Source organism: Mesoplodon densirostris, chromosome 6 (assembly GCF_025265405.1).
Source record: "Mesoplodon densirostris isolate mMesDen1 chromosome 6, mMesDen1 primary haplotype, whole genome shotgun sequence".
Taxonomy (NCBI): Eukaryota; Metazoa; Chordata; class Mammalia; order Artiodactyla; family Ziphiidae; genus Mesoplodon; species Mesoplodon densirostris.
Window position 1 is genome coordinate 119,317,764 of NC_082666.1, and position 62,962 is coordinate 119,380,725.

Genomic DNA, 62,962 nt, shown 5'->3' on the forward strand with positions numbered 1-62,962 from the left:
AAAAAATCCAGTTGTGTAGAAAAGGGGGAGGGAAGGGCAAGGTGCCGAGGGCTGTTCCTTGGAGAGCAGTCACACTACAATCCCCTTGGAAGGTTGGCTGGGAGGAGGTCAGAAGTGAGACCCAGCCTCAGGATGCGGGAGGCTGGCCTTGAAAGGGTCGGGGACTTGGCTTTGGGAGCAGGCCACATCAGAAGTTGAGGTTCGGGACTTCCCTGGGGGTCCAGTGGTTACGAATCCAAGCTCCAACCTGAACAATTTCAGAAGTACGGACAGGCGTGTCATTCTGACGTAAGAGTAACATTGAAATTAATGGTCACTTTCAAACATAAAAAGGCAATCTAGAAATCATTAGGAGTGAAAATTTTATACACTTTAGGGACTTCCCTGACGGTCCAGTATTTAAGACTCTGCGCTTCCAATGCAGAGGGCACGGGTTTGATCCCTGGTGGGGGAACTAAGATCCTGCATGCTACGTGGCTAGGCCAAAAAAAAAAAAAAGAGAGAGAAGTTAACGTCGTCTGCTGAGCACACAGAGGGTGAGGCTTGGTGAGAGTGGTGAAGGTTCGGAACAGCTTCTGCTGGGAAAGGGAACTGTTGAGAGGCTTTAGGGTCTGTAGTGATGCTAAGGTACACGTTGTGGGCTTCATCTCCATCGCCTGCGGGCAAAAGGGGAGCCCTGGGCTGATGCAGGGTTAGAGTTTGGGTGCTGCTGAGTGTGGGTGAAAGTGGTTATGTACCCACCCATGGGTCAAAGGTCAGGGGGACGTGGGGGATCAAGACACTGGAGGTTCCCCATGATATTGACCGGCAGATGTGCCAGGAATGCGGCTGAGGGAAAGCTGCAAACAAAAAAGGGCACTGTGGCCGCAAAGTGTGATACCCAGGCTTCAGTGTCAAAGTGAAGCGGTTGTGGACGACAAGATCCAGGGGCTGGCCACCGGAAGGGGTTGCATGCTGTGGAGTGGAGGTGAAAGCCACTGAGCTGGGGGACTCAAGGAACCGTTAAGGCTCCTATATGGCTGGGACATCCATAGGGCCATCAAAATGATATTTCACCAGGATGATATTTCAGTGTGGGTGGGAAGAGCTTCTAATAGGCCTTTTTAGAGAATGTGGAATGAACAGTTAAGGCCTGAAGAAGGAGGCAGAGAGAGAGATGCCCCGAAGGTTGGATTCAGTCTTCATGCTCCACCAGGATTTGCTAGTTAGGCAAAATGAGCTCTTTTTTTTTTTTTTTTTTTTTTTTTTTTTTTGCAGTACGCGGGCCTCTCACTGTTGTGGCCTCTCCCGTTGCGGAGCACAGGCTCCGGATGCTCAGGCTCAGCGGCCATGGCTCACGGGCCCAGCCGCTCCGTGGCATGTGGGATCCTCCCGGACCGGGGCATGAACCCGTGTCCCCTGCATCGGCAGGTGGACTCTCAACCACTGCGCCACCAGGGAAGCCCAAAATTAGCTCTTTAATGTGCATTTGGCCTTGCAAAGTTGAGTAGCGAAATGTCTGCCTCAGGGTCACTGCTGGCATCCTTGAACTTGTATGGGATCAAAGGTCATATGATTGCATAGGTTACTCTCTATAGCTGATCAACCTGAGGTTCTGGACTTCCCTGGTGGTCCAGTGGTTAAGAATCCAAGCTCCAACCTGAACGATTTCAGAATTACGGACAGGCGTGTCATTCTGACTTAAGGGTAACATTGGAATTAATGGTCACTTTCAAACGTAAATAAGCAGTCTAGAAGTAATTAGGAGTGAAAATCTTATACACTTTAGGGACTTCCCTCGCGGTCCAATAGTTAAGACTCCGTGCTTCTAATGCAGGGGGCACGGGTTCAGTTCCTGGTTGGGGATGCCATGCAGCATGGCCAAAAAATTTTCAAAACAAAAATCTTATCAGTCAGTTGAGGGAGAAGTGTGTACTTATCACAGAAGAGAAGTGCTTCAATAATGAGGGTTGTGAAAGCAGACAATTTTCTACACAAAAATAAGAAGCATTAAGGAAAAAAAACACGAGGGTCCCCAAAACACATTTTGTTCTCACCAAACTTCCAAATAACATATTTTATTAAAATGTTTGAAGAAAACAATTCTTCCTTATACTTTTGAGTCCGTCCAGGCTAAACCTTCACACAAAAAATGCTGGTCAAAACAATTGCTATACCATGCCAGCAATTTCTAGTCATTGGAGATGAAGGAATTTTGAGATTAGTGCAAACTAAGAATCCTTCTAGGAAAACCTGTTACGGAAAACCAGTTTTCTTGAATTATAGTCTGCGGTGCTTGAAAGCTTAGTGATATTATTGGATGTCAAGTTGAAAGTGACATCTGGTCATGCAAATGTCAAGTCCAGTGACTGCGGTGCCATCTAGCAGCTGAAAGTGCTGGGAAAACTGCAGCTTCTGTTTTATAACATCAAGCATTTGAAATTTGATTACCAACATTGCTAAACATAAAATTGTAATAATTCGGTTGTTTTGAGTAAATTTTAGATTTATTTTCATATTCCAGAGGTTCATTTTCTGATGGTGAGCCTCATCATCTGACTATCATTGGCTGACTATCAATTTGAACACTCAGACATTTAGCCCAAATGTCTATTTTGTGCATGTCTGTTAGAGAGAGGGGAGGCATTAGGGATAGTTCAGAGCTGCCAGCACGATGTCACCTGCTGAAGGTTACGGGCAGGATCTGGAAGCCAACAGAGGCCCACCGGATTCCCCCAAGTCCCCCTTCCACTGCCCTGCCCCTGGCAGGGGAGGCCAGTGAATGACCCTCTGGAATGACTGTCAGGCCAAAGGGTCTGAGACAGGGCCTCCTGCTCTCTTCCAGCCTTGCACGTGGGAACATCGAAGTCTTCTTCCCTCCCCGCCTACGGCAGGACCACCCTGAGCCGGGTAAGGTCCCAGGACGGAGGTCACAGGCCTCGTGGGAAGAGTGTGCGTGTGGGGCCCGTGAGGGACTGAGCTACGTGGGCACCCGGGAAGGGGGGGCGGCCAGACCCTTACAGTAAAGGGGGACGATGTGGAACGCTCCAGCTTCCTCTGATTCCTTCGTGCCCTTTCCAGCTCCAGTCCACAGACTTCAGCCCATCCGGGAGTGAGACCGAAAGCCCAGGTGAGAGGCAGGGCCGACCTGATGCTGGGAAAGGGGCTCAGGAGGCCCCTGGGGCAGCCCGTGTCGCCATGTGGGCAGGGCTCTGTGGCTGGAGGTCCGGGAGGCTGAGCTGGCAGGTTTGGGAGCCTGCTGACCTCAGAGCTGCCTCTGAACAATGGCTCTTGTCTCCCACAGGCCTGCAGGTGAGTGCCTTCTGGAGGGAAACACGTGGAGCACGGAAGCCATGGATGGACGGGGGACTGGCAGTGTTGGGGGAGGGGTGCGGGGTTACAGAGTCACCTGGTGAGGACATAAGAAGCCTAGGGTAAGGCTGGGGAGGCCTCCCTGCCCCACTCTGGCTCACTGCGGCTTTGGTCTCCCCAGAACGGAGAGGGCCAGAGGGGGAGGATGGACCGGGGGATCTCCCTTCCCTGTGTGCTGGAGCAGAAGGTGAGGGGCAGGGGCAGGGGCATAGGCAGGGGGTGGTGGGCAGGGGACAGAGCCGTCTCCATCGGGGGCGGGCCAGCTTGGGGAGAAGCCAGGGACGTGAATGCACTGAGGGGTCCTGCTGGCTGAGGATGGGAGGTGCAGCACGGAAGTTGGGGGAGTTGGATGGCAAGGTGGCATGAGCCCCCGTGGCCCCTGCAGGCTGATAAGGGGGCCTGGGGAATGGAGGGGGTTACGCTGACGGGGACCTCGAAGAGCCTGATACTTACTGCCCGCCTCCCGTCCCCGCCAGGTCTATCCTTATGAAATGCTGGTGGTGACCAACAGGGGGCGAACCAAGTTGCCTCCAGGTGTGGATAGGATGAGGCTTGAGGTACGCAGGGAGAATGTGCTGGGTGGGTGAGGGGCTACTGGCGGGGCAGCCTCCCCTGCCCGGTGTGGGGGAAAGTGGCCCAGCCCCACCCTGTGCCTCCTGTCCCTACACTGCCTCTGTGTGTCCCCCTTGCAGAGGCACCTGTCAGCAGAGGACTTCTCAAGGGTCTTTTCCATGTCTCCCGAAGAGTTTGGCAAGCTGGCTCTGTGGAAGCGAAACGAACTCAAGAAAAAGGCCTCTCTCTTCTGATGGCCCCCACCTGCTCTGTGACTGACCCTCACCCTTGCTGCTTCAGGGCTCTGGAGCTGGGGGCACTAGACCCCAAAGCATCATCTCTGGGGGCCAGGGGGGTGGGGCAGAGGTGGGGTTGGCTCCGTTGCCCAGGTCGAGGGAGAGCAAGGCCTCTGCAGTGCTGGGGTTTTGGGACGTGGACCTCCTTCCCCATGATGAGCTGGGGCGGGGGGGCCCTTCTCTCATCCCTGGTCCTCGCTGCACAGGGCAAACCCAGCGTGCACTCCAGCACACGCAGAGTTAGTGTCTGCACCCTCTCCCTGCCCCCACCCCCATGTGAAGGTCCCCAGAAGAGAGTGATGAGACATGAACATGACACTTAGTGGTCAGGCCTGTCTGCTGTCCTGACCAATGGGTGGGAAGAACCCTTGGGCCTGGTAGAAGGCACGTGAGGGTGGGAAGCAGCCACGCAGGCAGAGAGCTCCCAGGACCCTGTGTGTACCCAAGCACTCCTCCGCAGCTCACCTGGGACGGGTTCCCCTGCACCTGGGCCTCCCGCCTCTCAGCCTCCAGCAGGGAGGCCACCCAGCCCTCCAGCTCACCCTGTCCTCTCCTTGTGACCCCTAAGCTTCGAAGCCTCTTGCTCCAGCCCTGAGGCTTCCCTAGAAGCCTTGGCTTAGAGTGGAGGTGTCGCGTATACAGACCCCCAGCCCAACATCAGCCTTCAGGCTGAGTCGGCTAGAATGCTACCTTCTAGCATCCAGGTCCCGGGCAGAGCCCAGGCCTTTGGGCTCCCCTGGATGGGCTGAGGAGCCAGGCTTCGAGTCCTGGCTACCGGGTTCCACCCACACCCCTGCATCCCCCGCCATGCTCTCTAAAGAATGTAATTTATTGGGGCACCCCCCAGCTGCTTTCCTCACCTAACTCTCTGCCCTACCTTAATCACGCTCCCAGCTTTTCTTCTCTCCAAATACACGTGTATATAATTATATATATATATATTTTTTGCCGGGGTCTGGGTTTTGTTCCTGCCCAGACCCCGACATCCCTTTCCACCGTGTGTGTGTGATAATGCTGGGGGAGGGGGACTCTGCTTGGAATTAAAAGGTTGCATCGGGACCCCAAATCTATTTGTTCTTTTTTTTTCTTTTTCTTTTTTGTTTTGTTTTTGTTTTTTTGTGGTACGCGGGCCTCTCTCCGCTGCGGCCTCTCCCGTTGTGGAGCACAGGCTCCGGACGTGCAGGCCCAGTGGCCATGGCCCACGGGCCCAGCCGCTCCGCAGCACATGGGATCCTCCCAGACCGGGGCACGAACCCGCGTCCCCCGCATCGGCAGGCGGACTCCCAACCACTGCGCCACCAGGGAAGCCCTTATTTGTTCTTTATGAGCCACCAGATCTGAGTGAGAGGGACAGGTGATGCCAGGCTGAGAAAAGCCACGGAGCGAGGGTTCAAATGGCGGGGCACACATCCTACCCTCCTCCATCCCTGGGCCAGAAAAGCGGGGGCAGTGTAGCAGGTCCTGTCTGCCTCCTCTCCTTCAGGGGCTGTGCAATGGTGACATGGATGAGGGGACAGAAACTCACACTCTGGAGCATGAATGCAGAGCCAGCTGGGAGAAAAGGCTCTGCCCTTCACTGAGCCCCTAAATGCACCCCCTTGGCGGTCAAGCTCATCAACAGCTGACATGGTTGTACCCCTCCAGGTCTATGATACTCACAGTTCAATGGGGAGGCCGAACACCCAGTAAAGGTCAACTGTGTAGGAGTGGACAGTGAGCTGATTGTCGAGGGTCAGGTGGGGGAAACTAAGGGGTGGAGAAATGATGGGGGAAATCTAGCAGGAGCAAGGGTCAAGTGGAGGCCGAGGGAGCGGGAGTGACTTGGTCCTGGATGACTTGGAAGGACCGCCCAGGGGCCGTAGACATGGAACGGGCCTGCTGAAGTGGGTGGAGGGGGTGAAGACTGGATTAGAAGATCAGATGGAGGACTTTGGGTGTGAGGGCTGGCGGGGATGGGGCCGGCTCACCTGGGGGGAACAGAACCTGGGTTTGGGCACCTGAAGAGGTATGCAGTCCAGAGGACCCGGTGAGTTGGAGGGAGCCCTGCGTGTGAACCCAAGACTGGACCTGGCACCTGAATCAACTCTCCTGCCCTTGGACGAGTTTCTAGCCCCTTTGGCTGAAACAAAAGCAAAGTGGATAAGAACTGCTCAAGTGTGAATGATTAAACTGTAGGAGTTCTGCTACATGCACAACATTGATCGTCTTAACAAACTTGCGAGGTCAACAGCACAGGTTGTTTTCATCCTTCTCGAGAATGAGAAAATCGTGGAATAGAGACATTTCACAAGCCTGAAGCTACAAGCAACTAATGATTGCAGACTGGAAACACACATCCCAGTTTCTTCACTGCTAACCTGGGTCATTCCCAGTATAGACACAGTTGCCTCTCCAGGAGCAGCAAAGAGAGGAACGGTACCCACACACACGTACCCAGGATTAGGTGTTCAGCAAAAGTTTCGAAGGCTTATCCCATTCCGGCATGAGGGAAACAGGGGTGACGAGGTCAGCACCCCCCTGTCCACGGAGCTCCCAGGCTCTTGAGCATCAAGGGGTGTGAGGAGTGTTTGATCACAGTGCACTGGGAAATGTTTGTGGTGCGAGCAGACTGGACTCGAAGTCCTAAAGGATCTGAAGTTCCTGAGAATTAAGAGTGGCTCAAAGTAGAGGTCTGTCCTAAAATAAAACCTTGGTGATTATTTAGTCCATTGGTTTCCAAACCTTTTTAGTAGTCAATCTTTTTAAAAAATTAGATCTTACTATTAGCAATTAGAATACATTTATAAATTGATTTTATTTATTTTTTGGCCACGCCACGTGGCATGCGGGATCTTAGTTCCCTGACCAGGGATAGAACCTGTGGCCCTTGCAGTGGAGGCACGGAATCCTAACCACTGGACCGCTGGGGAATTCCCTGTAAGTTGAATTTTATAGTTAATTATGAATGAAATCAATCAATGAGAACAAGGAAGCTATTTGATGGATATAAAAATTTTAAGTCAAGGGTTGTATATGACAGCCGCCCTTTCACCAAACACAGGATCTAATTTATTCTTGTATTTGGTTGCACGGTAGGAGAGAATTCTGATTCACACAGATAAGTAGTTACAAAGTTGCGGTGGTTTAAAAATGCATGCAAATGTGAACAGTCACATTCCTCACGTTGTTGAGCAGCAGCAGCTAAGTCCCATCTCTTTGAATCTGGGCTTAGTGCCTTGCTCTTTCAAACTGTTTATTCTGCAACAGCCTTCTACCTTCATTTACGCTGACAGGAGGGAAGGGTTTATTCAAACATCTTCTTCCCAATGAGCTAACCTGGTAGCAGAATTTAAATACATCGGTGGGCTCTATCATATATACAAGTATGTCCACTGACTTTTATTAGAGCTTTTGAAATAAAAATTTAAAAGTTAAATCAAATAAAAGGTTATGAATTTCGTATACACTTCCCCTATATTCTACAGTTCCTTGAAATATCTTGAAAGAAAACAAGTAGATTTAATCCATCCAGCCTGCTTCCTTTACCTATGAGGAAGAAGACCCAGGGAAGAACAGTGTTGGACTGACTCCAGATTGCTTTTTTTTTATTAAAAAATTTTTTCTGGCCATGCCGTGCAGCATGCGGGATCTTAGCTCCCCGACCAGGGATCGAACCACTGGACTGCAAGGGAAGCCCCCTAGATTGCTTCTTGATACACAAAATAGGCTTGTTTCTTCCCTTTGTTCTTATACTTTTTGGACTAAAAGCCTCCTCTCATTTCCCATAGGCTCCTCACCTGGGACCAATTGTAGATGAGCTGTCTGAAACATCTATTTTCCCTAAGCAGCTGCCAGAGAACTGAGATCCAAATACTACCTCAGCCGAACCCTGGCCTCCCCGTGACTCGGTCTGGACTGCAGGCTCCACTCCACAGCACGTGGCCAACTCTGGGCAGGCGTTGCCTCCTGGGCCTTAGTCCCACTGGTGAAAGGGGCCCCAAAGGCAGGGCCAGCGCAGTGAAGCCCCAGTACCCCACAGCTCCAGGTCCTCAGATCTGTGAGAGGGGCTACCCACCTTCCCTCGTGGGACCCCTGGTGCCTCACCCTCTCATCAGATGGTGTCAGGGGTCAGCAGGAACACATTTTGAACAGATGTCAGCCCTATCCTCAGGAAGAATCTCTTTCCATTCCTGGGGGGTAGAGGTGGGAGATGGGAGCAGAGAGATGGGGAATGGGCTTTGAACTGGCAGAGCTGGCTGCTAGAAAGCCCCCTCCCTAAGGTCCCAGGTTTTGACATTCCGGGAAACCCTGCTCTGGTTGAGGGTTCTGCCTGTTTAACTCTTGGGTGTAACTTTCCCAGTGTGTCCCCGACACCAGAGAACCACCTTCTGTTTCTCTCCTTGGTGCGTCTAGAAGGGCAAAACGAGGCCAGTGTGACTTCCTCTGCAGGACCTCTGGACCAGCACTGTAGCCACTTAAAGTAATGAGCAACAGGTGAAATTAATTTTTATAATATATTTGGTTAAGTCAATTTATCTAATAGATTACGTTTCAACTTGTAATCAACATAAAACATCATTAGTGACTATTTTACATTTTTTCCTTTGTCTGACATGTCTTCAGCACATGTCAATTAGGACTAGCCCGTTTCAGCTCCATAGCCACAAGTGGCCAGTGGCTACTGTGCTGGACAGGGGTGGGGGAAAGAAGTCACGCTGGACCCATTTTGCCCTTCTAGACGCATCAAGGAAAGAAACAGGTGTGTCTCGTGTGTGTGTGTGTGTGTGTGTGTGTGTGTTTGTTGGGGGGGACACACTGGGAAAATTATGGCCAAGAATTACCCAGGCAGAACCCTCAACCAGAGCAGGGTTTCCCGGAATGTCAAAACCTGGGACCTTAGGGAGGGGGCTTTCTAGCAGCCAGCTCTGCCAGTTCAAAGCCCATTCCCCATCTCCCCGCTCCACGCCCCCATTCCCCCAGGAATGGAAAGAAATTCTTCCTGAGCACATGGCAGTCAGCTGTTCAAAATGTATTTCTGCTGATCCTTGACGTCATATGATGGGAGGCTAAGGCATTATGGGGTCCCACGAGGAAAGTCTAGAGACTTCCAGAACCCACAAACCTCATCCCTCATAGGAAAATCCTGTCTGGTTCCACTCGCCCTTCTCTAAGGGTAGTTCGCTCGCTGCCTCCTGGTTCACCAAGAGGCCCCGGCGGACTTGACCCTGCCCCTCCGCTGACCCGGCTGCCGGCGCCCCCGACCCCGGGGCCCTTCCTCGCTGCCCGGCCCGGCCACGTCGGTTGCAGGCCTCCTCTCCGACTCCAAGCTAGGCCAGGCGGGGGCTGCGGGGCGGGGGCTGCGGGGCGGGGGCTGCGGGGCGGGGGCTGCGGGGCGGGGGCTGCGGGGCGGGGGCTGCGGGGCGGGGCGGCCGGGGCCCCGCCTCCCTCGCCGCGTGTCCGGGTCGCCGCCTGCGCCCGGGAGCGCTGCCGCCGCCGCCGCCGCCGCTCGGGAACCGGGAGCCGGGCCGCCGTCATGCTGAGCCGGCTCGGGGCGCTGCTGCAGGAGGCCGTGGGGGCGGTGAGGCCGGGGACGCTGGGGCGCGCGGGGCCTGGGCCGGAAGGGCGGGCGCGGGGCCGGGGGAGGAGCCGGCCGGCGCGCGGGCGGGCGGAGGGCGCGGGCCGCCTCCAGGAAGGGACCCGCGACCCGGGCCGTGGTTCCCTTTCCCGGGCCTCCTCGCTCCCCAGCCGCGCCCCTCCCGCGCAGCGCTCCCCGCTTCCAGTGGCTTCTTTCCGTATCGCGCGTGTTCCCAGCTCTCTCCAGGTCGCTCCGGCCCCTAACCCTTCTCCCCGGATTGCTTCCTGTTTATTTCTCCTGCTCCCCGAGTCTCTCCCAATTCCCAAACTCCTCTGTGCCGAGTGTTCCCTAGTCACCCAATAGTTTCTTCCCAAAATTCCCCCCAAGGCCCCTCCCCCAGCTTGGGTGCCTTCCTCCTCCCCCACGCTCCTCCCTTCCTGGTCACCCGGCCTTAAAAAATAGCTGCCCCTTACCCTGGTTCCAAGCCCTCGGCCGCCTCCAAGACCACACTCAGGCGCAGTCTGCCCTCTCACCTTGGACTTGGGAAGTGCAGGCCCCGGACTGGCCAGGTCCCCAGGGAGGGTACAGATACAGTCCGGGGGCGGGGAGTGGGGGGTCGCCTGGCCCAGGAAACAGCCGTCTGCAGGGTACAAGCGCAGTTTCCAGAATGCTGTCTCAACACCAGGCCAGCCCGAGCCCCACTGACCTTGAGTCAGGAGAGGCCAGCTGCGGTGCGGCCTAGGGCGGCCAGCGGGGACGAGGAGTGTGTGTTTCTGCCATTTTCTGTTGGGGTTGAAGGCTGGTGAGAGGCGCCCACGGCGGCTGTTCTCTTGGTTGAGCGAGATAAAAGTGCCGTTTAGATAGGGTAGGCGGGATGCCCTCCAGTTAAAGCAACCCTGCCAAGATTCTGCCTGTAAAGTTAACAATTCTTTTGTCTCACAGTATAAACCCTCCCCCTAATTGATCAGTTGAGTGTATCACATGTTCTCAGGAGAAACACACTTGGGTTCCATCCCCTTCCTCCCAACACACACACCAAATCGGAGCTTGTTACTGAGTGAAAACAGTCTCAGCCTTAAGCAACTTGTGAAGAAAATGAAAAGCTTCTGCTCTTTCTCCTCTCCCACCTGCCCAGCCCTGCCCTCGCTGGTGTTCAGGAGCCTCCAGCCATCCCGCCTCAGGAGGGGGTTCCAGAATGATCTCTCCTCCCTTCCTCCCTGTCCCCAATCAAAATAGCTGTCATTTTAGAAAGTAATCTGACACTCCTTCATACCTCTCTGGGAAAGCTCCATACACAAGGTGGGTGGACTGGATAGACAGGACCCTAGCCCTGAGAAGTGAATTTCTAATGCTTCCTATGTGGAAATTTCAGTGTCAGTGGCTGCAGGAGTATTGCTGGTCAAGGGGGATATTTTTAGGCAGGTGATCTTAGGCCCCTCAGTATACAACATATAGATGACGCCCTGGAAATTTGGCTGGCCTCGTGCGACCACCAGGAGAGATGGGGACCCCTCTCCCTCCCACCCGCAAGCTTGAGCATAGGTCTTCCCAGGGCTGGGTCACCAGGTTAAAACCCCCAGCAAGTTGCTTGACTTCTAGTTAAGGAGGAAGAGTGCTCCTTCCTGCCCTCTTCTGACAAAATAGAATAGCAATCTTTAGCGTTATTTGTAAATATAATATTATCTTTAAAAATTAATCATTTGGTGCAGTTTCCTTGGGCTGGAGTTACAGTAGCTAATAACAGATTCAGGTAAAGATTACCCCCCTGCTTTCTCAGCTCTAACGGTCTGTTTTGACTAACGTTTGTTCTGTTTCTCCTTTTCTTGCTGGATTTTTTTTTTTTTGGCTGTGTTGGGTCTTTGTTGCTGCGTGCGGTTTTTCTCTAGTTGTGGCGAGCAGGGGCTACTCTTCGTTGGCGGTGCACATGCTTCCCATTGCGGTGGCTTCTCTTGTTGCGGAGCACCAGCTCTAGGCGCGCGGGCTTCAGTCGTTGTGGCACACGGGTTTCAGTAGTTGTGGCTCGCAGGCTCTAGAGCACAGGCTCAGTAGTTGTGGCACACGGGCGTAGTTGCTCCGCGGCACGTGGGATCTTCCACGACCTGGGCTCAAACCCGTGTCCCCTGCATTGGCAGGCAGATTCTTAACCACTGTGCCACCAGGGACATCCCTGGATTGTTTTTTTTTTTTTTTTTTTTTTTTTTTTTTCTTTTTGTGGTATGCGGGCCTCTTACTGTTGTGGCCTCTCCCGTTGCGGAGCACAGGCTCCGGACGCGCAGGCCCAGCGGCCATGGCTCACGGGCCCAGCCGCTCCGCGGCATATGGGATCCTCCCAGACCGGGGCACGAACCCGTATCCCCTGCATCGGCAGGCGGACTCCCAACCACTGCGCCACCAGGGAGGCCCCCGGATTGTTATTTTTTTATTGAAGTCCAGCTTAAGGCTTTAGGAGACTATAAATGAATTTTAAGGCTAGATGAGACCCCATCACAGGCTTGTGCGATGACTGTAGCGTGGTCAAGGGTCAGAGGGCTTTCCCAGAGACAAGGAACTACGGAAGGGGCTGAAGGAGCTTGCTGAGATATTTAGTAAATATCAGTGAGTGATCACTCTGTGCAGAGCCCTTTAGTGGCAGGCAGAAACAGAACCCTGGCCCCCAGGGAGCTCACAGTCTCCTGGAGAGATGACTGCTCACCCAACAATAACAGCATCACGCAGAACGTGATAAGATGCGGTCACTCCATATGGATGGTGTGTTTGGAACGACTGTGCGAGGTGCCACTCCTGTAAGAATCCTGGTCCCCACAGCGGACTTTGAGAGAAGACAAGACTGCCTGGGCCGCCAAGGCCGGGGGAATACTTCAAGGCCTCTGATTCAGTGTGATCGCTTCCTCCTCTTGTCATAATGGTCTGCTAAGCATTCATCCTGTGTCTGTCTCCTACACACCCGCCAGATGACTCTTCCTCACACAGTTCCGACGTCACTGACCTGCACCCGGCGGCCTGCGAAACAATAAAAAATTTAAAAAATTAAAAATAAAATCGGACTTCTCGGTTTGGCCAAGAAATTCAAGGCCCCACACACTCATCAATCCATCCTTGGCCCCGACGTGCTTTGCAAAGTTTCTTCTGCAGGAAATGTCTCTCCTGTTTCTCTAATTGTTGAAATCAGACCCAGCTCTTCAGGTTTTAGTTCCCGCATGACCTCGGTAAAGCCTCTTTGTTCCACTTGTTGGAAGTGACCCCTCTTCGCCCGAAGGTCATTCTCCACCTCTCCTATGTTCTCACACTACTTCAGTAGTTGAGTTATTCAGCGTGTTTTATATTCTCTTCTCCTCCATGGCGTGTTTCTGGAGGACTGGCTCTTAGACAGCCTTGTATGGCTTGTAACATCAGGCGTGGTGTCTTGTACGTGGTAGGCACTCAACAGATACCTACTGAGTGAGTTATGGAAGGAGGAGACACCCCGTCCTGTGGTGCAGTAAAGCGTGAATTTAGAGATGCATCTGGGCACCGCAGAGATGGCTTTGTGGAGGTGGTGGCCCTGAGCTGGACCTCACTGGGGACTGCTAGGACCTAGACAGGTATAGGGGGATACGGGGCCTCCTGGACAGAGGAGTGGCCGGAGCAAAGACTAAGAGGTAGGGACTATGCGTTTTTCTTCAGCGAAAATTTACCTTGCAAGAATAGAGAAGAAATGTGCTTTTTTGGAGAAGTTTTTAGGGGAACTGGTTGTTACCAGTTCAAGGTTAGTTCCAGCTTGGGCATGGAAATGGAGAGAGCACTTTGGGAAAGGGGGGAGGTTCGGGGGTTGCTCACAGCAGATCAGAATCCCCCCCGGGGCGATCGAAGGAGTCAGGAGATGTGGACAGGAGCAGAGTGGAGAGGAGCTAGGGGTGCACGGCCTGCAGCCGTGGACAGAAGATGCAGCACATGATAAGTAAGGCACTTCCTTAATATTCCGCTAACGGTGCCCATCTGGCTGAGCTGAGCTGTCGTGGCCTTCAACCCGGATTTTCAGACTCTCAGACCAAGAGGGACCTGAAAGCTTTGTCTTCGCCACATTTTCCATCTGTATCATTTTGATTTTGTTTTGGGGGTGCTCTCCTGTTTCCCTCTACGTACCTCTGTTGTAGCATAACCACGATATATAGAAATGATCTGTTTCTGTGTCTCTTTCCCCTACCATCAGTCTTAGCTGCTCTGGGACAGGGGATATAGAATCATGACATGTGCTCATGTCACAACATTTCCAGGAGGGAGAGGGGGTCTGAGGAGAGGAACCAGGAGATTGTTGGCAGATATGGAGACAATGTGCAAATGTCCTGGAGAAAATGTGTAACTATTCAATTTGAGAACCCAGGATCACGGTGCCTCCTCCAGGGCCTAGCACACGTCCGACACTTAGCAGATGGTGGAATGTGCTTTCTGCTGAGTGCCGGTGGCGACCACTTAGGTTGTGTCTGCTCTCTCCACAGCGGGAGCCCAGCATTGACCTGCTGGAGGCCTTCGTGGAACACTGGAAGGGCATCACGAACTACTACATTGAAAGCACAGGTGAGGCCTGGTCTCCTTCCGCACAGGGATCCCTGGAGGGAGCAGGGAGGAAGGTGTGGGTGGAGTCACCCTGCAGCTCAGAGATGCAGGTGTCCTGAGGAAGGTGACATCCGCTGCTCAGGAGTTCAGAGTGGGGGCTGCCCCACCCTGACCTTCTGGGAGGGGACCTGTGTGAGGTAGGAGCGGGGACAGGGAGGCTGAGGTCTCACTGGCCTGACTCTGCAGCCCAGAGGTTGAATACCACTTGCCCCCAGCTTCCAGTTGGGCAGAATGTCCAGGCCTTCAGTCCCCAAGTGCCTGGGCCCTGTGCCTAGGGCTTACTGATTAAAGAAAAGAGATGGAATAAATTCCTCTTTTCCGTGAGCCAACTTACAGGGCATTTCTCTTGTAGAGACCTGGCGAGGCATGTAGCACACCTGGTCCTTCTCCCCAGGCTGACACTCTAAAAAGCCAAAGCCTTGGGTCATCTGGGCCCATCAGGATCACTCACTGAGGGGGCAGCGTCTCACTGGCTGCTTTGTAGTCAGTATGCTGGGATTGGTGGAGATGCACTGGTTGCCAGGTAACCTTTCCAGCATCCCTAGCCTTCCACCTCCTGGAGTTCAGACTGGGGTCTGATTCTAGCCCACACCTTTCCTAAAGGCTTTATTTCCAGCCTGAGCCAACCCAAGAAATTAAAAGCGGCCTTTGGACACTGAGGGACCCTCTGAGCGTTCTGTTAGACCAGGTTCCCCAGTCTTGGCACCGGTGACACCTGGACTGGATCATTCTTTGTTGTAGGGGGCTGGGGGGGGACACTGTGTGTTTAGCAGCAACTCTGACCTCTACCCACTAAATGCCAGTAGCACCCCTCCCTTCCCCATTGTGATAACCATAAATGGCTCTCCAAACATTGCCAGATATCCTGGTGAGCAGGGGCAAAATCACCCCCAGTTAAGAACGAATGCTTTAGACTGAAGATCCCCCCTTTTTTGTTAACTGAGATATAATGGACACATTAGGTTGGCCAAAAAGTTCATTTGGGTTTTTGTAGCATCTTACAGAAAACCTGAACAAACTTTTTGGCCAACCCCATATAATTGGTGTAATCAATTGAATATACTGATTCAGTATATGGAAATATGGAGAAATGATCACACAATAAGTCTAGTTAACATCTGTCACCACACAGAGCTACATTTTTTTTTCTTGTGATGAGAACTTTTAAGATCTTCTCTGTTAGCAACTTTTAAATATACAGTAAAGTATTATTAACTATAGTCACCATACTGTACATTATATCCCCAGGACTTATTTTACATCTGGATGTTTGCAGCTTTTAAACTGAAGATCTCTTGACAGGGAGTCCCAAGCTACCAGAGACTAGGAGAAGATCTAGAACTGCCTTGGGTCCACCTGGGGCTTCACCTGGGCCCAATCCGTTAATTTCCAGACTGGTCCCTGGACCGGAGGTGCAGGGGTGGGCGAGGTGAGCTGCCCTGCTTAAAAGCCAATGCTTTCAAGAAAAGCTAGGGGGTGCTCCAAGACCAGTCCCAAAGTACCAAAACTTTCTTTATAAAAATACTCTACCCTCTGAGACTGACTAAGAAAACCCCACTAATCAGCTTCTCCATCAGGACCTGGGCACTGTGCAGTGAGTTTGAGTCTGAACCCATGGTCATGCATGGATTTGTTTTTTTTTTTTTTTTTTTTTTTGCTTTGTAAAAAAAATAAGAGTATTGCCTTCCTTGAGTATAAAAGAGACAGAAACAGGCCTCAGGAGGTTATCTGTTTGGAAGCTGATCGAAGATGACTTCTAAATAATATAACAGAGACCCCTGAGTCCATAGCTTCTCACTCAGGCCCAGAGCAGGCCTGAAGCCCTAGCAGGTGTCCTTCTGTAGACCCCAAGGTTCAGAGAAAAAATGCTGCTGCTTTCCTCTCATAAAGTGTTGGGGCCTGCACACATGCTCCGTCAGAGGGCTGTATCCTGGGCTTCATTTAGGAGGTCTTTTGTCTTTTTAACTAGAGAGGCATCAACTGTAAACTTCCCTTTCCTCTGGTCTTTGACGAAAAGTGTTAACCTGGCCTGCTCCAGGCTGGCCTCCACCTCCCTCCACCCCCTAGGCCCTGTGGGCTTGACCCCAGCCAGCCAGAGTGCCCCTCTTCACCCCACCTTGTTTCCTGAATCTTGATTAGATGAAAACACCCCGGCCAAGAAAACAGATATTCCCTGGCGGCTGAAGCAGATGCTGGACATCTTGGTGTATGAGGAGAAGCAGCAGGCGGCGGCCGGTGAGGCGGGGCCGTGTCTGGAGTACCTACTGCAGCACAAGATCCTGGAGACCCTGTGCACGCTGGGCAAGGCCGAGGTGGGCAGGACCCCGCGCGCCTCTGGAACTTTCCACCGGAGCCGGTGTCCGGCAGGTCTACCTGTGCTCCCCCCGGTGCCCACACTGGGGGCGGGGCACTGAGGCTGTCTCAGAACACCCCGAGGCTTCGGGCCCTTGCTTATTTGCTTTGGTGGCGCGTTCTCGCTGTCGTCGGGGTTGAGGACATGTTTCCTTTCGTTCAGTCCGTGTTCGTTCATCAAAGATCCACCGAGGACCGGCCGTGTGCCAGTCTGTGTCCTAGGCACTGGGGACCCGGCAGTGATTGAAACAGGCGAAAACTCTAGTGGGGAGAGGCAGGATAATCAAAGGAGTATAGTATGTTCAATAAAGACAAGGTTATGGACGAAAATAAAGCAGGAAGGGGGCGGGACTTCCCTGGAGGTCCAGTGGTTAAGACTCTGCGCTCCTGATGCAGGGGGCACAGTTGGATCCCTCGTCGCAACTAAGATCCCGCATGTGCGGCCAAAAAGAAAAAAGGGAAAAGCAGGAAGCGGGCTTGGCAGCATAGAGGAGGCCAGTTTCCAAGCGTGAGGGAGGGAGGCTGGGGGAGAAGGCCCCTCCGCGCAGTGAGGGGAGGAGCGGTCCGGGTGGGGGCGTGGCCTCGCCGCCTGACTGACAGGCACTCTGTCCCCCGACCCGCAGTACCCGCCAGGCATGCGGCAGCAGGTGCTCCAGTTCTTCAGCAAGGTTCTGGCCCAGGTGCAGCATCCCCTCCTGCATTACCTCAACGTCCACAGGCCTGTGCAGGTGAGGGGCCCAGAAGCTAAGGGGTGTCTGGGGGTGAGGCCTATGCTTTCAAGAAAAGCTAGGGGGTGCTGCTCCTAGGCCAGTCCCAAAGCACTGGACCTTTCTCTCCAAAAACACTCCACCCTCTGAGACTCTCAGAAAGCCCCCAAATCCAGCTTCTCCATCAGGACCCGTGCCGCAGGTTTGAGTCTGAACCCACGGTCGTGCGCGGGGGTTTTTTTTTTTCTGCCGCCCCGTTCTTCCTTTTCTTCCCTGCCACCCCATTCCCCTCTGTCTCTGTCCTGCTCCGCTTCCAGAAACTTCTCCGACTTGGTGGGACAGTTCCTGGATCCCTCACAGAAAAGGAGGAGGTGCAGTTCACCACTGTCCTCTGCTCCAAGATCCAGCAGGATCCAGCCCTGCTCACCTATATTCTAGAAGTGAGCACCTCTGGGGAACAGGAGCGGGAGGGCCCAGACCCCGGGGCAGTCCCCCGTGGCCCTTCTGAAGAAGCAGAAGGCTGGAGCAGGCACCGGGGAGGCGCTCAGGCAGCTTCCCCTCCAGCTCCACGCTGAAGCCACCCACCCTGTATTCCCAAGGGGCCATCACGGGGCGTGGTCTGCACCACAGCCTGGCCTCACGCAGCCTCCCTTGCAGGGTAGAAAGACCGTCGGTAGGAAGGAGGCATCCAGAGAAGCCACCGCCCTGCCGAGAGAGGCAGCCGGCCTCAAGAACGAGGAGCAGCGCCACAGCAAAGCTCCTGACGGGGGTGCCTGGGGGGCCCGGGCCTTGAGCACCCAGCTGCCTGCTGAGACCGAGGAGCCAGATGGAGGCACTGGGGAGAGCAGCCTCATCACCTCGCTGATTGGCCTGTGCAAGAGCCAGGTGCTGGCTGCCGGGACGCAGGGAGCAGGGATGGGGAGGGCGAGTTGCTGGGAGGGCACCTGGGGGCTCAGCCGCACGTCACTGAAGTCGTACCCTTATCCCCTAGAAAGGTCGGGTGGCCCTGAAGGCCCAGGAGAACCTGCTGGTCCTGGTAAGCGTGGCTTCCCAGGCCGCTGCCACCTACCTGGTGCAGAGCAGCCCTTGTTGCCCTGCCATCGTCGAGCACCTCTGCCAGCTGTACCAGTCCCTGCCCAGCTTCCTGGACCCCGCAGACATTGCCACTTTAGAGGGCATCAGCTGGAGGTAGGCGCTTGGCCAGGGAAGGCTGGGCTGCATCTTCAGGGGCTGGAAGCCCTGCCCGTCCGTCATCTTCCCCGGTGGTGGCTCTTCTTGTTTTCCAGGGGGGATGGGGACCCCTGCTGGCCACCGTCTTCCTGAGGTTACAGCCCATGCCCAAGGGCCTTCTCGCCTTCCAGGAAAGCATCACTTTGGCTTCTGCCCTCAGAGCCCCCAGTAGAACTGAGCCCCAGCAACAGAGGTTCTAGGGCCGAGGGCAGAAAGGCCCAGCTTCCTGGATGTAGCTGAAGCAGGCCTCCCAAACCTCCCTCGCTCTCCCTCAGGTTACCCAGTGCCCCGTCTGATGAGGCTTCCTTCCCCGGCAAGGAGACCTTGGCTGCCTTTTTGGGCTGGTTTGATTACTGTGACCACCTCGTCACAGAGGCACACACAGTGAGTGGCGTGGGCGATGGCAGGGCTCTCTTGGGTGTCCCCCGCTTCATGGTGCTCTGTCTGTGTCTCTACCTCAAGGCCCCAGGGGGGTCTCTTGGGAGCTGGGTGGGGCCCGGGGTCAGCAGAGACCCTCTGCCTGTTGTTAGGTTCTGTGCAAGGACACAGCTGTTTCTCAGTGGAAAATTGTCGACTGGAGGTAAAATGTGTTTGAGACATGCTCTTTGGCGCTCAGGTGGTTTCGGATGCCTTGGCAAAGTCCGTGGCTGGGAAATTATTTGTGGAGATTCTGCAGCCCCAGCTCCTGCATGTGTAAGTTCTGTGCAGTTCCCTTGGGCGTAGCCATAGTCTGGGCGAACCGCCCACCCCACCAAGCCCCTTCCTGCGCCTGAGACCAGGGACCTCCTTGTCCAGAGTCATGGGAGTCTGTGGGCTCCATCAGTTGATGTTTGCCTGTTCCCCTGACACACTCGTGGCTCAGAGCTACGTGGGCTAACAAAGGCCTCCCACCCTTGGACTCTAGGACCTCGAGAGGGGTGGGGTGTGAGCAGAGAAATACCAGCTGAAGATGCAAGGGAACCAGGAAAGGGTGCTGCCCCCTACACCCCTTCCCTCCCTGCTCCTACTCTGGTCTGGCCTGCCCCGCCTGGCTCAGCGCGCCCTCCCCGTAGGTCTGAACAAAGCATCCTGACCTCCACCGCCCTGCTCACCGCCATGCTGCGCCAGCTCCGCTCCCCTGCGCTGCTGCGGGAGGCCGTGGCCTTCCTCCTGGGGAAGGACCAGCAGCCTGCAGCCCCTGAGGACAGCCCTCACACCCTGGGCGGCCACCTCATCAGGCACTGCGACCACCTCTCTGATGAGGTGAGGCGGGCAGGCCCTCCTCTCTAACCGCTCCCTGGCCCCCAACCCCTGCCCAAGGGACTTCCTGAAGCTTCTTCCCATTTGCATTAGCTTTGCAGGTGGTTGAGGCCATTGAAATCCAACTCCCCACCCCCACCCAAAAAAAAAAAAAAGCAGAAAAAGGCAGTGACCCAGTGATTGGTAGCCAAACTGCTTTTGTCATGCAGTTAATTTTCTGTGATCACATACTTGTAATGGCACTTTTTATCTTACAAAATGTTTTTATATTCATTTGGCTTGTTTGAAGCTGACAGCTCCGGGCCATTTTTTAGACATGGAAACTAAGGCTCCGAGGAGCCAGTGGGCTTGCCTGATACCACACCTCAAATTAGTAATGGGACAGGGACCAGCCAGACTTCTGGTTCCTGGGCCAACACCCATCTGCTCCCCTTAAAACCTGCCACCGTAGCCCCCGGCTGGAGGAGGTGAGCCCCTCCTAGGGGGACTCCTCTTATCTGGGTGAGCACTTCCCAGGCATCCCTAGAGGCTGGGGTGGAGAAGGGGTGTCCTGCTGACCGCTTCTTGTCCCAGATCAGCATCGCCACGCTGCGGCTGTTTGAGGAGCTGCTCCAGAAGCCCCACGAGCAGATCATCCACAGCCTGATCCTGTGCCACCTCGAGGGCCGCCCTTACGTGGCCCGGGGCTCGCCCGAGCCCGAGAGCTACGAGGACACCCTGTAAGTGAACCTCAGTGCCTCGGGGAGGCCTCGACCCGTTCGGGACCCCCCCACCGGCCCCCAGCACCTCACACCAGTTCCTGCGTTCACTGGCGCCTCGCTTGTCTGCCCTGGCACAGAGATCTGGAGGAAGACCCCTACTTCACGGATGGCTTCCTTGACCCCGGCTTTCAACCCTCCATGAAGCCTCCCCCTGCCCCTGTCACCAACCCCGATGGCAAAACAGCGGTGACCGAGATTGTCAACAGGTAGGAGCAGGTCAGGAAGTCTGAGCCACCTGAGTTTTGCTCCGTCTTTGGCCACAGCCCTGATGGGGTGCAGCCGGGAGAGTGCTCCCTCGGGGCTGGAGGTGGAGCGGGGAGAGCAGGGCGGCCCAGGCGGGGACACCTCCACACCGAGGGTCCTGTCTCTCAGTTTCCTCTGCCTCGTTCCTGAGGAAGCCAAGACCTCGGCTTTCCTGGAGGAGACCGGATATGACACGTACGTCCACGATGCTTACGGACTGGTGAGTGTCAAGGCCTCCGCCGGCGCCCAGTTCTCGCCGCTCAGAGCGCGGGGTTAATACACTCTGCCTCTGCGATCTCCCGCCCGAGGTGCTCCCAGCTCTGGCCAAGTGCCCGAGCCCCGCCTGCCTGCGCGGCTCCCTCTGTCCGCTGGTGCCTCCTGACCACTGGGTCCACCCCTTTTAACTCTCTCCTCCTGTTTCAGTTCCAGGAGTGCAGCTCCCGAGTGGCACCCTGGGGTTGGCCCCCAGCTCCCGCACCCCTGGACCCCCATGAGCCTGAACGGCCTTTCTTCGAGGGTCACTTCCTCCGAATGCTGTTCGACCGCATGTCCCGGATTCTAGAACAGGTGCCCGACAGGGCTGGACCCCTGCCACAGGGCGAGGGCCTCTGGAGTCCTTCAGGAGAGCAGGGCCCAGCCGTGGGGGTCCAGTCATCTTTTCTGGCCCCACGACCCCCCTCAAGCCCCACCTTTCCCCAGGCGGGAAGCCCCGTCTCGTCTCTGCTCCACACGCCCTGACGTGCCCTGGTCCTCGGCCCCAGGGAACCCGTGACACATCACATGCATCTCCAACCCCTGTGCGTGTTCACACTGGCCAGGCGCCTTGCTGGGGGGTGGGGGGCGCAGGAGTGCTCACCGCCTGTGCCAACCCTCGCTTGTCCACCGTGCTCCCCACAGCCGTACAGCCTGAACCTGCAAGTGACCTCAGTCTTGTCCCGGCTCGCCCTCTTCCCACACCCCCTTATCCACGAGTACCTCCTGGATCCCTACATCAACCTGGCCCCTGGCTGCCGGAGCCTGTTCTCTGTGCTCGTCAGGGTAAGGATGCCCAGGCCAGAGGGAGCATGCCAGTGCTGAGGATAGGAAGGGAGGGGGACAGGATGGGGGTGCTGGGGGCTGCAGGAGTGGGCACCCTTGCCAGCGCCAGGGGAAAGCACTGGTACCACCCCCTCCCATGGTGCAACAGAGCCAGGGACCCTGTGGCAGTGTCGCTGGTCTCCTCCTCAGTCCCCTCTTGTTCCCACTCTAGGTGATCGGGGACTTGATGCAGAGAATTCAGAGGGTGCCCCAGTTCCCAGGCAAACTGCTTCTGGTGCGCAGGCAGCTGATGGGCCAGGTCCCCGGGGAGCAGTAAGTAACAGAGGGAAGCGGGTGCCTAAGGAAGAGCCCCGGGGTGGGAAAGCTAGGGCTTCCGGGTGGGGGAGGCGCCAGGCCGGGGACAGAGGAGGGCCCGTTGCTGAGGCCTGTGGTCCCTCACAGTCAGTCAGAGGTGGCTGCCGCCAGGTGACCCCTCACAGACACGGGGGTACCACGCTGGCACGCTGCCCACACCTCCCAGCCGTGACCCCCGCCACGCTGTCTCCTTCAGGCTGGACCACCAGACCCTCCTCCAGGGCGTGGTAGTCCTTGAGGAATTCTGCAAAGAGCTGGCTGCCATCGCTTTCGTCAAGTTCCCCCCACGTGGTCCTCACCTGCGCTCCTCTGAACCCCCGGGAGGGCACGTCTGAGCCGGGAACGTGACACCTCTACCCAAGAGCTGCCTCCCACCTGGCACTGCTGCCGCCGCTGGCCTCCCGGGTGGGGGCTTGGCTCCATCTCCTTCACATCCCGGGACCTCTGCCTGGGTGGAGGGCTGGGCTTCCACTCTCGGGTTAACTCAAGACGACCTTGGCCTTTGGGCTCCACCAGACTGGGTTTCAAGGAGTGGGTCTCCGAGGTATCAGAAGCCAAGGAGCAAAAGAGGTGGCTTTCTGGGCAGCATGGTGTCCTCGGGGCCTTCTCTGGGGAGCTGGGTGACGGCCAGGTGAGCCCCCAGACCCAGAGCTTCATGTGTCCTGTGCCTGTCACCTGTCTCTGTGGGCCATCTGTGGCGAAGGCCAAGACCTGAGACTCATTCCAGGGGCACGAAGGGGGGTGAGCGGATAGCTCTGAGGCGGGCCAGGACCACAGGCCAGAGGGATGCGGGCACGACCCTGTCTTTGCCACACCAAGTACCATAGATGCTGCCGGGACTTGACGTTTTCTCTCCTGCCTTCTTGGCTTAACCCTTGGGGAAGCGGCAGTGGACAGCAGGGGAAGCCCCTCTTCCCGCTCAGCCCTCCTGGAGACTGTTGCACAATTCCCAACAGCCTCATGGCAAATGCCCAGAGCATGCTCCGCGCCCAGGTGGGGGCAGCCGCTTATGAGAAGCTTGATGCAACTACAGCCAGGGTGGGAGAGGGCCTGGGGAGCCCGGGGGGCTGGATGCCAGGCTCCAGCTCCAGCTCGTTTCTCTCTGGCGCCTTCTGAGCCTGTCTCGGCAGGTCCACGACACCTGGGCAGAGGGCCTCAGAGACCGGGGGAGGCCAGGCCTTGCCCTTAGCATCCTGCCAGGGTTCTCCATGGAATTCAATCCCAGCGGTGCCGGAAGCTCTGGGTCCGGGTGAGGCCAAGATGCTCACCGGACCGTGGGCCCCCCCACCGAGGCCTGGCCGGGGAGGGGGGCTGGGTCACAGGCAGCCAGCCGGTCATGGTGTGGTTCTCCCTGCATGACCTCCACGGCTGGGGCCGCCACCCCACCTGGCCCGAATCTGTCTCAACCTGCAGGAGCACCCAGGCGGCGCCAGGCATTACCTCACAGCAAACTGCAGTTGCTGGCTTCACTCCTGGGCAAGGAGGAGCAGGCCAGAGCTCCACTAGCTTCATTTTTCTGCCCATGCTGCTTCTAGAAGCCGTCCACAGGTTGCCAAGAGGTGACGTGAAAGAGGAGGAAACTCAATGACCTCTACCTCTCTTGCATCCCTCCAAGCTGGGGAAGATTTAACTGCTGCTCCTGAGGACACTGTCCACGTGCCTGCACGCGTGTGTGCGCACGTGGGCGTTGGGTGTGGGACAGGGGAGCAAAGCTCAGCAGGCGAATTGGGTCTGGACTCTTCGATTCAGAAAACGTCTGAGCATCCGGGAGTCAGACACTCCGCTCCCCAGTGCACTCGGGCACTCGCACGGTGTCCCCCGCTAGACAGCACGGCAATAAATGGTGTGGTTGTGTGGACACAGCTGCCCTGTTCTCCTGCACCCTTTGTGTCCTCCTGCCCAGGGCTCCACGGCTGATTCAGGCCCATCGTCCTAAGGAAGGCGCATTAAATTCCTTTTCCAGCACAGGGGTGTATGAGGGCAGTGTGTGTGTGGTGGGGGCCGGAGTGGTAAACTGAGACAGGCTCTGGCAGTGCAGAACTGATGTTCCCTGGTACCTACCAGGAACCAGCCTCTCTTGGCCAAGCAGCACTGTTTTTGCGCGGCTTGTCTACAGCTGAGAGCCGGCAGCCCTGGAGACACCACGAGGGCATGGGCCACCTGAGGCATCTGTATGCAAGTCTCCTTTTTGGTGTTGATGTTGTGAGCGGCAGGACTGCTTTAACGGTGAACAGTGGGCCTGAGACTTTAAAAAATCTTGGCCCTAAGTGTATACATGTGGCGACCCTCTGAGGGGGGTTCCCAAGAGCACTCCAAGGCAGGGAAGATGAAGATGCAGGGTGAGGCCTGATCCGTGGCTTTCACCTCGTTGCTTTTTTTTTTTTTTTTGCGGTACGCAGGCCTCTCACTGTTGTGGCCTCTCCCGTTGCGGAGCACAGCCTCCGGATGCGCAGGCTCAGCGGCCATGGCTTACGGGCCCAGCCGCTCCGCGGCATGTGGGATCTTCCCGGACCTTCCCGGACCGGGGCACGAACCCGTGTCCCCTGCATCGGCAGGCGGACTCTCAACCACTGCGCCGCCAGGGAAGCCCCGCCTCGTTGCTTTTTAAAAGCATCCCCCTGTGGGTTACCTTTAAAAATACCAATGCTCCAATCCCGCCCTCCACCAGTTAATCACATCTCTGAGGGTGGGCCCACAATTGTTTTTAAAGCTCTCCAGGTGATTCTAATGGGCACCCAGGGTTGAAAACTCCTATAGGCTAAATAATGGAAGATCACTGTCTTTCAATGTGGATATGGACCGGTGGGTCTGTCAGACGCTGAGAGAAGGGTAACCAGAATGAAAGGGTTTCTTTCCCTCATTTGGAAGATGTCTGTCTTTAGAGGGAACAAGAGTATTCCTACCACAGCCCCAGAGGCCAGAAAAACAAGATGGCAGCCCGGAGAGGCAGGGAAGGGGGTCTTTGAGGTTATCCTGGTCCTTCGGTGTCAGAGTGGAGTCGCTTCAGAAGGGAAACCCAGTCAAGTATTTCCCTGCTCGGAACAAAACCTGTGTGTTAATGATGAGTGTATAGCAGTAAGCTGTGATATATTTTCCTCACTTCCTTTGGTTTTCCCTTAAACTTCAGTAAAATTCTTTTTAAAAATAATTCCTACCATCATGATTCAGCTGAGCTGAGGGGAAATGAAGAGAGGGTTTTGGTCTGGCTTTGGGCTGGAGTTGTACCAAGGCAGAGGCAGGAGCCCGGGGGGCAGGGCAAGGTCGGGAGGGATCTGTCAGAGAAGCTCAGGGAGCAAGAGACTTGTGGTGGTGGGGGGGAGGCAGGGGCGGCTCTCACAGCTCCTCGCCCACCTGAAGCTTCTGGCCTTCTCACTGCTCAAACCTTGGAGGGGATGTAGTCCCATCCCACCTGGCAGGCAGATGAAGGAGCCCCAGCGGGCCCAAGACAGGCTGTGGTGGACAAAGGAAGCCTGCCAGCCGGTCACCTGCTGTCTGGGAAGGCCCGGGTGGTATCAGTGGGATGAGGGAAGGAGCTTCTCTTGATGGCAGCCCCCCTTTCCTGCTCACTTCCAACCCACAGAGACATTTAAGTGGGAAGGCAAAGTAAGCAACACCTATTTACTCAGCCAGGGACCCACTCCCTTGGAACGACCTCCCCCAGCACTCCTTCCACGTTCTAAGTGCTTGAGAATCTGGGTGAGGCCCTTACTGAGGCGGGCACAGAAAACGATGAGGAGGTGCCACCTCAGCTCCAGAAAGTCCTCACATCCCCTTAGGGAGTCGTGCCCTCATTGTGCCCTCAGGGCAACTGGGTCCTTGAGCTCTGGACTCCTTGCTCGGTTGAAGGCACTGTCCCTTCTGATGCAGTGCAGGGACCTGCTCCATGGCAATAAGAGATGGAAGTCCCCCTGGGAACCAGGAGAACTGCCCTGCTCCCCATGCAACAAGATCTCTACCAACCCCCTGTGCCTCTCAGAGGCAAAGCCTCCTCTGAAGCACAGACGCCATCATACAGGGGGTCAGACAGCCTGAGTGTAAGCGCAGGTTGTGCAATTACTGCCCATGGGAACCCAGCTCCTGGCCCACTGACGGCAGCCTCCTATCGGTTGATTGGGACAACAGATGATTCCTGAAGCCTCTGTAAGAGCTGGCTTTGTAGGTCTTCCTCCACCACCTTCCACCAAAAGAAGTTCTCACCCCGAACCTTCGGGGGCTCATTTTGGATACCTGGATTCCGAAAAGCCACCGTCACCAGCACGTTCAGGCAGATGCCATCGGTTTGGTCTTTGCCCAGGTGCTGCAGTCCAAGCAACCCCTTGGTCTCCACTGCCAAGTGGTGCAGGGTCAGACACTCCTGTAGCAGACGCAGGACAGCCATCTTGATGCCACCCCTCTGCTCTATGGGAGCAAAGCCACAGGCGGTGATGGGCAAGTGAGGCATCCCCACTGTGCCCACCAACACCCACACTGTCTGGACACTGGTAAAGGTGGCTACGAGCCGCTGGCAGACCAGACTGCAGGGAAGCTCTTGGGGCAGAAGGAGAGGGTGCCTGGCTTGCTGGCGATACCGGGCGGCTAGCTCTATCAGATGCAGAATGTCGTGGGCTCGCAGCGGGGTGGGCAGCGAGGTTCGTGGGTACCAGCCAGCCTGCAGGGACTCCGCATCTGCCTCCTTGGGAGTCTTGAGAATTCCACCTGGGGGTGATGTAGGTGACAGGGTAGGGGGAAAGGTATTATGCTGAGGGAAGTGCTGGGCCTGGCAGTGTAAAGGGCCACCCAGGCATCTAGCCCTGACCCAGGGGAGGCCCCGAGTCAAGTCCTCAGGATGGAATCTGGAGATGCCAGGTTTGTACCAGCCAGAACAGAGGCTCATCTCACCTGAGGACAAGCTGGGGAAACGGTGTCAACTGCCCTCTGCCCACACTGCCATCCACTGGGCCATACCTGTGGGGCGAGCGAGGAACACAAAGCGGATCCAGGAGGGGCCCCGCTCCTCCACAGATAGCAACGTCAAAGGCTCACATTGCAGCCCAGCCTCCTCCTTCACCTCCCGCTGCAGCGCCTCCACAATGGTCTCCCTGGGCTCCATCCTCCCCGCGGGAAGGTACCACGACCCACGGCACTCCTTCTTGGCCTCCTGGATCAGTAGCACCTCATCCTGAAGGGAGAGGAAGGATCCTCACCCACCACAGCCGGGATGGGAGCTCCTGGGGAGCAACACAGCCAGCAGCCTTTGCTTGCCCTGGGTCCATAACGAATCTCAGATACAGCTGCTCAATACCCACATTCTGGGGGCCACCCTGAAACTGCTGCGCTCTCCAGGCCACTGGCCCTTGTGTGTCTGGGGACTGCAGCTGCCTCTGCAATTCATCCCTCTTTGCACTCAAGTTTCCATTTCAGAAAGGGGCTAAGATTCCTGGGAGCTGCTTCAGGGGCTGGAGATTAGGTGTCCCAGCGAGGGCTGCCATGTGTCCTGCACTGATTCATGTCTGCATAAGTCACTGCATATCTCTCACCTCCCCTTGTGATTTATAAACTGCTTGTGGCCAGTCCTCACAGTGGAGTCTAGACTTTGAAACACACTCCAAACCCTCACCCCGTACAACTCCTACCTATGGCTCCGGCCCCTTCTAGCTGTTGTCACAGCAACTTGTACAGGGATCAGCACCAATAAGAGCATCACACAGGGTGTCAGAAGGCCTGAGTGTAAGTGCAGGTTGTGCAGTTACTGCCCATGGGACCCAGGGGAGGTCTCTGAAGCACTGGACAGGTCTTTAAGAGAGCCCACTCCGCGGCGGGCACTGTGCTAGATTCTGGGGAAAGGAAGAGGCGTTAAGATAGCCTCAAGGAACTGAGGCCTAGAGGGATGGGACAGGCAGGCTCCTGGGCCTTAGTTTCTTTCTTTGTACATCGGGACAATCGCAGGGCTGGGCTGCACAAGGCTCAGATGTAACTGTGAGAGTGCTTTGCAAAACTGGGAAGAGCCACACACCAGGAAGCGGTGCCTGTTGCCGGTATGTCCTCTGTCCCCACCGGGGTTGCCTGCGAGCCCGGGAGGCCTGGTCGGTGGGCCTGACGGGCGGACGCTCACCTGCTCGTTGAGGAACACGGCCAGCACCACGTAGCAGACGTTCTTCCGCAGCCGCACCTGCGCCGGCGTCTCCCCGGCCGGCCCCGAGTCATAGCTCTGCACGCGCAGCCCCCGGCCCCCCAGAACGGCCGCCAGCGTCCCTGCCAAGTCTTCCGAGGCCATCGGGTCCCCAGGGAGAAGGCGGGCCCCCCGCAGACCGGCCAAGCCGGGTGGGATGAACTTGGGTGACCGTGGAACGCGTCGCACTCACACCCTCCCCCTGCGAACTCGGGCCGGACGCGCTCGCAAAGCGGAAGCGCCCGGCGAGCCCTGGCCGCTGATAGGCTGCGCGTCACCGCGACCGGCCCGGATTGGCTAGCTCGCGTCTGTCACGGTGGGGCGGGGCCAGTCCGTAAAGGGGCTGGGCACCCCGCCCTGGCAGTGCGGACCCCGCCCCACTTCTGCCTCTCTATCGGTTTCTCCTCTCTCTTTCTCGGCGCAGCCAGCCGCCAGCCAAGCTAATTCCTCCCGCGCGCACTTGTCTGCACCGGTCCCGACGATGATGTCATCCTGCCCGCAGGCTGCGGAGCGCCTCAGCGGCCAGCGACGGTGACGTTACAAGCCCGAAGACGTCCCCCGGGCCCGAAGCTTGGACCCACTGTCCAGCTTTTGTCGTAAACAAACCACGGCCTTGCCCGAAATGACACTTCTCAGATAACCTTTCTTCACTAAAAATGGACTTGGCTGTCACGTGGCAGGGAGGACACGAGCTCCTGCCTTGGAGGAGATTTTGATCTAGTTGGAGACGTGGACGTAGACATATAATGGAAAGTCAACTGATTTATAAGCCAAGGACTAAAAGATTGGTTTGGGCATGAGATGTTACAGGCGCTCAGAGGAATGAGGGAGCAGAGCTGGGATGCTCAAGGTGTGCCTGGCGATGAAAGGCGGGATTTGGAGCAGAGATCAGCCTGCCCAGCCTTCAGTATTCTCCCGGCCCCCTGCCTGCCGCATTTCCCTCGCAGGGTCAGGGCCCTCTCCCCTGCGGGGGCCGGGTCCTGCTCTTTGTTGTCCACCCCCACCCCCGCCCCCGCAGTTAACGGAGCCCTGGGATATTGAGAGATGGTGTGTGGGTTGATTTGGGGAGCTCCTGCTTCCCCCGCCGCCTGATCTTTCCTCCTCAGAGCTTCCTTTAACCTCCTCCCAGGACAGGAAGGCAGGGCCAGCTGGAATGAAGCTGAAATCAGCCAAGTCTGAGCTCTTCAGCCCCAGTGAGGGCTCCCCTTTCCCTCCTGCTGGCTTTGGGCATGTCCCTTTTGGGGGAACAGTAGCTTGGTGGAGCAGACAAAGCGCTGGACTTGGAGCTGGATGCCCAGCCACTGCTCCCTGGCTGGCTCTGTACCCTGAATAAGTTGTGGGCCTGTTCGCTCATCCTGTATGCTCCTAACAGCTCTTCCTTCCCAGGACTGTCGGGAAGGTGAGACATCATGAGAGGAGCTCTGTGGGCTGTCTGGCGAGGGTCACCACCACCAGGCAGCCCACCAACCCTCCAGGCTGGGCCCTCCTGGCCACAGCACTTGTTGCTACCACACAAAGGTGCATTTTCATGAAAGGTGCCTACAGGGCCACCATGAACTAGACCTACTCTCGGGAATTCCAGCCACACCAGATCAGCCTCCTCAGGCCCTTCTCACATACTGAACTTACTGCAAGGTCCCTGGAGGCAGGGTGCTGGATTAGGCTGTGGAGTATCCCCGGGGGACCCGCAACCTTTTGAGGCACTTGGTGAACGCTGCTGCCCCTACCCCTATCCAAGACCTGTCACGTCCCAAACAACTGAACTCACAGGGCTGAAGTCAGGCCCCCAGGACTGCAGAGCAACTTGTCGATGTATTTGCCGCACATATATGCGTGCGTGCGTGTGCGTGTGTGTGTTTAGACCTTGCTTTTCCCATCTGTGAAGTAGGGACAGTGTTAGTCCCAGACTCCTTTCTGCCTCCCAGGGATGATTTGAGAGAGAGTGAGGTCATGTCTGGGCAGGGCTCTGAGAGTCTCAGAGGCAGCCTAAGATAAATACCAGATGTCCTAACTGACCAGAAGAGCAAAGGCTGCAGCAGACCGTGTCTCCACTCCCCCCATTATCACTGGGAAAAGCGCTCCTCTCCTGTTAAGTGGACCTAATCACCCCTGTGGTGAAGAGCACATGAGAAACTTGAAAACCAGTTGTAAACTGTGAAGGGCCCCACGGGCAGAGGGCCCTTGAGGGGGTGTACCCAGGCCTTGGCAGATTCTGAGGGGGACAACAGAAAGTAGACTTTCTCAAGGTGCTGGGAGACAGAACACACACCAGACTGAGTCAGGAGAGACCCCAAGACAGAACTGGAAAAGCCAAGGGAGGGAGGGGGTCTGAGATAGAAACTTCCAGAACCGGAAACAAAGGTAGGTCTCCATCAGGTTTGCTCTGCATCCTCCTTTCCCACAGTGGCTGAGCAGCACAGTGGACAGAAGTGGCTGAACCGGTTGGCCCCGCGGTGCAGTGCTCCCAGCACCCACAGGAGCCAGGCCTGAGCCAGCCCTTTTGGGGCCTGTGGACACACGTGCATGGGAACAGGAAGGCAGTATAGGCAACCTCAGAAACAGGCCAGGCAGGCAGGGTGGGGCAAGGGTGTCTGTGAGGCTAAAGTCATTGAGGGAGCAGCAGCCCTGGCCCTGGACAAAGCAGGAAGGGTGAGGAGGCTAGTAGCCCAGAGTACGGGGAGGAGGAGGTCTGGCTTCAGCCTGTGCCCTGCCACTAGCTTGCTGGGTGACCTTGCGGGAGCCACATCTACCCTCTAGGCCATCTGTTAGGTGGATGGGTGGATCCTAAAACAGAAAACTGGTGAAATCCCAATAAAATCTGTTGTTTAGCTAACGGTAGTGTTAATATCAATTTCTTACGTTTCGATCACTGTGCCACAGTTCTATAAGATGTTACGGATGAAGGGTAACTGGGAACTCTCTGTAGTATCTTTGTGACTCAACTGGAAACCTCAAATCATTTCAAAATTAAAAGTCTAAAAAAAAAAATAGGACTTCCCTAGCGATCCTAGTGATTAAGACTCGGCGCTCTCAACTGCCTAGGGCCCGGAGTCCCCACCTGGACAGGTTTCATTCCCAGGTCGAGTTCTGAAACATTTGGCCCACCTGCTGCTCGCTAGGAGCCAGACCCAATATGCCCTCAAGGGTGCTGTGACCTGCCATGAAAGGGGAGGCCTCAAAGAGGTTTGGAGGGGAGAGGGGGCCTGTTCCGGGGCCATCGGCATCTTCCCACAGGAAGGACCCCGTGTTTGGGGTTCTGGAGTGACATCAGGACACGGCTATACAAGGTGAAATGTAGGTTAGGATGGGTCACTCCGTGCCACTTGGAACGTGATCAGCTCTGAAGTGCATGTACCAGAAGGAGGAGGACAGAGGGGACAGCAAGCCCATCTGCAAAATCCATTAACACGAAGACTGTAATGTAAATGAGGCGGCTTAAGTCAGGAAACTTGGTTCAAGTCCCAATTCTGCCACTAAAATTGCTGGGTGACCTTGGGTGACACACTTAACCCCGGCCTGCCTGTTTCCTCTTCTGTAAAATGGAAATAAGTAATATCGACCCCAAAGTTGTGATAAGGGATTCAGTGAGATCCCTGGCACATAAAGTGCAGTAGTTCCTTAATTTTTTCTTTTTGCTTTATTTCCTATCCTGTGGAAAAAAATGAAAATAACCTAGCTTTGCAAACAATGAAGAAACTTAACTTTTTAAAAAATGAGAGATGATTATGGAAATCACTGCCAAGCCACTTAAGGGAATATATACAGCCATTTAAAATAAAGGTTAGGGGCTTCCCTGGTGGCGCAGTGGTTGAGAGTCCGCCTGCCAATGCAGGGGACACGGGTTCGTGCCCCGGTCTGGGAAGATCCCACATGCCGTGGAGCGGCCAGGCCCGTGAGCCATGGCTGCTGAGCCTGCGCGTCCGGAGCCTGTGCTCCGCAACGGGAGAGGCCACAACAGTGAGAGGCCCGCGTACCGCAAAAAAAAAAATAAATAAAATAAAATAAAATAAAATAAAGGTTAGATAGCAACCCAGGAAATGATCACAATACAGTTTTACAGAAGGAAACCCAGCATGGCTTCCCTGGTGGCGCAGTGGTTAAGAATCAGCCTGCCAGTGCAGAAGACATGCGTTCGAGCCCTGTTCTGGGAAGATCCCCCATGCCGCGGAGCAACTAAGCCCGTGCTCCACAACTACTGAAGCCTGCGCTCTAGAGGCCGTGTTCTGCAACAAGAGAAGCCACCGCGATGAGAAGCCCGCACACCGCAACGAAGAGTAGCCCCCACTCTCCGCAACTAGAGAAAGCCCACGCGCAGCAACCAAGACCCAACACAGCCAAAAATAAATTAATAAAATAATAAATAAATTTAAAAAACAAAACAAAACAGGAAACCCAGTACAAAGCACCCCAATTCAACCATGTGTAAAACAGGTCCCTGGAGAACAGACTAAAGGAAATACACCAAAAGACTAATAGTGGTTGGATTGGAGGTGAGTGGAGGTGGGTCTACAGGTTTCTTTTTCTTATTTTCTAAATGTTCTGAAAGTATATTAAATTTATAATTACAAAAATTTATTTCATAAAACATTCCCTGAACCACTGCAGGAACAACTGTAACACGAGTTGGAGGATGTTGTGGTGAGATGTACAAAGGCAGGGGAGTGGGTGGAGTCACACCAGAGGGTCCCAGGGGTAGGGAGGGGCTGTCAGCTGTCTCAGGCAACCGGCCAGTGGGCATGGGGCTGGCCATGGTTACCGAGGGCAGAAGGCTGGGCAGGGGCTCTCCCGGGCCAGACTCCCGGAGCTCCAGGTCAGGTCAGACAGGAGAGATGGGGTAGCCTGGAGTTCGTGGGGAGAGTGAGGGTTCCAGAATCTCTGGTGCCACACAGGGAGATGGCCTTGCTGCTGTGGCCCAGACCTCTGCCTTGCCCGCTGTCGCTGTCAGGAGTATCCTCAAGGGCAGCCCCCTTGGAAGGCTCCACCTGCTTCTCTGCGGGAGGGAGGGACCCTGCCCCCCACCCTAAGAAGAACAGGCAGGGGTGTTTGAGGTCCCCGTCACCACAGCCTCAGCCCCCTCCCACCCTGCTCCATTTCCACGTGTCCCCTCCCTCCCCAGTCCATGTGGCCTGCAGGAGCACGGCCAACCACACTGCAGCATTCACAAAACAACAGCCTTTAATGGAAATCAAGAAGGAAGGCGGCGAGAGGAGGGTGCAGGGATGGGGCCTCGCCCATAGCAACCCCTCCAGCCAAGCCTGGGTAGTGGCCTGATACTGCCCCCTCCCCACATTTCACAGCTCTCCGGCAAGAGGGCAGGATGTCGGTAGCCCTTGTCCAGCACGCCTGCGGTGCAAAGGGCCGCCCGGGAGCTCAGGAGGATGTGGGTGGTATAAGCAGAGCTCGGGCACAGGTAAGACAGCAGGAGATGAAGCAGCAGCAGCAGGTGTTGCTTAAGCCAGAATGATTTCCGAGGTCCCCCAAGGAAGGGCTCTTCGTCTCCTGGGTTGGCGGGCAGGGGTTGGAGGGAGCCGGTCACCCCCAGTGTGAGTCTGGTACCATGGAGAGGAGCTCGGGCCGGAGCAAGTGCCAGCCTGCAAAGGGCAGGTGCGAGCTTCAGTGGCACTGTGGTTGTCAGCCTTAGGGCCCAGGTCAGGGGCAGGGAACGGGGTGCCCTGCTTGTGTCCAGAGTGGTGCTTGCGGGATTGAGCAGAAGTCCCCAAGTTCCCGGTGCCATTCTCTGCTGAAGCTGTGGCTGGGCTGAGCACTGGTCTGCCTGCTCCCAACCCCTACCCCAGACACCTGGGATCCCCCTATTTAGCCTCTTGCAATGTTCCCACAGCCAACTTCACTGCTTGGAACACAGCCCAGTCCATCTAGGAGAAAAGGAGATGACAAGGAGTTTACAGTCACGCCCCGGGCTCTCCCTGCCGAGAACACCCTCCCTGGGTGCAGCTGTGCCGTGGGGGGAATTGGGCAGCACTCCCAGGCTCCTGGCCAGTGTCACACTCACCTGGGCATAAAGCAGGCGGCAGTCAGGGGGCAGGCTGGGCCCCTGGTGGCAGAGCTTAGCAGAGAGGGCAGAGGTCTCGGGGGACAGGAAGTGCTGAGTGACACTCACTGTGCTGACCAGCCCCTGCACCTGTGCCAGGGAGGGGGCGGGCAGGAGGGTCAATGGGGACTCAGGATGACGCACCCTGCCCCACTGGTTCCTGAAGGCTGCTTCCCCAGATGACCCCCACCCAGCTCTCAGAGAGCAGAGGCCCTGGATCCAGCCCTAGCCACCCCCAAAGGGCGTGGCCAAAACCAGGCCAAGGGGATGCCAGAGACGGCACAAGCAGAGTGGGCACCCAAGGACACAACGCCCAGTTGGCTCGATGACTTCAAGACCACTAGGCTTCTCCTCTTCCCCGCAGTGGAGGCGTGACTTCCTGCTCTGCCTAGCTCCAGAGGGGAACTGAGAGGGACTGAGAACACGCTGGGGAATGCCTCCGATACTCTGAGCTCTCCGCAGGGCCCCCGCCTGCACGCGCCGGGGAAGCACCTGGTGGGGAGCCCCCGCGGGCACCAGCACGGCCTCTCCAGGGGCCTGCAGCAGAGTCCAGCAGCTCACACCCCACTCTTCCCGCAGGCGCCGCCGCAGCCCTGCGTCCAGGTAGCAGCTGCCCGGGGTGCCAGGCTCCAAGTTTCCCGCCCCGGCAGGGCACACCTCAAAGAAAAGGAGGAATGAGCAAGGCGGGAGGCTAGGGTGGGGCTGCAGGAAGATGGGGCATGGGCTGCCCAAAGGCCAGGGGCACAGGAAAGAGATGCAGGGGTCAAGTCTTGAAGGGCAGGGGGCGGACATAGGGGTGGGAGAGAAAGGAGCGGGATGGTGAAGGGCTGGGGTCGCTCAGGTTGGCAGAATAGAGATGTGGCTGCAAGGAGCTGAGAGGAAAGGATTAAGGGCTCTGAGGCTGGGGGTCTAAATCCCCGCTTTTCCCAGGGCTAGATGCCTTGAGTAGCCTCTGTGGCCCTGGCCCTGGGCCGTCTGCTCCCTCCTTCAAAGGGACCCCTGTCTCCAAAACCCAGGAAGACGTCCTGCATAACCTCAACTCATAAACTGTCTACACCAGGAGCTCTTAATTGTGGAGTCCTGTGAAGATCCTGAACTGTGTGCTACACTGTAGGTGAGCAGGTAGCTGTATGTCCCTGGGGAGACAATCCAAAGCATTCATCAGATTCTTCTAAGATCCCAGATCCAGAAAAGGCACAACCACAGGGAAGTTCTGACTCCCCAGTGGATGGACCGACCGGCTTGCCTGTCCAAGCTGAGGCCTCTGAAGCAGGCATAGCTTTGGGGGTCTTCACCGGCCCAACCAGAGCGGGGAGCTCCTTGGGTAGATGGGAACTCGTGGAGGCCAGGGCCCAAGGAACACCTGCAGAGGTGAACCCAGCATCGTGCTTCAGCTGCCCACCAGCTCCATCCAGCCCTTCAGCTAGAACTTCAGCAATTACTCCTGGGCTTAGGGCTCAGGCCTCCAAGACCAGGCCGTGGGAAGAGGGGGGCTGGTGAGTCAGGTTGGACCCTTAGGGTAACCCCAGGCGGGTGCCAAGGAAGTCCAACCTGGAACTAGAGCAGTGTTTCCCAGGCCACCCAGTGAGAACATGCCCCTCAGACCTTCCCGGTGAATTATCGGGTTTGGCTACGCGGGACTGCCCACAGCCAGCCACACCCAGATCAGACAAGGCCACCTATGTATGAAGGCGTGCTGCCGTCTGCGCCCCTCTGCGTGTTCCAGCACCTGCGTGCGTCCATCCAAGTGTGTGCATCTCCTGTGGGCAGGAGGGTGGCAGTGGACAGCCACATTGACACCTGCATGTCCGTGTGTGTGCATGTGCCTGAGCAGGGGTGACACTTGGTGGGCGTCCTTTCCCCAGGACAGTCAGGGCTCAGCTGGACTTTGGAACCCCGGGGCCTTGCCCACCTCCCGCTCACTCCCTCTTCTTCTCCTTCCCTGCCCCCTCTCCTGGCCCCGTGTCTCTCTCCACCTACCACGCTGCCCCCCCTTAGCCCTTCCTTTCTAGCACCTCAAAGGGCACCTCCTCATAAGGTGCAGATTTCCGAGAGGGGAGCAGTGGGACGGATTCCCAGGTGAGCTTCCTGTTGCCCTTCGGCCAGCCCCACCTGGAGCCTGCAGCAGGGAGGCTGCCTGCCCCCAGGGGTAGCACAGTGTAGCGACCCGGGCTGGGAACAGCCACAAGCTCAGGTCCCAGCTTTACCACTCAGCTTCAGTGTTCTCACCTGCAAAATGGGAAAGCAGCAGTACCTACTGCACGGGATGGTCGTGACAATTAACAGAGGTAATGTTCCCAAGGCCCTGAGCACAGTGCTCAGCCTGTGGCAGCTCTTGCTTCATTTCATCACTAGGTCCCCCACTTTCTGTGCGCCCCACCGCACACCTCTCAGGAGGGCCCAGTCTGCCTTCTCTGTACTAGTGGAATCCAGCTCACCTGAGGCAAGGGAGCGAGCACACGGGGCACACACACAGAGGGAGAGCTTCTGGGGCTGGAAGGGGAAGGGGAGAGCTCCCGGCTCCCTCCTCACCATCTGGAGAAAGCGGCGGATGCGCTGGGCGTCCTGTGCCCGGAACACGTGCCACACGGTGCTGACCTGGCTGCCCGGAGACCAAAGCCCCTCCCCATCCAGGGCTGAGAGGAAATCTGGGGGAGAAAGACGGCTCAGGAGGGCCCAGGGACAGCAGAGACGGCACCTCGCATCTACAGCTTGCGCCAACCCTTGCTTCCGGCCCAGGACGCACCTTTCTGTGTCCGGTGCCAGGCAGGCAGTGGGGCTTCAGCACGTACCAGGACACTGACCAGGTCGGTCACCTCCACACAGAGGTTCTTGGTCCCCAGATGCCCACACTGTGGGCTCACACCTGTATGGAGGTAGAGAAAAGACACTTGGGAATGGGCCCCAGGACCTCGGCACTGACGCACGTGTTCTCGGAGATGACAGGAAGGGGGTAGGGACTGGGCAGGAATGGAGTGGACACTCACCATAGGCCGCCCACAGCTGGGGCTCCAGTGGACGCAGGACAGAGCCCCAAGGGAGGTAGGAGGCCAGGTTGAGTTTCCCATGGCGGGCACAGTACTCTGGGAGTGGCAGGCTGGCAGCCAGGCTCTCTACCCTGTGTGTATGGGTGGGGGGGGGGGGTCACGCCCAGCAGGCTCAATCCAGGCACCGGAGACCCCGTCAAAGCCCCCAAAGCTAGAGTAACTTCCCAAGGCAAGCACAGAGCACTAAGCATCACAGGGCCAAGGAGGAGAGGCAGGGAGGCCCGGCCAGCCAGCCCTACGGCACCACACACCTGCTGGTGTCCTCGTCCCCCAGAGCTCTGTGCAGCAGGAAGACCGAGCCCGCATCTGACTTTGGGCGAACTAGGGGAAGAGACAGGAAGGCCATTGGCCCGGGGAGGAGCCTCCTTGGCCCAGAGGCCCTGCTCCCGTGGCAGCAACAGAGTCCAGTTTCTGCTCTGGGCTCTGCTTCCAGCTGCCCCCAGGGTCACTCTGGGACTTCGATGTCCCCCCCCCCAGCATCATAGGGGCCCCCAGCTCCTCTTCCCCACATCAGGGATACTCACTCTCAGGCCGGGAGAAGCCCTCCCAGAACGTTGTGCTGCCCAGCCTTGCGGGCTGGGGAGGTCTGAGGGGGGTCAGTTCCTGCACCTGGCCTCCAAGCGCCCCTAGAGCTTCTGTCCCCCACAGGTGGCCTTGCAATGTCCCCTGAATCCCTGACACCAACACAGGCTGTAGTGGGAAAAGAAAGGGGAACACGGGGAGAATGGATGGGGTACCCAACATGGCCAGGCCGGGGCATGGTGTAGGGGCACCAGAACGGCGTGGGGACAGGCCCTGTTGTTCCCTCTGAGGGATGGACCGGGTCTGCCTGGGCCTCGGGATCAAGGCCCTGAGGGTAGGTGAGGCTGTGAGAGCTGGGAGCCTCACCTGGCCCTGCCTCCAGTGCTCCTGGAAGAGGTGGAAGCCTCGCGGAGGCCTGGGCTCCTGCAGCCACAGCAAAGCCCCAGGGGGAGGCAGCCGGGGCCGCACCGGTGAGAGGGGCAGGCCCAGGCCTTCGCGCAGGCCCGGCCTGGCCCGCAGCCCCGGCCCCAGGGCTCTCTCCTGAATCTTCCGTTCCACTACCTGCGCTATGATGCTGTCCAGGATGTTGGTGATGCGGTCGTCCTGCGGGGAGGGAGGGGCGGAGAGGCAGGCGTGCTCAGGACCTGCCTGACCCTGCAGGGAAGGCCAGCCCAGTTTTGGCCCCACGCCCCCAGCCCTCCCTTCGTGGCCTCGCTCACGCTGGGCAGGGCCGGAGTGACAGGAGCGAAGGCCATGTGTATCCGTTCGTGCCCCAAGCAGAGTTTGACAGCAGTGGAGGCCAGTAGTTCACAGAGAGAGGGACAAGGCAGGGGCCCTTGGCCAGCACGGTCCTCTGCCGGGGTCTCTCTGGAGTCTGGGGTCTCTGTTAGGAAGGAGAGTGGTGAGGGGCTTCACCTTTCTCTCGAGGCTCCATTGCCCACGTGCTCTTCCCTCCTCTCCCGGCGGAGTCTGCTCTGTCCTCACTGGCACTGACCATCTCAACTCTGGTCTGGATGCACTTGCCTCCCACCAGCTCTCCTGCCAGCGTGTCTAGGACCTCTCCAAAGGAGGGGCTCAGAACAGGGGTCTGGCTGGAGAGGGGTTAGGAGGCTTGTCCTAAATTTTATTTAGGTTTATTTTCTTTGGAATGACTTGACAAGAGAGATGGTGATGGGGGGTGCTGGGCGAATGGCTAAAGCCATTCCAATCTCTCTTGGGGATTCCAGCCTGGCTCAGCCTCCCCCGCACAGTCTGAGCAAGGCGCAGGGGGCTGCTCACCCTCTTTAATGTCCTTGGTCCTGTTGGTATCCCTGTTGCAGGAAGGTTGTGGAGTTGGGGGAGTTTTCTCCGTCGGCTCCTTCTGTTAAATCCAGCCGCCACCCCACCCCCCATCCAACCAGAGATTTAAAAATGGCAAATGCATCTCAATCCAATTCAACCCACAGGCATTAACAGTAGACTCAATGTTAAGTCCTAAAATCGTGTTTACAAGGAGTGAAATGTCATATGATACAATGTTAGGTGGAAAAAAGTTGCCCGTGGACTTATGCATACAGCACGATCTAAAGTATACTCAAAAGAGGCTGGAATAAATATATAGGCAAATGACTGGAAAGAAATATGTCAAAATGGTAACGGTGGTATTGTAAGCCACTGCTGTTTTCTTCCTTATTCTTGTCTGTATTTTCCAAATTTTCCACAGTGGGAATGTGTACGGTGCCTGGCACACAAAAGGCATTTGATAAATCCTCTCTTGAATAAATGACTTTTATAATAAAAACATGAACTTCATAAAAACTTTGTGAAATGCACACTGAGCACCTGCTCTGTGTCAGGTGCGGGGAATACTGAGAAGGTGGGCCGACACTCCACCTGTAGGAGCCTGCGCCTGGGAAGTGGAAAGACAGGACTCCAGCAGCTCTAGCAAGATGCTGGAATGAGCACAAAGAGGGTGGGACCTCCAGGCAGACAGAGAGTGAGGACTGCTGCTGGGCGGGGTGGGGGGAGGTGGGGCAGAGGCTGGAGCTCACTCCATGGATCCTCATCCCCAGGGGAAGAAGAGAAGAAGCCTGATTTCACCCAGCTTCCATGTCCCTCATCATTCCCCTCAAAAGAGAAGGACCAAACCCTGCCAAAGTTAGGAATGTGCAGACACACCGCCTAATCCTGGGGCGCACCAGCCAGTGCCCTGTCCCGTGCCCTGCTTCTTACCTGCTGGCCCCCATCCCCAGGGGTCCACACCCGGGCATCAGCTTGGCAGGGGCAGTGCCCCCGGATGTCAAACTTGACCCAGACCTGGTGCATTGCAGTGCTCAATTCTGCCAAAGCTGTGAGGGGGAGAGGGGAGATGGAATTTGCCAGTGACTGCAGACAGGGGGCCACTTCCATGTCGCTTGGCCTCATCAACCAGGAGAGCATGGGATCAGGCCTGAGGGGCATCCAAACAGGAAGCTGGTCTCCCCCAGGACCTGCCCTCTGTACGCCCCACCCCTCCAAGAAGGCTCACCCTGGCTGGAGACAAACTGGGTGAGCATCAGGGAACAGGCACTGTGCCCAGCCTCCTGGGTACACTTCTCCATGGACTGTTCCTGAGAGCCTGTTGGGGGTAGGAAAGGAGAAGCTGCAGGTCAGGAGATCAAGATAAACCCAGGTTAAGGTCAGGGAAGAGGAGCAAGGGCACGATATCCAAATCGGGGACCTTGAGAATCTACAAAACATGGGCTTTCTGGGAAACCTGAGTTCCCTAGTGACATAGGATCCTTTGCTTGCAGAACGCAGAGGCGTTAATATGCTGAGTGCGTTGCAAGATGCGAGACAATCATGTAGAATATGGTGTTCCGAAAAGTTTCTGACTCTGGAACTCTTTTTGGCCATGTCTATTGGAACACTGGGAAATTTCAAGTGTTGAGGTGGCGGAATTGAGCCAAGGGAGAGAAAGCTGAGAACCTTGAAGAGAGCAGGACTTGGAATCAGAAGACCTGCCTTTAAATCCTGGGCCCAACACTTACGAGCTGTGTGACCTTGCACAAGTCACTTAACCTCTCTGAGTTTTTCTCATCTGGAAAACGGAGGCCATAATACCTACTTCACAGCGTTGTCAGGTTTAAAAAGGTGCAAGCTGAACAAGGTGAGAGATAGAGAGTAGGCACTCGGCTTCTTTTAAGGATATGGGCATGGCCCTCTGATCTGGGGAGAGGAAAAGGTCTGCTCTAAAGGGCATTGAGCAGTGGTAGCTGAGGCTGCGGAGGGAGACTTTCTCAGGGAGCCACAGCCAAGAAATGACCATGAACTTTTTTTTTTTTTTTTTTTTTGCCATGCCACGTGGCATGCGGGATCTTAGTTCCCCAACCAGGTAGCGAACCCATGCCCCCTGCAGTGGAAGTGTAGTCTTAACCACTGGACTGCCGGGGAAGTCCCTGGCCACGAACTCTAGAGCAACCCTCCCGAAGCCCCCAGCTCCTTTCCTACCTTCTTTCTCCCTGGTCCTCCAAGCGCCCGCCATGCGACCACAGGCCACACACAGCCGGTGGCTGCAGCAGGGGCATCGCCAGTGGGTGTTGAAGAGTCCATGGTGGCAGCGGCTACAGCAACGTGGAATGCCTGGGTTGTCCTCTGTCCCGGCTGGCCCTTGGCCTGCTGATCACAGGAGAGAACAGGGTCAAAGGGGCCTCAAGTCAGTGGCCCCTTTGAGGACCTCATGTGGAAGGCCTCCAGGAAGGGATGGACACACAGGAGCAGTTTCCACTGAGGGGCTGCCCCAGAAGGGAGACAGGCTCCCTTGCAGGCACCCTTGAGTACTCGACAGCCCCTGTAAAGAACCTACTCGCTGCACCGTCCGTCTGCAGCCAACCCTCCCAGGCCAGTGCGGGCTGCACCTCCCCGGCGCCTGCCGCAGGGCTCCCTGAGCCACAGGACTCCCCAAACAGTCCTTCATCTCCCCAGCCCACAACACAGTGGTGTCTCCTCAGGGGATTCCTCTGTATCTCAGAAGAGGAAACCTTGGGAGGCTGCTCCTTCCCTCACCCAGAGTTTCAGACCAAGCCCTTGTTGGTAGGTGGGAGGTTGCCAGTGAGCACACGTTCATATATTCATCGACACACACTCGTCCCATCCAGGGCTGGGTGCTGGGGATTCAGAGCTGGTCAGGACCTGACACTTGCACTCCCAGCGCTCACATCACAAGGGGGGAGATGGGCCCATAAACATGGTAATGCTCCTGGCATCATGGGGTGGGTGCTAGAGTATGAGTGGGCTGGAAGGAGGAGGGTGGGGACAGCTGCACAAACGGCCCTGAGCGATGAGTAACTTTTCATTCACCAGGTAGGAATGGAAGGGAAGCGCGGTCCAGACAGAGAGAGCAAAGGGTGCCGAGGCCCGAGGGGGCGGACGAGCTCAGGTGAACCAAGAGGGCCGGGCAGACCGTGATGCTGTGTGCCGGGAACCGTGATGCGGTGTGCCGGGAATCGGAATCGGGGCGGAGGGGGAGGCAGGGTGGACAGGGGCTGGCTGTGAAAGGGGGAGGGGCTGGACTTCCTGGGACAAGAGGGAGCCACCACGGGGTTCCATCCAGGGAGTGACAAGACGGCAGGAGTGTCTTGGCATTCCCTGTGGAAGGGATGCAGGAGGGAGAGCCTGGAGCCAGAGGGATTAGCTGATTGCCTCCTCCCATCTCTAACCTCGGCCCCAGTGCTAGCAGCTTCCCAGGGCCCAACCGCCCTACCATCCCGGAAGCCTTCCTTCCCTTGCAAAGCTGCAGGGAGCTCCGCCCGACCCCCACCTCCCTCCCGGTGCCCTTGCAGACACTTGGCATTCAGTCTCATTTCCCCAGCAAGCCCAAAGCTCTTAGAGGGTTGGGCCAGACCAGGTTTTACACCTTGCCAACATCTCCCGTCCAGGCCAGAAACTGGAATACAAGTTGACTCAGCTGGGAATAAGGGCACAGTGGGGCAGGAGCTCTCCAGCGCTGGCAGCTGGTTGGTAGGCAGTGCTGGGGGAGGGAGGTCCCATGCTCCTGGTGAAAGCACTGACCACAGGACCGGGCTGTCCCGGGGTCCTGAACGCCTGGTGGGGCCTGCTCACCTTCCCGCTGGGCCCAGGCCAAGACCTCCCGCTCCCTCCGCAGCACGCGGCACAGTCGGTCTCCCAGAGCACTTAGCAGGTGCTTGGCGAGGCCCATGCTGAGCCCGGCCTCCTCCGGGCCAGACCCTCCTCCCTCGGAGCTGGCTGCTGAGTCTTCCTCCTGTGGCTGCTCCCCTCCCAGAGGCAATCTGGAGGTAGGGCAGAGGAAGGTGAGCAGGGAGCCCCACTGGGAGGATGCTGGGGGCAGCCAGGGGCAACAGACTCACCTGGGAACGGGCTGGGAGTGGCAGGCCGGCCCTCCCGCCTCACCAGCTGCCTGGGCACAGCTTTGGCACCGAGTCATGGCTGCCGGGGGAGCCACGCCACGTGTATCCTGGAGCCCTGGGTCCTGGAGGCTGGCCCTGATGTCTCGGGGTCCTGAGGGGACAATGTTGCTGGTCAGGAGGCTGGGCTTCCTGGGCTTCTGTGAACCCCAGGCCCTGCCTTAACACCCAGCCCGTCCCCACACACAGCCAGCCCTGCCCCTAGGCCCGGGCCTACGAGGCCTGATTCGGAACGAGGGAACCAGGCAGCTGGAAACGTCAAAAAGGCTGAGCCCGAACGTGGACTGACGGGCCAAGCTTGGGGCAGCTGGGACGCAGGATCCAGTCGGTGGAGACTTGGGTTAGCGCCGCCTCAGCCTCAGCGATCCCGTTGGCTGTGTGACAGTGTGAAGGGACGATCCCGACGTGGACGGAGGGCGATGGAAGGTGAGAAGGCCGGAGAGTTTCAACACAGGCCACAGGTGCAGTAACCCAAGAAGTCGGAGGGGCCTACAGCTTCCCAGCCCAGGCAGAGGCCTGGAGGAGCACAGACAGACCCATGCCAGGTACAGGGGTGCAAGACCAGCGAAAGAGTCCTGATCCAGGCCCAGCAGTCTGGGAGGCCAAGAAACCGAGGTGACCCCCAAGAACCGAGGCGATCCTGAAGAACCGAGGCTGGGGTCAGCAGCGCCAGAATCCTCCGTGAAGGGCAGAGCTTGACAGAGGGGTCCAAGAGGTGCCCAAGTCCTAACACTGGCAGAGTCCAAACTGAGTTCCCACGATACAGCTGGCCCAGAGAGTAGCTGCTTGTTCCTGAGGCAGGACAAGGGGTCCTTCAGGAGATGTAATCCCCCCGATGGGGGATTTGTGGGACAAGTAATCACAAAAGTGACTGTTCGTTGAGTACTTGCTAGGTGCCGTTTACGCGAATGATATTGTTTGATCTTTGCAGCACTGTTTATGGGGTAGGTGCTGTCTTTATCCCCATTTTATAGATGGAGCAACGGATTCCCAGAGAGGTGAAGTAACCAGCCCAAGATCACACAGCACCAATCAGCAAAGTCAGGAGCCAGGTATTCTGACTCCGGAGTCCACACTCTGAATCCTGTCATTATACTGTCACCAAAACGCCATGGCTCGGGAGAAGGCACACGAAAATAGGAGCCACATGCTGGACGGGTCTGGCCTGTACATGCTAAGGACTCCCAGAGAGCTATCCCATCCAGGTGGGCAATTGGACAGCTGGGTGTGAACCACTCATAAAAGACTTCTGATCCCACCTCCCTGCAAAGCCCCAGTCCCGGTGGCACCCTCCCAAGTAGGGACCCCTGCAGGCCCTCCCCTGTCCCCTTACCTCCGTGGTCATCACGCTGTTCAGCCTCTGCCTTGTTCCCAAATGATGAGTCCAGCGGCTCCTGCCAACCTCTGGCCCCCTGCCCCACACTGCCCGGGAAAGGGCCGGAGGGGCGCTTGGCAGCTGGGCTGCCCCCTGCTCCCTGGACCTCAGGGCTGCTCGCCCTCTTGAGGGCCCGCAGCTGGGCTGCTGGGCTTTCCTCCTCCCCAGAGCAGCTGCCTGGGCACCCAAACTGCTCAGAGTGTCGTGTGAGCCATGTCTTCTTCAGCTTGGTGTGATGGCTGGGCGGGCAGGCCCTGGGACCAGGGGCCTCGTTTGCTTCCTCGCTGGACTCACTCGGCCCACTGGTGCCCCCCTCCAGGTCCTTCCGGCACTTCCCACAGGGGCCAAGACCGCCATCTCTAGCTGGTGGGTGAGGTGAGCTACCGTCCACCTGGGTGGTAGGAGGCCCAGGAGAGGGGCACCTTGATATGGCTGATGGCCTCAGCTGGCACCCAAGGCTCCCGCCTCCCGGTACAGCCCAGACATTGCCATGAACCAGGCCTGGGGAACGAGTGGGCCACGGGGTCGGGGGAACAGGGTCTGGATGCCCCAGGACAAGGGGGCAAAGGTTCTGATGCCTGCCGACTCCTGACTCTCCAGTTCTCTGGAGATGCCCACCAGGGGCTGAGCCCAGCAGCCCAGGTCCCACAGTTACCAGTGGCTCCTTTGCCAGCCTGAGAATGCTTGGATCCTTGCGGTAAAAACCCTGAAGAGAGGAGAAGGGATTAAGCTCGTGCTGACTTTGCTTCCCAGTGCTTAAAAGCATGGGCAGAACTGACAGCCAGCGGGTGTGAGCCTGTGTGGCTTTAAGGGTTGTGAAAACACTGAAGAACATACTGGTTAATAGGCACTGGTCCCCTAACTGCCTCCGCCACAGCCCTGGCTACCCCAGACCCTTCCCCAGGATTTCTCAGGCCTCCCCATAATCCAGCAACTAAAGGCTTAATGCCTGGCACAGTCAAAGGTCCTCCAGGATCTATTCAGATTGTGTGATGCCGTGTACCACACTGGATTTAAAATATTTTACATCTCATCCCTGAGGTGACCCTGGGGGTCACTTGTGGGGGAGGTGCCAGAGGTACAGGCCATGGGGCCACCTGCCCATCCCACTCCCAGATACAAGGCCTTGTCTGCCCCTCCCACCAGGACGAGACCACACATTCTGAGGCCCCAGTTCCCAGGGCCTTGTTCTGGGTGGACAATGTGTGAGTCAATTCCTGAAATGGCCCAAAGGCAGGTGAGGCCTAATGAAATGGGTTTGCTCAGAAGAGGAATTGCTTGGGGTTGACTATGTCTGAGCTGACAGGTTCCTCCTCTGCCCGGGTACCACCTTATCTTTTCATCAAAATGGAAGGGCAGAGTGGTTTGGCCCCGGCAGGGTTGCTCAGGGGCCACTGAGCCCCGCTGCATGAGCCCCAGGTACCCTCTCGGCTCCAACACTCACCTTGCTGCCTAAGCTGAAGGCAGAGGGCACTTTGGGCTGGACTCCGGAGTACCCCCAGGGGTGTGGGGTCAGGGGCCAGTCACATGGACGCTCTGGGGGCAGGCTGGACACTAGGTAGGGTGGCAGGCAGCTGGGCACCCAGAAGGGAGCTTGCTCAAGGATCTTGGTCTCCAGAAGAAAGGGGCAGTGCAAGGGTCGGAAGGTCACAGGGTCACTCTTGGGAGGGCCACCGTTATGCTCCGGAATCAGTGGGCCGTAGCAAGGTGGGCACGCTGACCCACAGAATGCCAGCGGATGGGTAAGCATCGCCTCCTTCCAGCACAGCGCCTCCTTGCTGCCTGACCAGCTAGCCTTCCTCTCCCCATTCCGGGGACCTTTGCCCTCCACCAATGGGAGCGTGTCCTTTGGGCTCTGGGGGAAGCCAGGGGGGAGCCAGGAGCCTGGGGTGCTCAGGACACCCCTCCAGAAAGGAGCAGGCTCTCCCAGGCACAGTGCTGCAGGGCTCAGGCCATCTTGTGGTGGGGTATCCGGCTCTGGTCCCACGATGCCATTCTCAGGGGCTGTCTCCTCCCAGGCTGGGCTGTCCTTCAGGAAGCTGGGCGTACTCTCCATCACTCTCCTGCCCTCATGGGGCTCTCCCAGAGGGGGTCCCTGGAGCATAACCACCAAGGCATGAGCTGCTTAGGCACATACCTCAAGCACCCTACCGCCTGGTACAGAGTGGGCACTGCCCTGGCAGCCCCAAGGCACCCCAAACCAGTAAGACAAGTGACAACCTACAACTGGGCTCCACATTGCCTGCCACATGAGACTCGAGGGACCCGCCTGAGTGGGATGTTCCAGTGTGGGAGGTCATCCCTTCCCCTGAATGCCTGGAACTTGACAGCCCACCTGGGCCACAGCCCCTCAGTAGAGACTGCCGATTGTAGGATGACATGTCCTGGCCTTGTTGAGCCTGGAACTGGTCATGAGCCATGGGGAAGGACAGAGGGCAAGAGCCCAAAAGATGAGCTCCGTGGAAGGCACTGCACTGGGAGACAAGAAGGTTGGATCCTGGCCCTGATCCAGTCACCTGCTGTGTGACCTTGGGCAAGTCACGTCACTCCTCTGGTGCCCTTGTGTAAAATAGGGCTGGGAAATGGGCAGTCTCAGAAGCCTCTTCCCTGGGCTGCAGTTTCTGGTTCTGGGGGTGCTGCTTCCCCACCCCCAGCCCTCAGCCCCACCTAGGCTTGTTTGGGTGGGAAGTGCAGACAGGGCAGGCTGGAGTCACGGAGGAAAGCAGGGCTGCTGCCTGGAATCTCTCCCTACACCTGGGCAGCCCCGAGTCTGCCTCTTCCAGGTGCTGTAGTTTCTTGGCTTCTAAGGCAGAGCCCAGGACAACTGCTGGGGGCTGGGATCTCCACCACTGCCCCCAAGGGAGGGAGGGAGCCGGCACAGGGGAGGGGAATTAGAGGCCTCAGCTGGGATGGGTCAAGATGCCCCAGTCCAGCCGGCAGTGCTAGGGCGGCCGGTGGACGCTGGTAACTGCAGCCTGGCCGAGGGGAGGGAAGGAGGCGGGGAAAGCGGGCTGGGGCCCAGAGAGAGGCAAAGGAGGGAAAATTGAACGTGCGTGCAAAGGACCAGGATGACAGGTGGCACCAGAGCCCCGGCGCTCTCCCAGCACGGCCACGTTGGCCCACTGGAGGAAGCCCCAGGAAGGAGGGGAGGGAGCCCAGGGAGCCGTGACACAGGGCGCTCGGGTTTTCTGGGGCCACCGCTCCGACGCGATCCAGCCCCGTCGGGCATCCTAACTTTCAGAGGTGTGGCCAAGCCCAGAGGAGCAAGGGGAGCTCGTTCCCTGCGTGCGGCGCGGGCTCGGCTCAGAAATGCCCTGCTATGGGCGTCCCCAGAAGGCGCGCGCCCGGCGCCCCTCTCGGCCCTTACCTGGGCTTCACGCGCCGGGCGCTACGTGGGCGGCGGCGGTCTTTGTGGCCGACGCCGGGCGCCCTCTCCCCATGGGCTGGCTCCGGGGCCTCCCGGCCAGCGGGCGAGGACTCGTTCCTTCTCCCGCTCTCTGCTCAGCGCGCTGGCTCTCTCTTTTCCCCGGGGCGGCGGGGGCGCTCTAGGGCCGCAGGTTGGAGGGGTCGGGCTCCGGGATCTGCAGGATGCGGCACACGGCGCGGATCGGCCGCACCAGCTTCTGGGCCGAGGCCGTGGGTTGCGCCATGGGACGCCGAGACTCCGTGCTGCGCTGCGCGGAGGGCCGGGCCGGGGCTAGGGAGCGGGTGCCCCCGGAGGGAGAGAGGGAGCCGGGCCGGGGGGAACGCGCGCCCCGGGTCGGAGATGGCGGAGAGGGGGGGAAAGGCCGAGGGGCCGGGGGAGGGGGTCGTGCCTGGAAGGGAGGCCGATCCCGTGACCCGCGAGAGAGGCACCAGCTACGGCGCAGCACGGCGCGGCGCGGCTAATGGAAGGAGTGCCCAGCGGAGAGGGCAGCAGGACCTGTGATCGCCATCGCCAGACGCGCAACTGAGAGTGGGGAAGCTGCTCCGCCGGTTTCCTCCTCCAGCACCCTGCGGGGAAACAGGAGCCCGAGATTCGGCGGCCCCGCCTGGGCCTGCCCCCTCCCGGGCCCCGGGGGCTTCCGCCAACGCCCCGGCGATGCCACCGGCTGCGCACGGGGAGAATGAGCCCTTTGTTCCCCCCTCCCCCCCGCGGCACCCGGGCGCCTGCCGAGAGAGGCTCCCCCGGGGCAGCGTGCCAGCTTCCCAGCCGCCCCACCCTCCCGTGGGCCCGGCCCCGGAGCCTGGCAGGCGGGCAGCACCCCCACTATAGGTGCCAAGCCCGGGAACTGGAGCAAAGGGCGGGAGGGGCCGGACCAGGCCACGATGGGGCGGGGTGCCCCCAGGGGTGCCAGGGCAGGGCTGCTGGGAGGGGTCAGTGCCGGAGCTGGCAAGGGCAGTCGAGTTCTCACGGGTCAGTGATGGGCGCTCTGACCCACGCCAGCCACCCCGTGCTTGCTGGACCACAGGCTTCTGATCCTCTCCAGCTCTGGCACATGGGCACACACGCTGACCCAGGTCTGCCCTGCCCGGTCCTCATCTGGCCAAGCTGCTCTTCACCGTTCCAGACGCAAGCCCCGGTCCCAGGGCACAGTGTCCTGCCTTAGCAGTTCTAGAAAGGTCTAGGCTCTAGTCTGTTCCTGGTCTAAGGGCCCCAGTTTCACCAACTGTCCAGAGAGGAAGTGGGACCAGATGCGCTCCACCACCTGCTCCAGCCCTGTGTTCTGGGGGTCTGCGCCATCCTGTGCTCCTAGTGTTTCCAGGCCCAGCACTGGAGAGGAGCCCATGGGAGTGGCTCCTGGGAGGGAGCAGAGAGGAGAGGAAATGGGAAAGCAGGGCACCCTCCACCCGAGGAAGCATCCTGGCCCTTCTGCGAGGGTGGTTCCAGAGCACAGACACAAACAGACAGATTCAAACACACACAGACAGATTCAGACACACACAGAAACCCACACGCCCAACAGGCGCTTCCCTTCCCCTCAGGCACCCACGTCCCACCCCGCGACTCCCCTGCCTCCCTGTGGAAGCCATCCTTGGCCTGCCTTCACCCAGCCTGGGACAGAGAGCACCTCCCACCCACCCCCATTCCATCGAAGGGATGAATTTTTGGATGCCTCTAGCCTTGTCCCAGGTCACACTACCATCCCTGGAGCAGGAAGCCATGAGGGCCGCCTGGAGGGAGCCTTCCTCCCAAGAGACTGGAGGGGAGGCCGGGATCCTTTCACCAGTTGAGGAGAAGAGGAGGGGTCCTGAGGAGAGGAGGCCTGAAGGGGTCGGCACCAGGCAAGACTTAGGTCATGTTGGCATAGATTCTCCTGGCCCCTTCGCCTTCCCCCAGAGGCCGGTTCTGTGGCAGGGCAGGCTGGTAGGGGTTGTTTACATGACTGAGTTATTAACACTCCCTTCCTCCCCCAGCTCCCCTGAGGGGTGGCCTGGACCTGAGTGTGCCAGGGGAAGTGATCCTGGAGGGTCTAACCCAGACTGCAGGCCCCAAGCCCCAAGCCCCAGCCTTCCGCTTCCAGGCTGGCTCCAGGATGTGGATGGAGGGCTGGGGTGTGCCTGTAGTCCCCCATCTGTGTCCTCTGGCAGCCAAAACTTGTGGGAGATTCCAGGGGGAGATTCCTGCGGCTTGAGGCCTAGAAGAGGCTGGGCAGGGCAGGGTGGGAGCCTGGGCTGTCCAGGCCCCGAGGGGATGGGGACAGCCCCAGGGGAGTGGGACAGACACCTCCCCCCACCCCCTTTGCCAAGTCTCCTTTGTCAGATCACTGTCTCTGGACTAGACCAGGACTCTCAGGACAGGCTCCTAAAATGCCCAGGGGGTCGTGGGGGGGATTGGGGTGGCGGGGGAAGGAACCCCTTTCCACCCTCGCCCAGCTCCCCATCCTGCTCTACAGCCCATGCCCCAGGCCCACAGAGCCCTTGTAGCTGGCTGTTCTGTGCCTGAGGACAGAGCGGATCTGGGGAGCCACACAAAGACACAAACAGAAGGAAAGCCACGCAACGTGTGGACACAATGCCGGATCCGTGGACAGAGGCGAGCGGACCAGCACCCCCAGACACGCGTGGGTCCGCTCCGGCCCCGCAACGACCCCTCAAGAGCACTGACACACACACACTGATACACACATTCCCACTGACACGCGCAGCAGCACTCGTGAGCCAGCTGCCCTCACGCTGTCCCCAGAGCCCCTTACCTGGGCAAGCACAAGTGCCCTTCGGGCGGAGTAGCCCCCTGCCCAGGGGAGGGCAGCAGGCGGGGGCGGGGAAAGGAGCCCCGGAGAGTCAGGCCAAGCTGCCACTAATCCGGGCAGGGAGAGGGGGGGCACCCACACGTCAGAGCGGGGACTGCCGGGTGGAGGGCATCTGAGGACATCCCCTCCCACACACGCGGCCGTCTGGGCACCTAGCCCTACTTCCCCAGCCCCTCCATCCTTCAGACAGCTGAGGCTGGCCTCCCCCCACCCCACCCCCACCCTTGTGGCAACGCCTGGGGCGGGGGCCTGGGGGAGGGGGGAATAACGGGGAGAATTCTCCTAGGACCTGGGGAGAGGGGCAGAGGCAGGGAAGCGTGGAGATGCTTCTGGAGCCAGGAGGAAGCTCCGCGGCAGATGTCCCCTCCCCTCTCACCCACCCACCCACATCTCTGACCTCGTTCCTCTTCTCAGTCTGCACCTCACCACTGCCCCTTCTCCTTCCGCCCAACCTTCCCTCCCCTGCCATCCAGCCACCCTGGTAGAGAAAGCTACCTCATGCGCCCCGGGCTCAGGACCTTCTGCCTAGTAACCCAGCTCTGGCTCCCGGGATTTCCTAAGCAGCGGGCCTCATCCTCCTGCTGGGGCTTCTACACCTACCCAGCTATAGGGCATCCCAGTCCCTGATGCTGGGCGGGGGACAAGGGGGTGAGAGCCGGAGTGCTCACCTCCTCACCCCTTTAAAGGGTGGGGCAGTGCCAGCCACGATGCCCCAACTCAGCCTGGGCCAGGGCTGTGTTGAAACAAGAGGCTAACCACGCTGCTGCCGCCCAGGGTGGCAGCGAAAAATGCAGCAGTGGGGCTAGTGCGCCTGGAGGCCAGAGTAGGAAAGGGGGACCACGACCGGGAGGGGCCGAAGAGGTAGGGAAAGAGAGGAGCCACCAGAAAGGTCCAAGGGACAGCTGGGCTGCGGGGAGGAGGGAGAAGGGAGGGCTGGGAATGAAGGGCCACCGGCACCTGGGGACTCGGAGACAATGGGGGCGTCCCTCAGAAGCAGGCAAGATGGACAGGGAGGACAGCGTGAGCGCAAATCGAGCAGGGCTGGTACCCGGGCCGAGCAAAGGTGCGTGCTTCCAAGGGAGCTGGCCTAGGCTCTTCATCTCCCTACCAGTGCCCGGCGTGATTCGGCCTGGGAAGGCAGTGAGCACACTGGTGGGTAATAGAAGGTGGGGGGCCGTGCGTAGGCCAGAGCAAGGCCTAACCTTCCCCTAGGGGCCAGGCCAGAGAGGGCATGGGCTGGGCCAGTAACCCCATGCAGAGGGAGATGGCGCTGGGCAGATGTGTCAGTGATTCTCAGAGGGACAGGGCAGGCTCTGAGGGAAGCCCAGCCCACACCCAATGCCCCAGTCTCGGGATCACATGTGCTTGTCCAGAACTTGGAATTCTCCTTGCCCCTTCCCTTCTGGCCCCAGGATGTCTTGGAATCCAAACAACTGCAGCAGACGTTCACCAAACATGTGTTACAGAGACCTGGGCATTTTCAAGGCTCTGTGATGGGCACCAAGGAGATGCAGGGTACAAAGATGAATGTACAAGGTCATCCCCGGCCTCGAGGAGCTTCTGCTCACTTGGTCCATGTTCTTTTACCAGCTAACATTCCCTGAAGCACCTTAGGTGTCAGGCCCTGTACTGGGCACTGCAGGTAACGATTGGAGTCTGGCATGTTAACAAACGTTAACAAGGTGCTTCCAGTCCCAGCCTGGAAAAATCAGGGGAGCATCACAGAGGGGGTGATGCTTAGCTCAGAAATGAGAGACTAAGTACTTCACCACGTACTACAATATTTCACTTGGTCTAAACCACCATTTGCTCCGGGCCAGGATACAAAAGTAAGACGCAAATCTATTCATTATGAAGTCACAATGTAGTGTGTGTGGGGGGGAAATACGATGTGCTCAAGGCAAAAATAGAAGTCCATGCAAGCACAGAGACAGCGTGGTCTAGATGAGCAATCAACCCCAAGGGGCCAAAGGGAAGGTTACAGAGGGCTTCCTGGAGGAGGTGATGTCTGAGTGGGGTTCAGAGGGCAAATAGGAATAGGACAGAGTGTTGGGGGGACAGGAGAAAAGCATGGAGACATGAGAGAGTCCAGACTGATGAGGTGGGGAGCGAGAAGCAGTTGGGGTCTAGGGGAGTCTGGTTGGTCAGGGATCAGAGGGGGCGATGGGCACATGAGCACAGCCCACGGCATCGTGCGCCCAGGACAGGGTGAGTGGGCCAGATGTCAGGAGCCTCAGGAGGGGTTGGAGTCAGGGGAGGGTTCTTGGAGCAAGCAGATCATGAAGGAGGCCGTGTCAGCCTGGATGGAAGACTCTTGGGAGCACAGGTGGTGCATACAGTGCAGCAAAGGCCTGGAGGCCAATGTTGGAATGAAAGTGATGCGTTCTGCAGACAGAAATAGGAGCAGCGGGGCAGCCAGGCTAGCCAGGAGGCTGGGGCTAAGATAGCCATCAGGGACCATCTCTAATTCAGCCCCGGGGCCCAAGTGACCCTGCTTGCCACTTTAAGGCCCCATCCAAGGAATGAAGGCTGGTGAAGCCCCAGCTCCCAGGAAAACTCCCTCACCAGCCGGCACCTTCAGGCCTCCCCCAGCTGCTCCCCGCTTTGAGTTTTTATTTCATTTTGTCCGTTTATCACACACTCCTCTGTTTTTCTCTCTCGGTTCAGGGGTGTGGATCCTGCCATTCCACCCCCACCAAGGCGACTCCTGGGCAGACGTGCATCAGGAGACAGGGCCCTGACCCACAGGCAGCACAGTCATGGACAAGTTGCTTCACTTCTCCAAGTCTCAGTTCTTCCATCTGTAAAATGGCTATAACCCCGACCTGACAGGCTTGACAGGAGGATTTAAGGAAATCATCTCTTTAAAATGCCCAACACAAGGTCAGACAAACAATCAATGCTTCTTTTTGTTTTTTCATAAATTTATTTATTTATTTATTTTTGCCTGCGTTGGGTCTTTGTTGCTGCATGCGGGCTTTCTCTAGTTGAGAGGAGCAGGGGCTACTCTTCGTTGCGGTGCACAGGCTTCTCATTGCAGTGGCTTCTCTTGTTGTGGAGCACGGTCTCTAGGTGCGTGGGCTTCAGTAGCTGTGGCACGTGGGCTCAGTAGTTGTGGCACGTGGGCTCAGTAGTTGTGGCTCATGGGCTCTAGAGCGCAGGTTCAGTAGCTGTGGCGCGTGGGCTTAGTTGCCCCGCGGCACGTGGGATCTTCCCGGACCAGGGCACGAAACTGTGTCCCCTACATTGGCAGGCGGAATCTTAACCACTGCGCCACCAGGGAAGTCCCCCACAATCAATGTTTGATAACTGCTAGTTTCCTTCTTCTTGCCTCCCAGGCAAGAAACTTTCTCATTTGCTCTAGTTCTGCACAGTGGTTAAGTACACTGACTCTGGAGCCAGACTGCCTGGTTTCCAAGCCCAAATCTGCCACTTACTAGCTGTGTGACCTCAGGCAAATTACTTGCCCTCTCGGTGCCTGTTTTCCCGTTTGTGAAATGGAGATTATAATAATAGTATATACCTCATGAGATTGTTGTGAGGACTAAATTAATATATGTCAGGGGCTCAGAGCAGCCCCTGCTGGGGCAGCCACATTCTAAGTGCTATAGCTCTCACTTGACCTTGCATCCCCAGTTTCTCGAAACATGCCTGGTACCTGGGAGATGCTCAATAAAGATTTTTGAATGAATAAATGAAGAGATAAATCAACCCCATGATGCAAGGGAACACCAAGATAGGAAGTCATTGAACACCAATCCGCGAGGAGCTAAGCCACCCAGCAGATTAACTACTTCCCCCAAATAAACTCGGATAATCCCCATACCCAGAGCTAATCCACTCTCCTCAGGTCACGCCGGGTGACCACCCCATCTCCCCTCTTCCTAGCCGACACTCTCACCCATCTCTTGACTTAATCCGGGAAAGAAGGGGATGCATGTGGGTGGGAGAGGGGAGCAGCCCGGGGACAGTACAGTGAGACCAGCATCCAGGGGCAGGAGAGGGTAGGGCTGGGCACTGGCTGCCCCAGGGGTTAGAGTAGGGGATGGAGTGGAGCCAGCCCACAGCCTGGGTCTCAGCACAGAGGAGATTCGTGGATGGGACTGGCTGAGGACCAATGACCACGAGCAACAGGGAGGGCCTTTGGAGGCCGGGCCAGAGTTCTGCATCATCCCTCCAGCCAGCTAGCTGACATGCCAGCCTCCAAGCCCCGCCCTCCTTGACCTGGAAGCTGGGGGCAGCCCAGACCCTGGCAGCTGCTGCCCTCTCACGGCCACTCCGCAGAGGTGCAAAGCTCCTGTCAGCCTGAGTGTTTACGAACTCAATGCACCGGGAGCCGCCTAGAGGCCTGGCAGGCCCTCAGAGGAAATCGGCCTCCACAGCCCTAATCTTCCGCACAGCTTTAGCTAATCCCCATGAGATTATCGTGCTGCCTGAGGCCCCTCCACACCCTCGCTCCCACTGGTCTCTACTTCCCATCAAGGCCTGATCCCATCCCCTCCGGACTGCATTCTTAGACTCTGGACTGCCCCCCCACCCCCCCACCCTGCCACTCTCCCATCCGTGTTCTCAGAGGTCCCCAAGAGCTTTCCCTAATAGTACTTGCCGCATCACAACAATCTGTCGATGGCTATCTGCCCCAGTGTTGCCCAGAACACTGGGCCCCTCTGGCAGTCTGTCTGGCCTTTCAGCACTAGGCCCAGACTGGCCTGGGGCAGGCTGTTGAATAACACGTGCTGTGAGGACCGGGACTACAAACCAGAAGAGACCGAGCACTTTTACATTTTACAGAGCATTTATTTATCAAAACTTCCACAAACCTGGCCTCATTCACCAACACAAATCATACAACCAGGACACACACATGGCCTTGGAGAAGGCTGTGAAGTACTCTGAAGGACAGGGAGGAACGAACACAGCTGGGTGAGCTTTGGGTTTCGTTTTTCAGGGGTCTGGGGAGGGCTCTGGTTCCACACCTGGGAAGGCAGAGGGGCGAGGAAGATAATAAATAGAACCCTGAGGCCAGCCTGCTTTGGTACATCAGGGGTGCAGCCCCACACGTGGCCCGTAACCGACAGCAAGAGTCAGGAGGGCAGCACCCGGGCAGCTGGTGCAGGCAGGCCAGATGTGCCACCAGAGGTCCCCTCCAAACAGTCCCAATGCCCTGCAGGGCACGAGGTAAGACCGGGCCAGGCTCCGGAGACCCTAGCTGTCCATGTCTGAAGGCGTGGTCTTTTTCCTCGTCCGAACCTTCAGGGAGCGCGACGTGCCCTGTGGGGAGAGAGGGCAGGCACACCGTGAGAGATCCGAGCTGAGGCGGCCACCAGGGCACCTCACTTCCCTTGTGCCTTCCTCACCACCGACCTCCCGCAGCAGCGGCTTCCTCTTGACCACACGCAGACTCTGGGTGCGGCCCAGAGGCTTCTCTCGGGGCCGCGCTGATGGCTGGGGGACCACTTCTGTGTCTGACCAACACTCATCCTCAGTGTCACTGTCCTGCAGGCCCCCTGCCCGGTACCCTGTTGTGGAGGAGAGGGAGGCCGGGAGGCAAAGCTGGGCACGGACACAGTCTGAAGGCCTGGGGCCCGCTGAACCAGGCTTTCCTCTGGCTCTGAGGGGAGCCACAGCTTGCCTGGAGGAAGCCATCCCTCTCGGGACAGCTCTGGCTTCCTCTGCCCACTCACCGATGGGTGGCCTGCGGTGGGGTACCTGGTCCTCCAGGTAGAGGGGATCCTGGTAGGTGGGGGCGGGGGCATCGGAGATGGTGCGCAGGTCCTGCATGGAGAAGCTCCGCAGCCTTCCGGCCAGTGCGCCCTGACTCTGCAAGAGAGTGGGATCCGCTGCACCACCTGACGGAGGGGGGCAGGGCTCCTGGCAGGAAGGGGCCTCAACCAGGGGAGCTGCCCAGGAAAATCAAGGCTGACCTGCAAGCAATCCCTGGGGCACAGGCCTCAGAATCGAAAGAGACACGGCAACCTCCCAGCCCTGTGCCTTTGTGGCGCCAGCAAGGAGGTAGGGCCTAGGGTGCAAGAGCAGCCACTCACGGTCAGTGTCAGAGCCAGGGAAGTCTGAACCTCCAGCTCTGTGCTCCTGCCAACACCCCACCTGTCACCTCTCGCCCCTGTTCCCCCGGCCTGGACAGCTGCGATCTCTCGGCTCCCTGACAGAGAGCTGGACTCACTCAAAAGGCCCTGGGGGTGGGGGTGGGGATGGGGGAGGGCTGGAACCCAGGGCACCTTGGTGGCTGCCTGCACAGCAGCCGAGGCGGCAATGTTGAGGCCCCGCTTCCCAAAGCTGAGCACCGTCTCGTAGCTGCGCTCCTTGGCCTGCACGATGTAGGTGTCGATCTCCTGCGGACACAGAGCCGCCGGGGGTGGGGGGGGGGAGGAAAGCTCAGGCGCACAGCCCTAGTCACTCCTCTGTGGCCCAGAGAAACCACTGGGAGGCACGCCTCCCAGCCCACCCCACCCACAGAGCACAGGGCTCCCCATCCACTCGCCGGATCCTACACCTCAATGATCAGCCGTGCTCCAGCCTCCCCCCACCATTCCCAAACCAACTTCCAGCTGGTGTTTCACACCCCCAAAAGGTCATTCACATGTGTCCCCATTTGATTTTCCCAGAAGAGGAGGAAGGCTAGGCTCTGTCAAGGCCCCATGGCTAAACAGCAGCAGGACTGGGGTTAGAGCCTAGGTGTCCCCAGTGTCTTGAGCTGCAAGTCCAGGGCTCTTCGCCTCACACCCACTCCTACACTGCCCGCCCTGCCTCCCCCTGGGGTACCTTCTCATGGCGAGACAAGGATGGGTGGACGAACTTGCGGTAAAGCAGGCTGGCCCCCTTGGTATAGGGCGAAAGCAGCCACAGCACAAATGCCATCTTGATCTCGTAGTAGAAAGGGAACCTGTCAGAGCAGAGGGGGCAAGGTCTGCCAGGGAGCCAGGCCAGGGAGGACCACCCCCTCCCCGCAGCCCACAGAACCCCAGTGCCCATACCAGGAAATAAAGATGTCTGTGAAGGTCTCCACTGCCATAAAGAGTGCAAAGACGATCCAGTACATCATCCACCGAACCTGGACGGGGAGGGGCGGGCGGAGAGGTCAGAGGCCAGCAGCTGAGCCTGCAGTGCCAAATCCCCTGTCCCGGGCTGACCCAGCCCAGAGATTCCAGAAAGCCCGTCCAACTGCATTCCCCTGGCACCTGGCTGGCCTTAGAAAGTTGCCTCTGAGAAACTGCCACTCATTCCTGTACCCACACCCAACAGGCTGCACCCACAAGATCCTGCAAAGAATCCCGAGAGCCCATCCTCCATCCACACCCACTCTGCTCCAGGGTACGCCACCAGATTATACCCCTGGAGGAAAGGGAGGCCAGCTCGGATTCCCCCACCTCGCCAAATCCTACCACATCCCCAAGGCTGTGGTTCCCCCCACCTGAGCTGAGCCCTCCTACCCACCCCCGCACTCACATATTCACGAATGTTCTTGGTCTTCACAGCCTTGTAGGAAGCATAAGTTGGGTACAGCATCCCAAACACCAGCCTGAAGAGCAGCCCCCAAAGCAGAGGGAGAGTGTGAGGGGCGCCACTCCCCACGCCCCTGCCAGGTGGCGGCCTCCCCCCCACCCCACGTTCGAGGTGGCAGTGCCTACCCTGTTCTTCCTGCTTGGCTTGCACAACCTGCACCTGAGTCAGTGCCCTGGAGGCCACCTCCCCACCCTGCTGTTTACAAACATCCCAAGCCTGCCCAGGCCTGCACGAGTGGCCCATGGGTGCATGATGCAGCCAGAGCACAGACAGCCACTCCACGAGGTGAGTGGGGGGCAGGCTTCTGAGCCATGAGAGCACCAGGCTGTTCCCTCCCCTGGACGTGCAATCAGGCCCAGGGCCACCAGACCTGGCACTGCCAGCTTGCAGGCAAGGATATTCCAGCCAGGTGAGGAGTAGGACAGAGTGGGGAAGCTGGGCCCAGGGTGGTGAGTCACGTGACTGACTGCTCAGATGGGAAGCCGGCACCTGGATTCTCTGCCCACAACGTGCCACATCCTGTGTTTGCCAAGGGGCGGCTGGCCGGCCTGTGGTCCTCCGTCCCACTCACCTGCCTGCAGTACGTGTGTGACTGCAGGGGGTCGCCATCAGCCAAGTAGGCTTGAGTGCGGGGGAGACAAGCACACGATGCCCAATGCCTTGTGCAGGCCCGCAGGTCCATTAAACCTTGCGGTGAATGTTGGAGGGAGGGGAAATGTGTGACATAGCTCAGAAGAAGCCCCCCTTTCCACCAGACATTCCCAGCTTCCACCCCAGGGGCGGGCTGACATCCAGGGATAGAGAGGGTATTAGGGCGGCCATACTCACACCACCAGGCGACAGATCATCCAGGACACCATCCTGCAGTCTCGGGAGCGAAGGGAGATCCCTCCAGGAAGACGCCCAGAGGGACGCTCACGCCTGCGCTGGGATGGGATTAACAGTGGAGGTGTGGGAACCACAGGGGCGCTCGGGCTGCCCCTTGGTGGAGGCGGGGCCCACCGCCCACTAACTCCGCAGTGCTGGAAGCCTGAAGAATGGGGAGACCAGCGGGCCGGGGCAAGCAGGAACCGAGTTGGGAGCCGGTACCGGCCGGCACGCTCTTCCGCCCCGTCGCTCGGGCAGTTACGGCTCCGACCCGCACTTCCTGTCCCGGAGAACCAGGCGTTCGGCCCTTGCCGGGGGCTCTGTGGGTCCCGGGCCAGTGGGGGCTGGTCGCAGCCTGCGTTCGTGAGGGTACCTACGGCCCCAGGGCGCCAGGACACCTGTACCGGCCTCGAGGCGGAGTTTGCAACTCACTTGAAAATTGCACGGAACTGGGCTCTGCCCAACCCCAGGTCTCCGGCGCGTGGCGCAGGCGCAGTGCGGCTGCGGAGGGGGCGGGGCGAGGTCAGGGAGGTGAGAGGCCTGCCCCTTAAAGTGGCGATGCTCCTCCGACTGGTGGATGCGGCCCGTAGGTTGAGTAGCCCTCCGAACGGGAAAGATTTGGGGGTAGGAAGCGGAAACAAAAAGGTGCGGACTTCCCCACTGGTTCAGTGGTTAAGAATCCGCCTGCCGATGCAGGCAGGGAACACGGGTTCAAGCCCTGGTCCGCGAACATCCCACATGCCGCGGAGCAAGTAAGCCCGTGCGCCACAACTCCCGCGCTCTAGGGCCCGCGAGCCACAACTACTAAAGCCTGCGTGTCTAGAGCCCATGCTCTGCAACAAGAGAAGCCACCGCAATGGGAACCCCGCGCACCGCAACGAGGAGTAGCCCCCGCTCGCCACAACTGGAGAAAGCCCGCGCGCAGCAACGAAGACCCAATGCAGCCAAAAATAAATAAATTAAATAAATTTTTTTAAAAAGGTGCGACGGGGGAAGAAAGAAATGAAATCTGGAGTCCAGAGTTTTCGCGGATCTTCACTAGCTCCCCTCTTTTGCCTCGTTTTCCCCCTCTGTGAAATGGGAATGGGCATGAGATGGGTGGACGCCACCGTTAGAGGCTCAGGTGAGAACTAGAAGGAGGTTTGGCTGGGCGCCAGCAAATCCGGGTCTTATAGCACTTGGTTGGGAGATCGGTAAGCGCCTCAAAGATGCTGAGGTGACCTAGAGGGAAAGTGGGGAGGAGGTGGAGGAGGGAGAACCTGAGGGACTCATCACCCCCATCCCGCTCACCGTGCTGAAGAGTGGGCTTCAGGAGTTGACTTCTCTCTGGGATACCTTTCCAGAGCCCACATCCCTGGGCAGGCTGATTTGAAAGATTCTGGGTGGAGTCCCCAGCCCCCCATGTCTTCTTCCCCAAAAGTTTGAAATCCCACCTATTTCCGTGAGTCAAGAGCACAGATATTCCTGAGAGCTTAACAGTATCAACGACTGCCATTTTGTAGTGCATTTTTGAGCGCAGAGACTTGATCTTTACAAAGATCCTTTTTTTTTTTTTACCATTTAGGAAATAGGCTCAATGGTGGAAAGTAACTTGCCCAACGGCACCTGATGGTGAACGATAAATAAATGCTTAGATTAATCAGTCTTCTGAGGGCAGCCCTGGGAGGGGACAGGGAATGGAAAAGCTCCTCTAGGAGGAAGGTGTGTATCTGGAAGAAGGCGGGAGGCTCAAAAGAAAAGGTTTACAATATTGTAAATCAGCTATACTCCAATAAAAAGTAATTTAAAAAAAAGAGAAGGCAAACTTTGCTGCTTCTACAACTTTCCACGTGGGGTTGCATTCTTTGTACCTCTTCTGCTAGGTGCCTCATTCCTCCCTCTGAAAATGGGGAATGCATCATCCCCCCCACCCCGCACCCTGCACAGCTTCCCTTCTGCCTCGCAGGGCTGAGGTGAGGGCGACAGCAGAGCTGCCCAGAGCGTGGGGGTGGAAAACTTGGGCAGTTACTACTTTTTATTAGAGCCACAGTTAACACTCCCCTTCTATCAAAAGGATGGAATAGCTAATGATGGAGGGAAAGGAGGCTTCTTGGGAATAAATAAACACTCAGTGACTACATAGTCATAATTAGTATCATCAGTTTTATTGGTGTTGCTGAGTGGGAGAGCTTGCAGTGAAACTGGCCCACAGAGAAACTCCCCAAGGCCCTGATGCCTCCCTTCCTCTGCCTAATCACCTGCTCACATTGGCCCTAGCTCCCACCCTAGTTTGGAGGAACAAGAACCACCCAGGGCTAGGATCCCCTCAGGAAGGTCCCGGCCACCATCCATCTCTGGACACAGACACTGTAATGAAGGTGAAAAGTATCCTTGTCTCCTTGGAGCAAAAGGATAGGACTGACCCTCTGGACAGCTCAGGAGGAGCAGGGGGTACAGAAAAGGGAATGGACATCCATTCCTCCAGAAGTTAGGGTACCTGGGCTGACTGTGTGCATGTGAGCCTCGGGCCTTTGGTACCTGCTGCAGAACTGCCTCCCTTCCCCCACCTTCGCTGCCTTCCAGAGTCACCTGACCTCAGCATCACAGGCCTCACTTTACCCCCATTCGCTGGAGAGGAGCTTCCCCTGTGCCCACTCTAAGCCAACCCAGCTGGGACCGTCTCTCACATGGAGACTCTTGGTCCCTATGACTGTGCCTGGAAAAATCTAAGGGACAAGATGTCAGAGGTCTGCTACTGAGCGCATGGAGGGGCGTGAGGCTGACAGCTGAGGGGGTCACCCTCCTGGGCTTTGGCAGAGTGAGTGGACTCTGCCTCTCACGCCCATTGGTCCTGAGCTGTTGACACAGTCACCCGGTTACACTGGGTTGCTAAGCAGCTCTCTGGACATACGATGATCCGCCTCTGGCAGGTGACCAGGCAGGCGCACGGTGGGCTCCATTCCCCACGTGCAGAAAGCTGGGCATTCAGGGGGAGAAGTGTCTCCCAACCCTGGGGGGTGCCCTGGGGGGAGTGACAGTCAGAGTGATGTTTATCTTTCTACTGGGCAACAGAGTGCCAACATGTCTGGGAGACACAACCCTCTTTCCCTGGCAACCTCTCCCTGGCACAGCATGGGGGCCCATTCCCCATATGAAAAAGCAGGAAGGCATTCCCAGGACAGTGTGGCTGGGGCGTCCCAAGAGATACCTGCTAAGCCAAGAGCACGTGAATGTGGTTTTAGGAGGTGGAAACCCAAACACATCACCTGAGATTCCCTATTGTGAGGAGTGGGCATCTGAGGCTAAAGGTAAGATGTAGGGTACAGGGGCTCTGAGCCTGAAGATAGGTCAGGAACCCTAATCCACAGACAGCAGGTCTCCCCAAAGATCAACCTTCTCCCCGCCCACAAAGCAGCCTTCTCTGAGCCACCTGGGTATCTCCTAAAGTCCTACAATCAAAAAAAAAAAAAACTTAGTTCTGTGCCAGACACATGATTCTAAGCCTTACATATATTAACACATTATAAATCTAATGCATTCAAATCTCAC

The 62,962-nt window shown here is 57.7% G+C and overlaps 6 protein-coding genes across 7 annotated transcripts in view; 2 read left to right on the top strand and 4 right to left on the bottom strand.

Moving 5' to 3' along the window:
- Positions 1–4,198, top strand: part of DMTN (dematin actin binding protein) — a 19,523-nt gene extending 15,325 nt beyond the window's left edge. The window contains exons 11-16 of the mRNA XM_060101327.1: positions 2,825–2,889; positions 3,061–3,109; positions 3,284–3,291; positions 3,473–3,538; positions 3,828–3,908; positions 4,044–4,198. Of these exons, the coding sequence (XP_059957310.1) occupies positions 2,825–2,889; positions 3,061–3,109; positions 3,284–3,291; positions 3,473–3,538; positions 3,828–3,908; positions 4,044–4,157 (383 nt within the window). The 3' untranslated portion in view covers positions 4,158–4,198. The remainder of the gene's footprint in view (positions 1–2,824; positions 2,890–3,060; positions 3,110–3,283; positions 3,292–3,472; positions 3,539–3,827; positions 3,909–4,043) is intronic.
- Positions 4,199–9,644: 5,446 nt separating this feature from the next.
- Positions 9,645–24,237, top strand: FHIP2B (FHF complex subunit HOOK interacting protein 2B). The gene is given in 19 exon segments (XM_060102499.1): positions 9,645–9,756; positions 14,229–14,307; positions 16,486–16,658; positions 17,322–17,426; positions 17,723–17,845; positions 18,063–18,290; positions 18,397–18,593; positions 18,911–19,019; positions 19,252–19,328; positions 19,688–19,877; positions 20,448–20,593; positions 20,713–20,841; positions 21,008–21,098; positions 21,302–21,445; positions 21,776–21,916; positions 22,128–22,228; positions 22,467–22,551; positions 22,553–22,614; positions 22,616–24,237. Coding segments are annotated over 19 exon segments (2,595 nt in total). The 5' UTR covers positions 9,645–9,711; the 3' UTR covers positions 22,986–24,237.
- Positions 24,238–25,869: 1,632 nt separating this feature from the next.
- On the bottom strand, positions 25,870–28,639 carry NUDT18 (nudix hydrolase 18). Its single transcript, XM_060102500.1, has 3 exons — positions 28,362–28,639; positions 27,215–27,428; positions 25,870–26,965 (listed from the first exon to the last, which is right to left on the bottom strand). Exons 1-3 carry the CDS (start codon positions 28,521–28,523, stop codon positions 26,370–26,372), a joined length of 972 nt encoding a protein of 323 aa, XP_059958483.1. The 5' UTR covers positions 28,524–28,639; the 3' UTR covers positions 25,870–26,369.
- Positions 28,640–34,228: 5,589 nt separating this feature from the next.
- HR (HR lysine demethylase and nuclear receptor corepressor) lies at positions 34,229–46,869 on the bottom strand. Of its 2 annotated transcripts, XM_060101328.1 has the most exons (18): positions 46,258–46,869; positions 44,772–45,519; positions 43,382–43,532; positions 43,116–43,303; positions 41,505–41,669; positions 40,543–40,632; positions 40,248–40,363; positions 39,315–39,396; positions 38,756–38,919; positions 38,403–38,639; positions 38,039–38,204; positions 37,766–37,835; positions 37,455–37,585; positions 37,214–37,333; positions 37,000–37,115; positions 34,960–35,124; positions 34,429–34,557; positions 34,229–34,291 (listed from the first exon to the last, which is right to left on the bottom strand). In XM_060101328.1, the coding sequence occupies exons 1-18, from the start codon at positions 46,867–46,869 to the stop codon at positions 34,229–34,231; spliced, it is 3,513 nt and encodes a 1,170-aa protein (XP_059957311.1). The 2 variants fall into 2 exon arrangements, with proteins under 2 accessions (XP_059957311.1, XP_059957312.1); XM_060101329.1 differs by lacking the exon at positions 34,960–35,124.
- Positions 46,870–48,358: 1,489 nt separating this feature from the next.
- On the bottom strand, positions 48,359–48,463 carry HRURF (HR upstream open reading frame). The gene has a single exon (XM_060100760.1). It carries the CDS (start codon positions 48,461–48,463, stop codon positions 48,359–48,361), a length of 105 nt encoding a protein of 34 aa, XP_059956743.1.
- A 7,628-nt stretch (positions 48,464–56,091) lies between these two features.
- REEP4 (receptor accessory protein 4) lies at positions 56,092–59,923 on the bottom strand. The gene is made up of 9 exons (XM_060101330.1): positions 59,867–59,923; positions 59,396–59,493; positions 58,511–58,583; positions 58,039–58,115; positions 57,827–57,947; positions 57,283–57,396; positions 56,731–56,866; positions 56,411–56,565; positions 56,092–56,317 (listed from the first exon to the last, which is right to left on the bottom strand). Exons 2-9 carry the CDS (start codon positions 59,425–59,427, stop codon positions 56,252–56,254), a joined length of 774 nt encoding a protein of 257 aa, XP_059957313.1. The 5' UTR covers positions 59,428–59,493; positions 59,867–59,923; the 3' UTR covers positions 56,092–56,251.
- Positions 59,924–62,962: the final 3,039 nt, after the last annotated feature.

What these genes read in the sequence shown, in the direction of transcription:
- NUDT18 (XM_060102500.1), bottom strand. Translation starts at nt 28,523, where the DNA reads ATGGCCTCGGAAGACTTGGCAGGGACGCTGGCGGCCGTTCTGGGGGGC. An exon ending in CCGTGTTCCTCAACGAGCAG is followed by an intron (nt 27,429 to 28,361) that starts GTGAGCGTCCGC and finishes CTCTCCCTTCAG; the next exon opens with GATGAGGTGCTACTGATCCA. An exon ending in GTTCCTCGCTCGCCCCACAG is followed by an intron (nt 26,966 to 27,214) that starts GTATGGCCCAGT and finishes CATCACCCCCAG; the next exon opens with GTGGAATTCTCAAGACTCCC.
- HR (XM_060101328.1), bottom strand. Translation starts at nt 46,869, where the DNA reads ATGGAGAGTACGCCCAGCTTCCTGAAGGACAGCCCAGCCTGGGAGGAG. An exon ending in CCAGTTTGTCTCCAGCCAGG is followed by an intron (nt 40,364 to 40,542) that starts GTGAGCCTTCTT and finishes TCCCCCTCACAG; the next exon opens with CTTTGGCAGAATTGAGCACT. An exon ending in AGCACTGGAGGCAGGGCCAG is followed by an intron (nt 38,205 to 38,402) that starts GTGAGGCTCCCA and finishes TTCCCACTACAG; the next exon opens with CCTGTGTTGGTGTCAGGGAT.
- HRURF (XM_060100760.1), bottom strand. Translation starts at nt 48,463, where the DNA reads ATGGCGCAACCCACGGCCTCGGCCCAGAAGCTGGTGCGGCCGATCCGC.
- REEP4 (XM_060101330.1), bottom strand. Translation starts at nt 59,427, where the DNA reads ATGGTGTCCTGGATGATCTGTCGCCTGGTGGT. An exon ending in ACAGACATCTTTATTTCCTG is followed by an intron (nt 57,948 to 58,038) that starts GTATGGGCACTG and finishes CTGCTCTGACAG; the next exon opens with GTTCCCTTTCTACTACGAGA. An exon ending in GGAAGCCGCTGCTGCGGGAG is followed by an intron (nt 56,318 to 56,410) that starts GTCGGTGGTGAG and finishes CTCTCCCCACAG; the next exon opens with GGCACGTCGCGCTCCCTGAA.